Source organism: Dipodomys spectabilis, unplaced genomic scaffold (assembly GCF_019054845.1).
Source record: "Dipodomys spectabilis isolate Male_0828 unplaced genomic scaffold, ASM1905484v1 ptg000131l, whole genome shotgun sequence".
Lineage (NCBI taxonomy): Eukaryota > Metazoa > Chordata > Mammalia > Rodentia > Heteromyidae > Dipodomys > Dipodomys spectabilis.
The window spans coordinates 1,624,800-1,696,888 of record NW_024870808.1 but is presented as its reverse complement, the minus strand read 5'-3'; the positions used below and the strand labels follow the sequence as shown (position 1 = coordinate 1,696,888).

General features: G+C 38.9%; 1 protein-coding gene across 1 annotated transcript; it reads left to right on the top strand.

The window, feature by feature from the left end:
- The first annotated feature begins 38,965 nt into the window (after window positions 1-38,965).
- On the top strand, window positions 38,966-48,563 carry LOC122116336 (endogenous retrovirus group K member 25 Env polyprotein-like). Its single transcript, XM_042690000.1, has 3 exons — window positions 38,966-39,357; window positions 43,065-44,927; window positions 48,524-48,563. The coding sequence occupies exons 1-3, from the start codon at window positions 38,966-38,968 to the stop codon at window positions 48,561-48,563; spliced, it is 2,295 nt and encodes a 764-aa protein (XP_042545934.1).
- Window positions 48,564-72,089: the final 23,526 nt, after the last annotated feature.

Below are 72,089 nucleotides of genomic sequence, written 5' to 3'. Positions count from 1 at the left end.
AAGGTCGACGTGGAGGAGGGGCACCATCCCAGGCCAGGAAGAGGCAGACAGGCACCCAGGAAGGGGACAGAGGAAGACAAGGGAAATTTACTCACACACACACACACACACACACACACACACACACACACACACACACACACACACACACACACATGGACATTCCAAGGCCTCAGCAGTTCCTGAGAACAGAACCATGAACTCTGTCCATTAGGATCACATCCGACCCATGAGAAGATGGCACTATCATACACACACCAACTGTAGACACAACATTGAGCCTCTCACATACCTGTAATGTCTCATAACCCAGCATGTAATTTCCTACCATATACATTGGTATGTGGAAAACTCAGCTACCTCTTTGTTTATTGTTGATCATGGGGTTTGAACTCTGGGCCAGGGTGCTCTCACTCAGCTCTTCAGCTGAAGATGTGCACTCTACCACTTGAGCCACAGCACCACTTCCTGTTTTCTGATGGTTCATTGGCCATCAATTATCACAGACATTCCTGTGAAAGCTGGCTTTGAACCGTGGTCTTTACAACTCAACTTTATGAGTATCTAGGACAACAGTTGTCAGCCACCAGCAGCACCAGGCTTCAACCACCTTCATATACCCAGAGGAAACTCAATTCGTCAGGCCACATACTTCTTGCAACACTTGACTTCAGTCTTTGACATCCAGCATCCAAATCTATCCTTCAATGGAGAGAATACAGACACATCAATCCCACCCCTGAACCATTAGCCACTCTGCCTGCCACGGGTCTCTTCTTCTTGAGTTCTTCATAAGGCACCGCCCATTCTAATGTGGTTTCAAACTAGGACAAACTTGGGGAGTTCTTAGAAATGTCTGTACAATGAGGCCAGCACCTAGTCTCTCAAACACAGCACCCCTACACACACCTCCACATCTTTATAGGCAAAGATGTTTTACTTTCTCTCTTTTCTTTCAGTTGTGAGGCTTGAACTCTGGGCCTGGGTGCTGTCCCTGTGCTCTTCATCTCAATGCTAGCACCCTACTACTTGAGCCACAGCACCACCTCCGGTTTTCTATTGGTTTGTTGGAAATAAGAGTCTCAGGGTCTTTCCTGTCCAGGCTGGCTTTGAACTTTAATCCTCAGATCTCAGCTCTTGAGTACCTAGGAACAACAGCCATGAGTATCCAAAGATATTTTTCCAAGGTTTTGAATCCTATCCCCTCAGAAAACCAAGATCTGAGGACTGCACAGATGGATACTGCCCTTGGCAGCAAAGTCCATGAGAACTCTTTATTTCCAATTAAACTCCCCCCAAAAAATCTGGAAGTGGAGCTGTGGCTCAAATGGTAGAGTGATATCTTATAGCATAAAATACAAGACCACACCCCAGTTTCAAGCTTTGTCTAGCATAGACCCACCCAAGAAAAGGAAGCAGGTTGGCACACGGAAGCTCAAAGCTCACACATAATACTCAAGCCTCCAAGAACAGACCCCATCCTGATCTGATTCACTAGATTCTATGTCCTACATCATGGCAGTCTTAGATGGGACTGACAATGCACCAAGTTAGGACGTTCAAGTACAGTCTCATACTGAGGATCCTCTGACATTATCAAAGACTCAGGATCTCTCACAGTCCTGCCTAACCACTGGGCAGTGAGGTGAGGTCTAGTTATCCAACCACATGATATGGGAACCAAAGGGTTTCTTGGTCAAGGGACGGAGACTGGGGGGGGGGGGGGGAGGCTCTAGGTCCCTCTCTCTTGGGAAGATAAAAAGGGCTGATCTATCCCAGGAATGTTCCTGTGTTGTGAGTACTATTAAAGAAGCAACCCTGCTCAGAGCCCAGTGCTCTGGAACCAGTCCTGGAACCTTCATTGTCTATGACCGCCCCAGACCCTGGCACACACTATAATAGTTTGTTAGATAAATAAATGAGCATCTGTCTATGACAATACTGCAGAAAAGTCCCATCTGATTCAGGTAAGTATCCTCTGTGGGGGAGGGGAGACGAAGCCTCATATAGCTCTCCCACAGTTCTCCCTCCTCCCTCTTCATGCCCTCCTGGTGACCTCGCACTTAACTGTTTTGACTCCGAGGATATGAGCCACAATATACTCGCTGGATTCTGGGCCTTCTGGGATGCCTATTTTCTCAAAGATCTCTGCCTAGCGGCTGATCAGTTCTGTGGTACTCAATTCCCCACTCAGGTGTGAACGAGGTTGTCATGAGCTGAACGTCTAGCTCAAGGGGCCTCCTCTCCTCCCCCTGGGACCAGCCAGGATGGTCTACCACATCCGGCCCCCAAGTTTCATGCTGCAGATAAAAGATCCTTGAGGCAGCCTGGGGCCTCTGAATCTCCCAGCGTTCAGTGTAGGTGCTGGGTATTGTCTCTATTCACAGCTGGCAGGCTGGGGATGGTGGGGTCACAATCTCTGCTCCCCACAATGCCCTCCACTGTGGTGGTCACCCTAAAGAGAGCAGGAAGAGATTCAACAGCTGATGGAGAAAGGAAGTCAAGGCACAACGTTCAAAGCAGGACACAATATGGCTTGTGAACTCTGCCTGTGCAGCTTTGAATGTCATTGTTTGGTGGTTGAAATGGTCCATCTAATTTGACCCATAATCCCAGGCATTAGTGGAAATTGCCAGCTTAAACAAGAACAACAACAAAAACCCTGGAAAATGTGGCATTTAATTTATCCCAATCAAACTTAAAAGTTTCCAAAGTCAATGGTCCCCTTTCCCTTCCTACATCCTACAGCAGGTTACAGAAACTGGCATTCAGTGAGCCCTAGCTAACTGACATATCCTGATACTGAGTGGGCTCCAGCAGGGGGAATGGACTTGCCTACCACTATCCAGCTGGAAATGGCTCAAGCAGGACACAGATTAGAGTCTGCAGGACTCCAGGGAGGATTGACCACTGGTGCACTGCCGTGGGAGGGAATACACGCCACCAATAGGGGCATGGAGCCCTGTGCCCAGATGCCCACAGAGATCATGAATGCCCTAGGTAAGGTTTCCCTCTCATCCTCCATCATGGTGAACCATCTGCCATGTCACACTGTACGCAAGCCCCCAAAACCTCATAGCTTCAAAGACCCTGCCCTGCCTTCTCTCCTATCTCATTACCTAATTATGTTTGGCAGACACATTCTCAACCCTTGAGTTAGCTCCAACTATACACATGAGAGCAGAGTGTCTGGCTGGAAGATTGTGGCTGTGGTCACACTCGCCTCACCAAACTTCTGGCTGGGGATAGAAAGACAGGTGTCCACTCTAGTCCAGGGTTCACACAGGTCTCCTAGGGGAGGCACATGCAGGCCCAGCATCTACTGTGGGCTATAGGAAAGGGGGAAGAGAGAGGTGGAAAGGGGAGGAAAGGAATATCTACTGAAATTTTCCATAAAGGAGCCATGAAACTGTGAAGGAGAAAACAAAGATTGTGGCTGGGCTCATACTTGGTATTGATGAAAGAAAGAAAAAAACAAATACACACAGAGAGAGAAATAAAATGCTTTTGCTGTTTTTAGACATGATGATGTAAATATATTTTCATTGATCTCATCTCCCTGCTCTCCTAACACACACACACATACACACAAACACACACACACACACACACACACACACACACACACACACATACACAAATCCAGAACAGTGACAGAAGACTCTTCCATACAGCACCTGCAATTTGCCAAATGATCACTCACCTGAGTACAGTCAAGCTGTACAAGGAGAAAGATGATCTCTCTCTCTCTCTCTCTCTCTCTCTCTCTCTCTCTCTCTCTCTCTCTCTCTCTCTCTCTCTCTCTCTTTCATGGTCTCTCTCTCTCTTTTAGTCTCTCTCTCTCTCTTTCATGGTCTCTCTCTCTCGGTCTCTCTCTCTCTCTCTCACACACACACACACACTCACACAGACTCAGAGTAGTGCCTCTCCTAAGTTTGTTGTTTCCTCATGGGGGACAATGTACAAGCTGGAGCATGCAGGTTCCGATTCCCCATTCCCTTGTCAGAACCAAGGGCTCCCACCCAAGGGGAGCACCACTCTAATGACACAGCACCACCTCACCTCTCACCTTCTCACCTTCTCCAGGGCCAGACCCTTCCCCTTGGGAACAACCGGCCTTAACTCCTCTTTCACCAAAACCCTAGGCCAGGATGTGCAGTGAAGGAATCCTCAGAGAAGTGGTCCTCAGAGGCAGGATTGAAAACAAGCAGGGGGTCATGGGGTCCCCAGGGGTTGTCTGACCTGGAGTGGGGCAGTGTTGAGGAAATGGATGGGGTCTTAAAGGCTACATACATGGAAGTACTCCCTACTTCCAGCTTAGGTACTTCTGGGCGACTGTGTGGATTATTGGGGAGGACAAGGAGACCAGATGGACTGGGAGCACCAACAGATGCTGGCAGAGCTGGGAAATGTGATAACCCTATGATTACTGTTGACAGCTGGGGTGGGAGGGGTCATGCTGGGTATATGTGTGATGGAGGAGTGTGTTCCTCCCAGATATTCACCTTCTATCTGACCCCCAGTGACCTCACCTCCCTAGTGGGCTTTTCTGGGTCCCTCCTCACATGAAAGGGAGACTGAGAACAGAGGTCAAGGACTCACAGAGCAAGGGGGTCCTATCTTCTGCATTCAACACCCCCACCCCAGAAAAAAGGAAAAGACCCAAGAAGGCAGGTGTGGAGCTGCTGCAACCCACCTCTGACTAAAACCACCAGGCTCCCACCAGGGAGAGGAAGGGTGCAGATGCGGGGCTGTGGGTCTCCCACTGCTCCAGGCCAGGGGCTCGGTGGTGCCCCTTTCTCACCCAAACCTTCATCTCCCCATTTCCTGGCACACTGACCACTAGGAATGGGGGTGGAATCCCTGGGTCCACCAACCCCCACCCTTGGGGCACATTTTTGGCAGAGCCAGGACTGGCCTTCCTGGCACTGAGGAGGCATGGTGGGGATGCAAGCAGGGAGGCTGGAGTAGTGGGTCTGGTTCCACAGTGAGGAGGGGGGTGTTCGGGTAGGACACAAGGTTCGAGCTCGTGGGGCGGCCACCCACATGTGCTGCTGGGGGAAGCTGTAGGCTGTGGAACTGGGTGCAGCGGACAACAATGGCAGCATCATGGTGGATGCTCGGGCCCAGAGCAAAGGAATGGGGCCCGGGACTTGGTCAGGGTCGCAAGCCAGCCTGGGGCGCACCATTGTAGATGACTCCAAGAGGCACCATGGGTCTGAGCCAGCAGTGACATATTTGAAATGCGATGCTGTAGGGAGGGCAGGAGAGGGGACTGGGGCAGTAGCAGGCAGGTTGTGGGGCTGAGTGCCCCCCAGCCCCAGCTGAGCTCCCAACACAGGGACCTCAGGCTCAGGGTCTATGTGGCTTCTGAGACTCCCTGGGGCTGTGCAAGGGATGTGCCTGCTGTGCTGGCTTTGTGTGCTCTGTGCTCTTTGCCCAGACCCATGTTCCTACAGCAGCAGAGGCCAGCCATTGACGCCGCCTGGCCTGGTGCATGTGTCTGCCCTTCTCTCTCTCTGCCCCCAATTCTCTGCCGTGTTGCCCCGCCCCCACTGCACAAGTGTTCCAGCCTGCCCCTGGCTACAGCAGATATGTGCCCCCTCTGCCATGCCCTGTCTTGTGCTGCCCTGTCTCTGCCCTAAGGTTACCAGGCCATGGAAAAAGCAGCCTCATCTCAGCTCAGGGCTTACCCCCAACACCAGCAGCTGCCTGGGGGGATCAAATTTCCCCTCAGCCCAACCGCTGGGAAAGACTCTTCTCCATCCACCCCACACACCAAGCAAGTGCATGGTGACCCTCTGTGTTTGTGTTTGTGTGTGTGTGTGTGTGTGTGTGTCTGATTGTCAGGGATAACTCCCTCTCAAGGACTCAGATCATAGCACCCTTTGGGATGTCAGCACACAGCACACTTTAAAAAAAATAGCCCAAAGAACCCTATGTATTGGACTCAGCACGATGCACCTTTTGAAAGACTCAGCACATAGCAACCTCTGGGATCCTCATGGTAATCTAATGACCAGTAAAATTAGACATGCCATTTTGACATGAATAAACTTAAATATTATACTATTATGACATCATATGTCATAGTGAAATTGTACACATATTGTGAATGCCTATTCTGTGATTTCATTCTATTTCAAGCAAGCAATATTGGTGGGTATCAGAAATCCATTATGACCTCAAAACCATTGTAAGAAAAATCCCTTTCTGATATCACAGTGCCATTGTGATAACATTAACCTGTTGTGACATCACAAACCTCTCTTGTCCATTGTGACCTCATCACCAATGTGACATCACAAAGCCATTGTGATATCACATTGCTGTTTTGACATTACAATCTCCTTGAGATCTCCCAAACCCATTATGACATCTTTAGCACCTTTGAAAAACCACATGGCCTTTGTGACACCACAGTCCCTTTGTGTATCCATATCCTCATTGTGAAATGTCAATTGAGATAAGATATGCCATTACAATATCACAAAGCATTTACAATATAATCATCGATGTGACATCACATTGTCATTATAACAATATCATCTCATTGTGACATCACAATTCTGTAATGACATCATACCACTATGACATCACATTTTCATTGTGACATCATATATACATTATCAGTGCCTATTATGTGATCTCATTATATTTCAAATGTGGCATGTGGGTTCATATCAAAACCAAATTTTGACTTCATAACCATTGTGACATCACAATCCCTTTGTGACATAACATTGCCATTGTGATATCTCTAAACAACTGTGACAAATCAAACATGTCCTGTCCTCATAAGTTTTGTGACATGTTGCCACTGTGTTATGTTAGGCCCATGAGAGCTCACTATTTTTGACATCATATTGTTTCAGATATGACATGAAATATTAGAAATATACTGTGACATAATGAGTATTGTGGCATCACACTGCTAGATGTAATGACCATTGTGTCACATTGTCACATCACAAATGTGTTCTGGCTTCATCACTTTTGTGCCAACAAATGCCTCTGGAATCCTCACAATCCCATTCTAAACTTATATACTCTCTGTGAGTTAGGGACAATTGAGGTCTGGAATGATATTGTCACATCACAAACTACTGCGACTTCACAAAACTATTTTGAAATCATCACTATTATGGCATCACCAACTAATTGTGACATAACAACATTCTTACAACATCATAATTTGACATCATATTGCAATTGTTTTTACAAACCTATTATGACCTCATCACATCTTAGAACATTCATGGCCTTTGGGACATCAAGTTCCTTCTTTGAACTTGTATCATTGTGAACTTGTAGCAATTGAAATTTGAAATAAGATGTGATATTACAAACTAGTTTGGCATCACTTACCCAATTAAGATCTGACATGCCATTGTGACATCACAAACCCTTTGTGACATCATCACCAGTGTGACATCAGATTGTAGTTATGACAAGCTATAGTGACATCATAGCATTATGACATCGCATTGCCATTTTGCTCTCATAGACACATTGTGAATGTATATCCTGTGATTTCATTCTATTTCAAATATAGCATATCAGTTGATATCAGAAACACATTGTGATCATAACCATTGTAACATTATGAACCCTGTGTGATGTCTTAACCAGTGTGAAATCACACTGTTGTTATGATATCTTTAGCTAATGGTGACATCACAAAATGACAATGACATTATAGCATTTTCCCTTATGTCACTGTGACATCATAGTCATATTATGAATGCCTAATCTGTGATTTCATAGTATTTGAAATGTGGCATGTGGGTTGATCTCAATTGTCATTAACTCACCATAAGTATATGATTTTGGGAAGGGATTCTGATGTCACCAAAGTATATATAGTCAAAGAGTTAAAGAACTAACAGGACTGAGATGTCACAAAGTGACACCATGGTTATGATGTCCAGTGGTGTGATATCATGATGTTACACTGGATTTTAGATATCTGATATCATATCTGAAATATGAGATCAAACAGAGATTTTCAACTCACAAAGGGCCTAAAATATCACAATGGCATATCACAAAATTTATGAGGACAGGAGAGGTATTTGATGTCACAGTAGGTAGTGATATAACAAAGGCAATGTGATGTGACAAAGAGATTTTGATGTGACAAAGGTTATGAGTTCGCAATGGTTTCCTGATATCAACCCACATGGCACATTTGTAATAGAAATACATCAAAGAACAGGCATTCACAATGGGTCTATGACATCAAAGTGACAATGTGTTGTCAAGGCAGCAATGTTTGATAGGATATGTACTCATTACCTTATTCATGTAACTGTAATCCCTCTGTACACTATACTTACAATAAAAAATGCACAGAAGAAAAAATTGGTATGGTGTCATTGGGGTTTGGTGTTGTCACACTGAGATGATAGTGTCATGATGATGTGATTTCACAGTCATAATTATTGCACAAAGTATTTGTGATGATACAGTGCTATGTGTGATCATAATTTTCATTAGTTCACTATGAGGATATGGGTACACAAAGGGTCTGTAATGCCATAGAGATCGTGTGTGTTGTAAAGGTGCTAAGAGTTCACAATTGCTTTATGATGTCACAATGTGATTGTGAAGGCACAACAACAACGGGATGTCACAATGGGTTTGTGATGTCACATTGGTAAGGAGGTCACAATGAGTTTGTGATGTCACATGAGTTTTCAATATTACAATGACAGGTCCAATTTCAATTTCTACTAATTCACAATGAGGATACAATTTCAAAGAAAGAATCTTAAGCTCCAAACAATATGTTTTTAGTCATAACTTGTGTGATATGCTGACAGTAGGATATTTTAGGCCTTTAGCAAGCTTATGTTCTGTTTTCAAACTCATAATAATTCAGGTATGACATATCATATCAGAAATTGACTCTGACATTATGAACATTGTGACATCACATTGATAGACATCAAAACCATGGTGTCACATTGTGAACTCATAAATCTGTTAGGACTTCATCACATTTGTGCCAACACATGACTTTGGAGACAACACAGTCCCTTTGCGAACTCATATCTTCATTGTGAATTAATGACATTTGAGAACTGGCATACCATTGTGACATTTCCAACCAATTGTGACATCACAAACCTATTGTAGTAGAAACACATTGTGATCTAATAGCCATTGTGGTAACACAATCCCTTTGCGACCCCACATTTCCATAGTGATATCATTAACCTACTGTGAGATTCCAATCCTTTCATACTCAATCCAGGTATGAAATGTGATACCCGAATCCAGTGTGACATCTAGATCATGCTGACATCACACTGATAGATGTTATGAGCATTTTGTCACTTTCTGACAACACACACCTGTTAAGAGTACATCACTTTTGAGACAACACATGCCTTTAGAGACATCACAGTCCCTTTGTGAGCTAATATACTCATTGTGAGTTGACAATTGAGATCACATGTGTCATTTTGATATCACCAACCCATTGTGACATCACACACCTCTTGTAAACTCATCACCAGTGTGGCATCACCAATTGTGATATCAAAACATTATCAAGTCATCATATTGAAACATCACATTGCCATCATGATATCACTGTGCCATTGTGTTTTCAAAAACCTGCTATGTCTTCATAGAGTTTTAGAAAATTCCTGGCCTTTTATACTTCAGTCTTCTTCTGTGAACTCATCTCCTCATTGTGAAATAGTAGCAACTGAAATTGGACATGTGATTATGAGATGTGACTTCACAAAACTATTTGATTTCACCACCAATGTGACATCACAAACCTATTGTGAGCTTTCATAGCCATTTGACATCACTATCACATTGTGACATCCCAAACCTATTAGGATCTCTTAGCACCTTTGAAAAAACATATGGCCTTTGTGACATCACAGTCCTTTTGTGTAACTATACCTTCATTATGAATTGACAATTGATATCAGACATGCCATTGTAACATCAAGAAACCTTTATGACATCACCAGTGTGACAACATTCTCATTAGGCCAACATCAACTACTTTTGACATCACAAAACTACAACAAGTTAGCATTATGAGATCACATTGTCATTGTGATGTTATAGACAGATTGTGAATGCCTGTTTCTAATTTTTTTTTTGGTTGTGGGGCTTGAACTCTGGGTTTGGGTGCTGTCCCTGCTTTTCAGCTCTAGGCGAGCACTCTATCGCTTGAACCACAGCACCACTTCTGGTTTTCTACGAGTTATTATTGGAGATAAGAGTCTTATGGACTTTCCTGTCTGAGGTGTGTTTGAACTGTGATCCTCAGATCTCAGCCTCCTGAGTAGCTAGGATTACAGGTGTGAGCCACCGGTGCCCAGCTTTTTCATTCTAATTCAAATTTGACATGTGTGTTATAAAAGAAACATAATGTGACCTCATAACCATTGTAACATCATAAATCAGCAGTGACATCAAATTGTCATTATGACACCATCAGCTCATTGTGACATCACCAAACAACAATGGCATCACAGCATTATAAGTCACAGTGTCATTGTTACTTCATAGACATAACAGCATGAAGGCCTATCTGTGAATTCATTCTATTTCAGAAATCCACTTTGACCATATAATAATTGTGATATCACAATCCTTTGTGACATTATATTACCATTGTGATATCATTAACCTGCTGTGCCATCACAAACCAATCCTGTCCTTATAAGTTTTGTAACATGCTGCCATTGTCACATATTAGGCCCTTTTTGAGCTCATAATCTGTTTTCAATATCATATTTCTGGTATGACACGTGATGTCAGAAATCCCCTGTGACATCATACTGCCCGATGTCATGACCATTGTGTCACATTGTGACATCACAAACCTGTTAGAATTTCATCATGTTTGTGATAACACATGCCTTTGGAGACAGTACAGTCCCTTTTTGAACTCATATATTCATTGCCAATTAATGAAAATTGAGATCTGCCATGCCACTCTGACATCATGAACCCATTGTGACATCGCAAACTTATTGTGACTGAAGTGATCCCCACGACTCGGGATCCCCCGAAGAGACCACCAGAGACTGCGACCAATGCAATCAGCAAAGAGTCATTTATTGGCAAGCCCAGGCTTGGTTCTCCGTGCACTCGGTAACCGGTGATGCTAAGAGGCCCCGAGGCTTGGGTTACAAAATTTTTATATACTTCTTGAGGTAGGGCAGAGACTTAACACACATAATAACATTTTGTAACAAATCATCACACATGGCAGAAAAATCATAACATTACTTTAGCATATGATTAGCGTATTACAGAGCAGGAGAGTATAAGGGACAGGGGATTGGGTGGTTTAAGAGCCGATGTGCTTTAAACTGATTGGTGGGATATACTAGGTAAACTCCAGTGCTACTTGCTAACCTGCAGGTGCTCTTGACTAAGATAGTGATCTCCAGAGCCCAGAAGGGGCTTTCTGGCATTTCAGATATGCTGATAAGGCACCCTCATTGCTGATAAGGCACCAGCTGTGATGATAAGACACCAACTGTGCTGATAAGGCACCACGTGTGTTTTTAAGGTACCAACTGTTCTGATAAGGCATCTGTGCTGTTAGGCACCATCTGTGCTGATATCCTGTGTTTGTGTAACAGACCAGAACCATCTGTGGTTCAGAGAATTGCTCCATCAAGCCCTTTTTATCTGCAGTGAGTTGAGGTTCAAGCAACACGAAATTACTTATTTAGCAAAAAGCAAATTACAGAAGCAAAACAAGCAGTTAGTAACTATAATATTAACCTGATCAGTATTGTCCAGTCTTTCATGACCTCATCATGCGAATGGCATCAACAACTAATTGTGGCATTATTTTGACATGATATTGTGTATTGCCGTTGTGATATCACTATCCCACTGTGTTTTTACAAACCTATTATGGCCACATCACATCTTAGAAAATTCATGGTCTTTGAGACTTCAAGCTCTTTCTGTGAACTCGTGTACTTATGACCTCTAAGGCAAGGAGAAAAACCATCGAGTCACATTTAATAAAATGAACTAGTTTACACTAGAAAGGGCCTGGGATTACCTTATCCTGGACTGGATACCCAGGTCCAAAAGCAGCCTTGACCACCAAACCTCAGACCTCCAATGGGCAGCCAGACCCTTTCTTAATTGGTCTGCAAACCAACAGCCAAAAAACTATCATCTCCAAAGTGCCAAACCTCAATGGGCAAGGCTTTTTACTTTTCCATTCTTCCCTCCTTTGCTACAGACCTGTCCTTCCTTCCTAGTCTTTCCCTTTTTCCCTTCCACCATTTCCTTCTTCTCTTCAGGCCTTTCCATTCTCCACAGGCCTGCCCTACTCTGCCCCAGTGACCACTTTCCAACTTTCTGCTCTCCCTCAACTTCCTCTCTTCTCGGGTTTTTTCCTTCCTGCTATCTCACCACTTACTTCCATCCTGGTAGCTCCCATTTTTATCTCCCCTTCCAGTGCTCTGAAAATGCAACCTATATATAGGTTTTATCCCTCTTCACTCCAACGGGTCTTCTGTCTAACCATCACTTCCCAAGCCCAATGCTCAATCACTTCTTGACAGCTAACTATGTGAAGCTTGACACCTCCACATTTGGTGGCATTCCCCACACTCTCTGGTGTGCCAGGCCAAGAATTTACTATGGTTATCGGCTCCCACAGATAATTCTGGCTCCACTGGTTATTACATTATCCTCATAGTGAATTAGAAGCAATTGAAATTGTATATGTCATTGTTATATTACAAACTTGATGAGACATCAATAACCCATTGTGACCCCATCACTGAGGTGATATCACAAACTCATTGTGATATTACATTGCAATTGTCCACTATGATCACATTGTGACATCCCAATCCTATTATGACCTCAGAAGTTTTGAAAGAAAGCATGGCTTTTGTGACATCACCGGCCCTTTGTGTACCCATATCCTCATATTGAGCTAATGACAATTGAGATCAGACATGCCATTTTAACATCGCAAAACCTTTGTGACATCATCACCATTGTAACTTCACATTGTCATTATAACAACATCAGCCCATCATGACATTATAAAACAGCAATGACATCATAGCATTATGACATCAAATGGTCATTGTGATATCACAGATACATTGGAATGCCTATTCTGTGATTTCATTCTATTTCAAATGTGGCAGGTGGGTTGATATCAGAAAGACATTGTTACAACATAACCATTATGATATCACAATACCTTGATGACACCATATTGCCATTATGATATCACTAACACACTGTGATATCACAAAACTGTCCTATCCTCATAAATGTTTTGACATGCTGCCAGTGTGATCTCTGGCCTCTCTGAGCTCATAATTTTTTTAACTCATAATACTTCAGGTATGACATGTGATACCAGAAATGCACTGTGACATCATGACCACTGTGACATCACACTGCCAGATGTCATGACCACTGAGTCACATTGTGACATCACAAACCTGTTAAGACTCATTACAGTTGTGCCAAGTGTAATCTTATCACCACTGGGACATCACAAACCCATTGTGAAATCAGATTGCCACAGTGATATTAAGATCACCTTGTGACATCCCAAACCGGTTGTGACTTCTTAGCACCTTTGAAAAAGCACATGGTGTTTGTGACATCACAGTCCTTTGGGTAACCATATCCTCATTGTGAACAAAAGACAACTGACATCAGACACGCCATTGTATCATTACAAATGCTTTGTGACATCATCTCCAGAATGAGATCACATTGTTGTAATGATACCATCGGCCCATTGTGACATCCCAAAATGAAAATGACATCATAGCATCATGACATCACATTTTCATTGTGAAGTCATAGAGACAATGTGATTGCCTATTCTGTGATTTCATTCTATCTCAAAAGTGGCATATAGGTTGATTTCAGAAACCCATTGTGCCCACATCACCCTTGTGACATTACAATCCCTTTGTGACCTCATATTGATAATGTGATATCATTAATGCAATGTAACATCACAAATCTGTCTTGTCCTCAGAAATTTTGTAACAAGCGACTACCTTGACCTGGGCTGCATGCCCAGAGTTAATTGCAGCCTCAACCATGAACCCTCAGACATCCAAAGAGCAGCCCAGCCATTTGTTAACTAGTCTTCAAACAACCAACCCACAAAATAATGATCTCTAAAGTTACACACTTCAAAAGACAAGGCTTTTTACTTTCTCTTCATCCTCCTTTTCAGACCTGTCCTATATTTCAGGTCTTTTCATTTTTTCCTGCAACCATTCCTTTCTTTTCTTCAGGCTGCTCTACTCTTGATAGGCCTGCCCTGCCTTATCCAGATGGCCAGCTGCCATCCTTCACCTCCTGCTCTCCCTCAATTTCCTCTCCTCCCAGGTCTTTACCCTCCTGCAGTCTCATCACTTCTTTTCTTCCAGGCCTTTCCCCTTTTTCTCTCCCCTTCTGTTGCTCTGAACATGCAGCCTGATTATAGGCTGTACCTTTCCCCCACTGCAATATGTTTCTTGCATAACAGTTTTCAATCATCACTTCCCAAATGTCCATGCACAATCACTTCTTGGCAGCCCACCATGTGAGGCTTGACATCCTATCTCCTTCAGCAGCATGTCCTGCTCCCTCCAACGGCATGCACTCCCGTCTCTGGTGGTCCAGACCAGGAGGCCATGATGACTATATGTTCCCGTGGATTATAGGGGCACTGATGGTTATTACAGTGTCTTCATGGTGCACTAGGAGCAATTGAAATTGAACAAATAATTGTGATATTACAAACTTGTGAAATAACTAACCCATTGTGACCTCATCACCACTGTGACATCACAAACCCATTGTGACATCACATTGCTCTTTTGACACCAGAATCACATTGTGACCTCCCAAATCTATTATGACCTCTTATATCCTTTGAAAAAAATACATAGCTTTGTGACATCACAGTCCCTTTGTGTACCCAAATCCCCACTGTGAACTATTAATTGAGAATCAGACATGACATTTTAACATCAAAAACAGTTTGTGAGATTATCATAATTGTGACATCACATTGTCGTTTTGACACTGTGTGCTCATTGTGAAATCAAAAAACTAAAATGATATGATAGAATTATAACTTCACATTGTTATTATGACATCATAGACACATTATGAATGCCTTTTCTGTGATCTCATCATTCTCTTTCAGATGAGGCCCATACGTTGATATCATAAACAAATCTTGAATTCATAGCCATTGTGACATCACAATCCCTTTGTACATCACATTGCCATTGTGATATTACTAACACACTGTGACATCACAAATCTATCCTGTCATCATAACTTTTGTGACATGCTGCAATTCTGATACGTTAGGCCTTTATGTCCTCATAATCTGTTGTTGACCACATTAGATTTCACATATGACATGTGATATAACAAATTCCCAGTGACATCATGACCATGGTGATATCACACACTGCCAGATGTCATAACCATTGTGCCAAATTCTGACATCACAAACCTTGTAGGATTTCAATGTATTTGTGCAACACATATTTTTGGAGAAATCACAGACCCTTTTGAACTTATATACTCATTGTAAGTTAAAGACAATTGAGAACAATTATGTCATTGTGAAATGCCCAACATATTGTGACATCACCAATCTTTTGTGACATCATCACCAATGTGGCATCATCAACTAATTCTGACACCAAAACAATATTTTGACATGATGTAGTGAGTTGACATTGCCATGGTGATATCACTGTCCCATTGTGTGTTCACAAACCTAATATGACCTCAAACATTAAAAAAAATTCATGTCCATTAGGATTTCAAGCTCCTTCTGTGAACTTGTGTGCTCATTGTGAAATAGTAGCAATTGAATTTGGACATGTGTTTAAGATATTACAAAAGCATCATGACATCAAAAACGCATTGTAACCTCATCACAATTGTGTATCATAAAGCTATCATGACCCCTAAGTATCTTTGAAAACACATATGTCATTTGTGACATCACAATCCCTATGTGTACCCATATCCTCATTGTGAACACATGACAATTGTATTCATATATGCCATTGTAACATCACAAACCCTTTGTGAACCCATCACCAGTGTGATAACACATATTCATTATGACACCATAACCTCCTTGCAACATCACCAATTTACAATGACCTCATATCATTATGACATTATTGTCATTGTGATGTCATAGACACATTGTAAATACCTATTCTCTTATTTCATTCTATTTCAAATGTGGCATGTGGGTTGATATCAGAAAACCATTGTGATATCATAAATATATGGTCCTTTCTTGTTACATAGTTTCATTTTATTCTCCATTGTTGGTAAATAAAGCCTCCAGATTGGACTTCAGGAGCTGTCCATGATCATTGCTTCATTCCTTTTCCCTGCTCTTCCTTTCCATTTAAATTCATTTTTACTTTTACTTTTTTTCAGAAGCAAAGAGGCAATTAAAAATCTATGTGTAATGTTAATTTTTATTCTTTTTTGGGGGGGGCAGTCGTGGGTCTTAACTCAGGGCCTGGGCGCTGTTTCTCAGCTCTTCACCTCAAGGCTAGAGCTCTACCACTTGAGCCACAGCGCCACTTTCGGGCATTTTTCTGCTTATGTGGTGCTGATGAATCGAACCCAGGGCCTCATGCATGCAAGGCAAGCGCTCTACAACTGAGCCACCTTCCCAAACCATAGTTTTTATTCTTGAATTACTAAAATTCATGCAGAACATGTCAATTCAAGCAGCATAAAATGGCAGATGTCATGAGTTTGATCTCTGTCCCTCTCCTGTGGCTCTCTTGCTCGACCATAGGGTGACCACTCCTACTAGTTAGTTATGTATCCCTGTATCTAAACCAAATATGCACAAAGGGGAAGCTATTAAAAAGAGAGTCACCCAAGGTCCTCCAAACTTATCTTACTAAGAGGCCAAATTTCCAATTCACACAATGGAGATTCAAACTTCTACATTCAGGTTCAAAGACCTGAACCAAGTCTGTGATGGAACCACATGACTGAAGGTGGTAGCTCATTGTTCACTATAGAAGAAGTCTGCAATAGCTGGGAATCAGCCCTCTGCCTTTCCCAGTAAATCACAGTGTCAGGTATGAGAGCTAAGGAGTTACACAGACCATTTAGAGGTTACTAGACGTTGGGTTTTAACTTTTGTAATTCCAAGATTCACTTCAGCTCAAATATTGGGCCTGCACAGCAGCAGCCCAAGAGAAAATGATGTCCAGAACTTGTGTAAGTGTCTCAGACTATTTGAATTTGTTTTTATTGATCTATCTTTTTTCCTACAATGCACACCTGTGGTCAAATGGGGGCTTTCTTACGGTCTTAATGAATTTTGTTATAGCATCACAATGAAATTGAAATACACAGCTATAACTCTTTCTCTAAAGGAATACTGATGGATTTGGCAGTAGGAGAGTTCAAACTGATGACCTCCAATATTCTAGGCAGGGGTTCTACTACATAAGTCCCTTACTCCAACCCTTGTTCTTCACTTTGAGCATATCAACACACTGCCTTATGGATTTCAAGAATGCTGATGAAAACTATCTGTTAAGAAACTATTTTTGGAAAGGATGATGCTCACTTTTCTCTCACTCTTATAGGTGTTAATAACCCGTTTCATGGAGCTGTATGGCATAGGGCATTTTGCTACAATATTAGATGATTCTTTTATTTTGGGGGGGGGGGGTTCCGGTCATGGGTCCTGAACTCTGGGCCTGGGCGCTGTCCCTCAGCTCTTCAGCTCAAGGCTAGCACTCTAGCACTTGAGCCACAGCACCACTTCTGGCGTTTTTGTTTTTGCTTATGTGGTGCTGAGGAATCGAACTCAGGGCCTCAGGCATGTAAGGCAAGCACTCTACAACTGAGCCAACTTCTCAGCCACTATCAGATGATTCTGAAGTAATTCCAATATTCTTTTAACATCAGTCATTCTAGATTTAAAGAAAAAGACCTTAGATATCCTCAGAAAATTGATGAGGTCTTTAAAATCCAAAAGATAGAGCAGCTTTTCAGATTATGGATGCCATGAAGTATCGTACTGGATTTAATTTTTAAGTGAGAAAACAGCTGCTTTCATGACCCACCTAACTATAAAACTTTCTTGGTCTTAGTTATGTTGCATTTTAAGGTAAATGACAAAAGTGCCAACTTAGTGACTTCATAAGGGACTCCGCATTACATAGTTAAATAGTTGTCAAAATTTACTGAGTTGAATAGAGAACGTGCTTAATTTATATTAAAGTAGTAATATATTGCCATTAATGCAAGGATGTATTTTATTAGTAAATACTGAAAAGGAAAAAAAAAAGTATTTCTATAGGGGATTCATCCTGGCAATAGTGACTTTGCAGTAGGCTGATACTACCTGCATTCTTTCAAACACATGCTATTTTTGAGTGTGTTATTGTTTTAATTCTTCTCAAGAGCTATGCGGTTAATCTTGGATTCCATTAAGAAAACACCAAAGTGCATACTGATATTATAACTTTTTATTTATTTATTTTTTTGTTGGTCATGGGGCTTGAACTCCGTGCTTGGGTGCTATCCCTCAGCTCTTTAGTTCAAGGCGAACACTCTAGGGCTTGATCCAAAGTGTCACTTCTGGTTTTTTGGTGGTTTATTGGAGAAAAGAGTCTCACGGACTTTCCTGTATGTTTTGGCTTTGAACCGTGATCCTCAGGTGTCAGCCTCCGGAGTAGCTAAGATTACAGGCGTGAGCCACCAGTGCCCTGCTCTGATATTACAATTTTTTAAGACCAAAAAATGATGTATTGTATGTTTCCAACAATAAATCAAGTCCATACCAAATAAAGACTTTAGTATTATTTTAAGCAGTTGTGTTTGGGGGTTATAATTCAACAAATACAGACACTTCATATGCCTTAACTACTTCTTTGAATTTTCTCTTTATTGTCAAGTTTAAAAAAATCTGGATCCACTTTAGTGAAAGTTTCCAATTGGACCCTTTGTCATGAACCCTCTGCACCTAGAAATACATAGAAATTCACTTTGTTTTTAAATTGTTGGAGCAAGTTCCAAGACCTGCACATATGTTGAATGGAAGCCACTGGTGTATGTTTGGCTCTTGCACATGGCCTGCGTTCTAACAGGAGCATACATGAGGACATGGATAGTACTGAAGGACAAAATCTTTGGGAGCAAACACTGGGACCTGGCAGCCACTGAGGACAGAAGGCATTGGCTGATACCCTTGTAGTTCCTGCAACACTGCCATGGCTGTAGCAATGGCATCATTCTGTGCCCCTCACATACCTGTAGAAACCTTGGCAACAGTCCTACAGGCTCAAGACTAAAAGAGCCAGTGGGTTCATGCCAACCTGTGATTGGTCCATTGCAACCATTGTGAGTGGTCTCTGCAGTCCATTAAAGTGCTGGGAGTTCCTGGTGACCTGCTGGACTCAGTTCTACGTTGACAATTTTGAGTGTGTGGTAGTTTTTTTTTATTTGGAGGGGGGGGGGCTATGTTTTGTTTGGATTTGGGTATTTCCTTTTGGTTATTGCTCTGGGGTTGTTATTTGCTTAGCTAAGTTTAGGTAGATTTACTTCTTGCCATCCTAGCAAAAGATGGGAGAACACAGTGAATTAGGCTCAAGCTCTTAGGAAAGGGATATTTTCACTGAACAAGACAGTATGAAGGAAATCATTGGCTAGGACAGGAGATTTTCCGTGAACAATACAGTGTGAAGGAGGAGATCATTGACTATGGTAGTATGGATATATAAAGTTGGCCTAGCACCACCTTATAGACACTAAGGTGGTAGTGAAAATAACCCTAAAGGGAGAGTTCAACAATTGTCAGATCAAAAATGAGATGGACAGGTCAGGACTGTGGCTCAGTGGTAGATGTTTGCCTCGCAACCAGGAGGCCCTGGGTTCAATTCCTTAGCACCACAAGAACAGAAAAAGCTGGAAGTGGTGCTGTCGCTCAAGTGGTAGAGCACTAGCCTTAAGCTGAGGAGATAAGCCACAGTGCTTACGCCCAGACTACAAGCCCTAGGACCCACAAAAAGTTAAAAAATGAGATGGATATTATTAAGTTTTTCCATCACTGACCCATGATGAGGTCATACCAGGTGAGGGAAAAGGATGAGCACCAATACCTGGCAGTGGAACTGGTCATCCAGAGACCTCCTAACATATATGTGAAAATTATACCACATATTCAAGAATGAAGTCAGGAGATTGTTCAGATTGTGAGTACTGTGCATTACTTTAACGAATATATAAATGAACAATGAGACCTTAAACCCAATAGCATCGTGTTGGATGACAAAGGCAATGTGAAGGTCAATGGCTTTAGCATGAGCATAAGGACTTCCCAAGGGTAGTTGCTGAAGTTCATATTGGTACCTTAATTTTGTCCCTATAAAATATTCCTGCATGGAAATTACAATGCCTGCAATGTAGACATCTGGTGCTTGGGTGTCCTCGTTTGTATTCTATGGGGATGGCACATTTCCCATTTGAATATATGAAGTTTAGCCAGATAGAGGTAATTGTCTTGAAGGTCACATACATTTCTCTATTCACTTGTCTTCAAAAGAACAAAATATCATCTTGAAACTGTAAACTGCAGACTCAAGGGAGCATCACAGTATGGAACAAACAATAAAGATTGGCTCAACCAAGTTGAGGAATATTTCCTCTGTCCTGATGAGCTACTATGTAATGAGCTAAAACCTATTATTCTTGCACTCATATGTGACATGGGGTATAGCCTGCCTGATAAGCACAAATCTATATTGGACAGGACATTCAATGAAATAATTAAAGTAGAATGACAGCAGTGAAATTAAATCAGTGCCTTCAATTGTTCCAGTGTGCCAATCTTCTGCAGATATATAGCATGTATATATGTATATATTTCACAAATATATTACATATTAAATATGTTATATATAAATATATGCATAAATATACATAATTATGGAGATGGAGTTTCATGGAATTCTCTGCTTTTGCTTCAAGCCAACATTCTCCTCATCTGAGCCTCCTTAGGTGCTAGGATTATAGACTGGGGCCAGGCAAAACATTTCCTAATAAATGCAACAGAGAGCCTGTGTTTAACTTCCAAGAAACATTAGAAACTGAAAGATAGTAGAATGATTAATGTAAAATAAAACACTTAAGTTATTGTAAAATTTCCAAAACTTATTTCATACAAACATTAGGGGACAGTGTTACTAGATTTATCTTTTACAAAAAGATGAATAAAAAATTAAACACAGATATAGATCCCAGTTTGAAGTGTGAAAGTAAGTGGAAGGCCCATAAATTCAAGTCCTAGTACTGACCCATAACCATATATAAAATTAATTTTCTACCTGTTTTATTATAAAAATCTGTACAGAGCTGCTACAGTTACATGAGCAAGGTAATGAGTACATGTCCTGTCAAGCATTGTTGCCTCCTCCTTTGTTTTTCCCCTACCATTCCTTCCCTCCCACCTAAACAACTACCCACCCCGAGGTTGTAAAGTTCGTTTTCAAGGTAGTGTCTTGTACGTCTTGTACATAAAATTTTTACAATGGGTCAACCTGTATCCTTAATTAAGTATTTTGTGTTTTTCCTTATACTCCCTGAATTAGAGAATTATATATACAAGATGCAGGTTACCAGAATAAAATATAGTGAAAACAGGGGTCATACCATTGGGAAGGAATATATAAAGCAACCAAAAATCACATGGTACCTTATAAATAGGTTAGAAACATTAGCAAGAAAGGAAAAACTACTTGCGTCCCTATCTTGAGGTTTATTTCGCTTAACTTCATCTTATCTGGTCATATGTACATAGCTTTTCACCTTTTCTGCTTGTCCTAGATATGTACTAGTTATTGCAAATAAGGGAAACCATGGGACCTATGTTTCATTGGGCATTCCTTACTTCACTTAATATAGTTTTTCCCAAGACTTTCCATTTCCTAACAAATTGGGCGATGTCATTTTTTTTAATGGAGGCATAGAATTCATATATATATATATATATATATATATATATATATATATATATATCACATTTTCTTGATCCATTCCTCTACTGAAAGGCATCTGGGTTGGTTCCATATCTTAGCTATGGTAAACAATGTTGCAATAAACATAGTTGGGCTGGTAGCCTTAGTATGGCCTAGTTTGTGATCATTTGGGTAAATGACCGAAAGTGGGATGGCTGGGTCATAGGGGAGCTCTATGTGGAATCTTTTGAGGAACCTCCATATTGTTTTTGAAAGTGGTTGAACAAATTTATACTCCCACCAACAATGCAGTAGAGTTCCGTTTTGGCCACATCCCTTCCAGTATCTATTATTAGATTTCTTATTTATAGCTATTCTAACAGGGGAAAGGTGGAATCTCAATGTTGTTTTGATCTGCATTTCTTTTATGGCTAGAGAAGTTGAACATTTCTTCATGTGGCTATTGGCCATTGTTATTTCCTCTTCATAGAATTTTCTTTTTAAGTCTTTAGCTCACTTACTTATCAGGCAGTGTTTATTTGAGGATTTGTTGTTGGGGGATTTAATTTTTTGAGTTCAAATCATATTTTAGATATGGGACCCTTGTTTGTTGTATGGCTAGTGAAGATTTTCTCCTAATCCACGGGATTCTATTGATTTTGCTAGCTGTGTCCTATGCCATGCACAAGCTCTGCACTTTCATGCAATCCCCATTTGTGCAACCTTTCTTTGATTTGTTCTGTTTCTGGGTCTCTATTAAGAAAATTTCAGCCTGTGCCTAGGAGAACAAGGGTTTCTCCTATTCCTTCCAATATCGTTTTCAGGGTGTGTGCTTTGACTCTGAGGTTGACAATTTTGTAGGCCAGAACTTGTTTTTTACCCCATCCTTTGTGTTCATAGAATTGTCTGTATTATGTGTAAACAGGCTGCTCTACAAGGTATCTTTCCATGTCATACAGTAGGTATTACATGGCTCTATGTAAGTATTGTATAATGACATAGAACTTTCTAATGACTTAGCTATAAAATCTATTAATGTTAATTAAGTGCCATGAAGAATGCCAAACCTCCATTTTTGTGCCCAACTCCGTCCTTGTCCTCCCTATTGTTTAGCAGCTTATATCACACTGAGCATATCTGAAGCTGGCACATAGAACAGACATGAACTCGATGGATCCTATCTGTGAGATGGCCCCAAATACAGCAAATATCAGAATCAAAGAGATCGAAGCAGTTATCCAAGGTTCCTAGTTGTATGAATGACTTCGGCTTCCAATGGTTGTACCTGCCTCTGTCAGAAGCCTGTTGATGGTCTGTCACCATCAAAGCTCACACTGAAGCTTAACTTCTTAATGTAGCAGTGTCAGGAGGTGGAACCTGTAAGAGAGGTTTCAGTCATAAATAGATTAATGCCATCTCATCAACTCTGAAGGGACTAACATCATCGTCATTCTAGCACATGCCATGATGCCAAGATCCTCTGTGATATAATGCACATAGGGGGCCTTAACCCATGTGCTAGCATGCTATTTAGACATTGCATCTACTATTAATTTTGATTGAAATCGACCTTTTTTCCGTATGAAATATACAGCTTCAAGGATTTTGTTAAACCATGACAAAATGGACTGAGATGCTATAATTTTTGTCTTTTTCATGGAACTGAGGAATAAACTGAGAGCCTTACACTTACTAGGCGGATACGTTACCATTTGAGCTTGCATTCCCCCAATCATTTTTTTTTTCTTTTTCATTTGGCTTTTCATGTAGTCTTGTGCTAACTTCACTCAAGCCACCCTCATTACCCCATCCTCCTATACCTCTAACTCTCAATATCTGGGATTAGAGCCTGTGACACCAGTTTACCCCTTCGAATATACTATTCTTTTGGGAAGAGAGATACAGATCCCTGAGAAGAAGCTTATGTGTATTTGTGTGTGTGCTTGTGTGTGTGTGTGTGTGTGTGTGTGTGTGTGTATGTGTGTATTCGGGTACTGGTCTTGGTGATTTATTTTGTACTGAGGGTGAATCTTCCTGATGATTTTGCATTCTAATTCTTTTCACTAAAAAAGAAATGCTTCTCTGTGTGCTAGTGGCTCACAACTGTAATCCTAGTTCTTCAGAATGCTGAGATTTGGGGATAACACTGTTAAGCAAGGTGAGCCACGAAAAGTCTATGACACGCTTATGTCCATTTAATCACCAAAAATGTCGGAAGAGGAGCTGTGGCTTAAGTAATAGAGTAATATTCTCGAGGAAAAAATAGAAATAGCACCTAGGCTCTTATCAAGGTTAAGGACCAGCACCCATACAAAATCTCCAGATAGCACTTGAGCTATTACAATGAGCTCTTGTGCTTTTTAAAGTCACAATTATGTCTAATGGATTATCTGTACAGGATAGTTGCAGTAAAAAAAAAAATCTTGTATTTCTTCATAAGATATGTTCTTTCTGGACCATCTTTATGACCCATTTTTGTCTCTTGAATGATGTCTTGATTTTGAAATAGAGGAAAAATTCAGTGATGAATTTGTTCTCTGCATCCTTCCCTCATCCATTATTAATATATTCTCTCTTTTTATTTTTTGCAATCCTGGGGCAGGAACTCAGGGCCTAGGCACTGTCACTGAGCTTCTTTTTGCACAAGGCTAGCACCCTATGACTTGAGCCACAGTGCCACTTATGGCTTTTTCTTTTTATGTGTTACTGAGTAATTAAACCAAGAGCTTCATGCATGCTGAGCAAACACTCTATCACTAAACCACATTCCAAGCCACATGATCTCTTTTGAAAATATATCTGTCATGTTTACTTCTGTCCCATTTCTGAAGCCACTGCCACTGTTCTTGAATCTATCCTCAGTTTTACTCCTAACTGCCTTTCATTCCCTATAACTGCTGAATTGTTTTCCACTCCACCAAAGAAACTATCTTTCCTTTTCTTAAATTTCACACTTCATTTGCTAAAAATGAAGGAATAACTCAATTACCAGTGTCTGAAATTGAGGACACTTAGAATAGTAAATAGCTTTTTCTACTTATTTTTTCAGCCGTGGTGCTGCAACTCTGTGCCTGGGCGCTGTCCATCAGCTCTTCAGCTCAAGGCGAGTGTTTCACCACTTGAGCCACAGTGCCATTTCCAGTTTTCTTAGTACGTTATGGGAGATAATAGTCTCTCAGCCTTTCCTGCCTGGGCTGGCTTTGAACCGGCAGCCTCAGATCTCATCCTTCAGAGTAGCTAGGATTACAGGAATGAGCCACTGCTGCCCAGCTAATAAGTAGCTTTTTATGTGTATCAGGTGATACACAACAACTCAGAACCTTGGGATATCTTTTGTCTTCCAGTCTGGGAAGGATCTTACCCCACAATATGCCCTGCAAGACAACAAAATTAAAGAGATTCTACAAATGTAATTAGTTCCCACAAGATTTGGGTATGAGTTACTTCCAAGTAGAGAATGCAAAATAAGGCCTTTCTAGAAGTCAGTGCCGCCAACAGGATGAATCAAACAGTAAAGAGAATATGTTTGTCAAGAAAGTATGGAGGTGTCTAGGAGCTGACAAAAGTGGTTGTATGATAGGAGACAAGAAACCAGAAATCACAGTCTCACAACCACAGAACCTAAAGCATACCAGGCATCCCTTAAGCTTGCAAGAGATCCCCACATTCCATGAGAGACTATAGCCTGGTGGCCCCCTGGTAGAAACTGAGCAGCTGCTAGAGACAAACTACACCCAAACTACCAAACTTATGTCCTACTATTGCTGGTATTTAATGGTCAAACAAATAAATTTGTGGTAATTTGCCACATATCATGACTAAATAAATGCATCTCTCAGAGTACTGGTGCCTCACACCTGTAATCCCAGCTACATAGGAAGCTGAGATCTGAGGATCCAGATTCAAATGGATCTCAAGAAGCAATGTCTGTGATATTCATATTGCCAATAAATAGCAAAAATATTGGAAATGGTGGTATGGCTTAAGTAATACGGCACCAGCCTTAAGGGAAAAGCTAAGTAAAACTCAAGACCCTAAATTAAAACTCCAATACCAGTACATACACAAAAAATAATGGAAAAATGAGAGCATTTATTGAAGAGCATCTGGTGTTTTCTCTGCTCTGTGTAAAACTCTAACATCTCTCACACTTCTTGCTTGTGCTTGAAGAAATTTATTAAAATCTATAACACCACGTTAATGATATCTAACTACACAACTACACAAATGTGTTGGTCACACACTTTTCAATATAGCATATTGTAATTGTTACTGCAAACAAAGTACCTTTCCTACTAATTTAATCTAATTAATCTCAGTAACTGGATTTGTATATTGGTATTTCTCACAATACTTTATCTGAAATCAAACTTAAACTTCGTAACTCACCAAATGGGAAAACTTATGCTGTATCTTCAGGTACATTCCTTTTTGTCACTTTTTCTACAAATGAAAACTAATTTATTCCAACATTTAAAAATCCTACATCCCAAACTAAAAGAAGACTCTGATTAAAACTAAAAACTTTAAAGTGTTTTCAATTTCTGTTTAATTTGGACAAAGTACTTAAAGATATCTTTGGACTTCCATAGAGATATCATATCCAAAACTTCATCTATACCATATAAATAAGTTCCCTAAAGACTATCTATAAATTCACATAGATGTTGCTCAATTCACTAGAGCAAAAGAACTATAAATTCTGACTTATATCTATAAACATCCCATGACAATTTCTAGATCATTCCATTTTTCTCAGGACCATGAAGGCTGCCAAGATACTCACTAATGGTGAGAGGAGAAAAAAGAGCAAGTTTGCGATGGCTGATATTTTACAAAAGCCTTATTTGCATGTGGGCACACACAGAAAGCTATACAATGTTCAGCTTTACGTGGAAAAAAAGGAACTCGCCCTACAGAGAGAGAAAACCCTTGGCAGGAGGAAGATGGACTGAAGAATTACCTGAATGCATGTCTTCTCATATATTTCCCTCCATGTGCTTCATGGAGTTTTCTCTGGGACTCAATGCTCAATAAGGCAGACCGCGGTCATCCCAGCAAAAGCACAGACAGCCAAGACTCAGGTAACAGCCACTTCTTTGCTCTCCCTGTAAAAACATCACCAACCGAATGAAAAAGCAAAGTGGATTTCAGGGGCACATAAAGAGAACCATAATGCTTTTGGGGACAAAGAAAACATGTGTGTGTGTGTGTGTGTGTGTGTGTGTGTGTGTGTGTGTGTGTGTGTGTGTGTGTGTGTGTGTTCTTGTGTGTTGGTACTGGTACTTAAAATCAGGACTTTGGAACTATCCTTTAGGAACTACACATAACTACACTTTAGCTTCTTTGCTCAAGCCCGGTGCTCTACCACTTGAGCCACACTCCACTTTTGGCTTTTTAGTCATGAATTGAAGAAAAGAGCATCATAATCTCTCCTGACCAGGCTGGATTTGAACCTTTATCCTCAGATTTCAGCCTCCTGATTAGCCTGAATCACAGGAATGAGCCATCTATGATGGCATTAGTGACAGACCAATGTACTGATTTCAAGCCCCAATACCAGCACAAAAACCAAAACCAAAATCATACTTCATAGCCTATAAATATACTGATAGCATATTAAACCAATATAATGAAATGTGGAGAAATGTGAAGGATATCTGAAAATGATTATCATTATTAGCTTTTCTGATTTTTAAAAACCTAAAATTCCTTTCCTAAAATGTAAACTAACTACACAAGGCCCTCCTACCAAGATGTATGTTTCAAATGAGATAGCAGATAAGGACAAACAGAAAATGCTGAGGAAAACAAATAATTTTAGAATTCAGTGATTATTACACAGAAAATATACTTTAGCATCTGTACTTTGAAACTGTTTCAAGTAGGCTACAATAATGACAAAACTACTGTTCTTCTCATTAACACTCCTCATGAAAACAGGTTTACTTTATTCCCTTTATCTGTGAATATTTGATTCACTTTTCCCAAAATGACACTAAAGAGACTCAGTCTTTCCAAAAATCCAAATTTTATATCTTAACACTTAAATCAAATATATCAGGTATCTTCTTTGGGTTGAGAGTATCATAACAACTTTTAAGTTGTTCTTTTACCTTTGATGCCAGGAGGGTGTGTATTTTCACAAAAGAGGACAGGAAAACACTCAGTAGATCACCTGAAGGCTGAAATCTGAAGATCATGGTTGAAAACCATGAAAACTCTTACCTCCAACTGAAAAACAAAAAGCTGGAAGATGTGGCTCAAGTGAGAGGCTGCTAAAGCAAACAAAACCAAAAGGAGGGGTGGGGACAGAGGACAGCATCCAGAGCCAAACTTCATATTCAAAGACCATCTCACATATGCACAAATAAATCTGACCACAATTCAGATTAACATCATCTGAACTGCCTAATGGGAAGTGTGCATGAGAATTTAAAAATATTTCTATTTTTAAGAAACACATTTAAGGAGTTCTGTGAAGATGGGGGAGGAGAAGCTGGAGGCTAAACATGCTCTCACATAGGAAGCAGTTTTAGTGTTCCAATGAACAATCCTAGGCCAGAGACTTTCACCAAGTGTGCCATTACAGTACAGAGAGTTTGGCCAGAGAGGGAAAATACAGGCAAGGAGACAGACCTGAGCATGTGTCAGAGGCCATGGCTGCTGTTGTGTTGGCAGCGGCAGCGACTGCTGTAGCAGTCATACTTACAACAGAAAGAGTCCGGGACAAAGGCGCCAGAGGCAGCAGGTGAGTGGATTCTATTCAACAACAGCAAGAACTGACAAGTATCAGATATCTTCATCCTGCAGATTGCAGACCAGAGACAACACAGGAAACAAGACTCTCTTGAGTAGAACCCTGACATTCTCACTCCTTCTCAGAGAGCAGAGGAAGGAAGGCCATCCCTCCGTCCCCCCCACCCAACTACCGGAGATCTCTGTCTTTGATACTGACAAAGACCAGAGAAAACTCTGCCCCTGTGGGAGGGACTTTCTTCACAGGGTAAACAGAGCCAGAGGCTGCCACTCCTTACAGAAGCCAAGAAAATCAATTGAAATTCAGTAAACATAAACCCTGAGAAAGGCTACAGGCTAGGCTCTGTGAGTGTCTCAGAAGCTAGCCCCTCAGGAAAAAGCTACTGTTTGCTGAAAGGCCTCAACACTACCCAGAACCTAGCCTCATCACAGCATCTCTAAACTAGAGGAAACAGCCATCTCCCTCTTTTGTGATGCTCAAAGCAGATCTCCCTCCCTCTGAACTAGCCTGGAAGGAGGAGGATCACAAAATCCTGGGTAAAGCAGTGCATTTTTCTGCCTGCCCAAACAAACTGACTTAAGTAACCAATCAAGCCACAGGAAAACCAAACACCACAAGCAGACCAGAGACTCCAACAGGACACTGGTTATGGACACAAGGGAGATACAGGATCTTCCCACCCCCCCCAAAAAAAATCAAAGAAATCTTTTCTTTGTACCTTTTTAAAAAACTTTTTAAATTTTTTGTTAAAATTTTACTTTTTAATTTTTTTGAAAATATTGTTCTTTATTAATCTCTTTTTTCTTCCTCTTACAATTTTTATTTTAGATTTTAGGTGTATATGTGTGTGTGCTATTTTTTAGCTCTATTGAATTTTTGATCCTTTTTTCTTTCTTTCTCATTTTTTTCGTTTTTCTTCTCTTTCATTTTTTTTTGCATGACTTAATTGTTGCTCTGCTCATCCCCAGATATACCCGACATTGATTATTAGACCTTATCCCATGTTGTGTACACACTTAATCCAAAAATTTATTACTCAATTCAAAACCTTAGACTTAAATTCCTTAGTAGCAGTATTAACGCTTTATACCTATAAAATATTTTAAGCATTTTTTAGTTTTTAATTTTTCAACTCCTTTCTATCCCTCACTTCCTCTCTTCCTATCCCCGTTCTTCTTAGAATACTACTTCTTTAAACTTGCATAATTCTAAGTGTTTCACTTTTTAATTTTAAATTTTTGTTTTTCCATTTTTTCTTGTCTTTTTTTCTTTTTCTTCTTTTTTTCTCTCTACTATCATCCTGTCCAATCCATTTCCCTCCTTGAGATAAGGACCTGGTTAATTACACTCTCCCTTTACCTTTCCACATCCCTTTAGTCTTATTTTTACCCACATTTCTTCCTAATTTCTGCCAAATTCTTCTTTGTTGTTTGTGGACGATTAATACATAATTGTTTGGTATTTAATAAATTGTATCTTTTGAATTAGATTGTATCTGCAGACTTTTGACTGTGCAACTACGGACATTGGTTCATGGTTGCCTTAAAATAGTGTTCTACCACAAAGCTGATGTTACTCTCATCCCAAATGGGCAGAAGAAGCTGGAAAAAAACACAAGAAAAATGGCAAGTCCGGGGAGCTCAACTCCCACTCATGATAATCAGGGGACAGAACAGATCATGAATAATCCAGACAAGAGTTCCCAAAAAGCTCTACAAATAATAATGGTAAACATGGTAAATGAAAAGATTGAAAACCTGCAAAGGATCAGTAAGAGCATGATATGGAGAAAGAGGAGGCAAACTAAAGATCAGTACAGGAATCTCATGAGCGTGAGGATGCTACTCAAAGACTGATACAGGAATTACATGAGCAGATTGAGAACACTAAATGAGAAATAAAGGAATTACGTGAGCAGGCCAAGACCAGACAAAGAGAAAGTCAGGAATGGAGTGAGCAGGCTGAGAACACTTAAAGAGAACTACAGGAATTGGGCTCATATGAGGAAGCTAATCAGAGTAATACAGGAGTTGAGAGAGTGGGACGAGAATAGACGAAGATCAATAGAGGAATCTATGGAACCCATAAACAGAGAGCTGAAAGAAGTCAGGGAGACTACAAAGGGAATGCTGAATGGAACACAATAGAAGGAATGGAAGTCCAAGGAAACCATAACCAATTAAATAAGTGATTTGAGAATAAACACTGAACACCAAATTAAGGATGTAAAAGAGTTCATACAATTTCTATAACAAAGCTTCAACAAAGAACTTGAAGCCATCAAAGGCGACCAATTAGAAGGAATAAACAAAAGAAACAAAGTAGAAATTTCTGAATGTAGGTGAGGCCATCCGGAAGATCGAAACTTGGGGATTGAAGACAGCCTAGATATTATAGAGTAAGAACCTACAACAATCGAAGACAAATCCAAGATATATGATAGATCTATTCAAAATTTGGAAGACACCATCAGAAGCATAATGGTTGTGGAGGAGCACCTAGAGACAGAAATTAATGGTCTAGGAAATTTTTTTAACAGGATCCTAGCAAAGAACTTCTCAAATTGGCAAAAAGATAGGCCTATTCAGATACAAAAGTTTTTAGAACTCCAAATAGGCTAGACCAGAACAGGCTATCCCACTGTCACATTATAATCCATACAGGATCAATTCAAACCAACAAAATGATCCTGAAAGCTGTCAAGGAGAAAAGATTAACCATCTATAAAGGGTAACCAATTAGAATCACCAAAGATTTCTCAGCAATTAAAGGAAGTAGATCTTGGAATTATGCATGCGATGCCTTAAAGACAAACAACTATCAACCAAGAATACTGTACCAGTCTAAACTCTCCTTCATAACTGAAGGTCAAATGAACACCTTCCATAGCAAAGAAACACTGATACAATATATCTCCACAAACCAGACCTACAAAAGATTCTTAAAGATGTTCTACACATAGAAAACCAACAAGACCACAATGAAGGTCAAGAAACTGCACTGAAAATGAGAATCCAAGAACCATAGGAGAACCTAGTTGCCACAGCCCCCAAGAAGGTGGATAAAATGGCAGGAACTCCCAAATACTTCTCAGTCCTATCTCTGAACATTAACAGACTTAACTCCACAAGTAAGTGGCATAGACTGTCTAGTTGGATTAAAAAGCAAGATCCTTCTATTTGTTGCCTTCAGGAGTCACACCTTGCCCATAAAAACAAACATATTTAAATGTGAAAGGCTGGAACAACATCTACCAAGCAAATGGAACCCATAAACAGGCAGGAATTGCAATCCTAATATCAGATAAAATAGACTTATATTAAAATTCGTGAGAAGAGATAAAGAATGTTGCTACATACTAATTAGGGGATCTCTCCTTCAGGTGGATATTACAATTATAAATATCTATTTGCCAAACAACGAGAAACACTACTTTCCCGCAAATCTCACATAGATCCAAAGACATTAATTGTTGGGTGTCGGGTCTTTGTCCGTCCCACGAAAGATGGATGTGGTCTGAGGAAAGGTAAGTGCGGCTGCGCGGCCGATCGCCAGCCTCCCTCAGCCCAGGAGACAATCAGAAGCAACAGCAGGGAGTCAAGTCAAGTAGGAAAACTCATTTATTAACACAGAGCAAGCCCTTTTAAAGGAAAAAAGAGCAGTTGGCATGGCAGGGGAGGAAGAGGAAACAATCACTGTGAAGGTCACACCCTATCATGCACCTAAGTTGGCACGGGCTAGTTTCGCACTGAACATAAAGCAAATTGGGCTCTGCCCACTCAACTCCCTTTCAGTGCCATCTTTGCTGTCCATGTGCTCTACAGATTCCCCTTTTTTGTTTTAATGGCAGACCCCCCTCCCAGTTAGTTATCGTTTCCCCCCCCCCTCTGTAAAGGTTATTTTAACAGGATTACATTGGTAAGGATAGCATTGGCCACACAAGGGGTTTGAGGCAAGTCTGGGGGTGAGATTCTCTAGACAAGGATAGGGAGGGTCCGTGTGCATGATCCAAGAGTCCGTCCCAGTTACCTCACATCCCCACATAGCACTGAAATAAACATCTGTCCCACCACAGTTAGAAATGTCAAAGCAGTTCAATTAATTCCTGGGCATATATAAAAGTCAGTATCTCATAAGGTCTTCCTCTTCAGAACATGGGAGCAACCTGGGTATTGGGAGTTCCACAAATGCAGCAAGGTGCATCCTCGTGGGCCCCCACACTCAGGCCATTCTACTATAGTCCAGAAAAACAAGGAAAATTTAAAACAAACTGCAGACAAAGCAAAGCAATACTGGGCATCTGGTGTCTTTTAAGTAAGCCAGTTCCTTTTACATGCCTTTAAGTGAGCACAGGGGTCAAGATGATGTTGAGCTTTACTGTCAGCTCCCAATGGCTCCCAACATCTCTACCGTCTTTCTTTAAAGAAGTGAACTGCCTGCCTTAGGTTGGGTGGATCGCCTTATATGCCTGACCCATCATCGGGACTTTCTTCAGAGCAAAGCTGAAAGCCCTGTCTTAGGTTGGTCAGACTGACACCCCCTCTTACCCATCTCTGGCTGCAATTCCTCTCAGGGGAAATTCATTCACTTGGAGCTTGATCTTATGTAACTGGCTGGCTAAGCTCATAAGAGGTTTGCAGTGCACGTATAATGCAAGGAAGGCATAGAAAAACCATCAGCAAATGCATTACCAGGCCAAGAAATGTCATTAGCAGTCCTTGAACATTAGTCAAGGATGGGATAGCAGTCTTTGCCACTTCAGAGTCCCGAGCTGGGGCTTGTTCTAGAGCAGGTTTTAGACATGTTTACAGGAAAGCATATCAAAAGGTGGTTGTACAAGCAATGAGTAAAAGAACAATTAGAGCAGGTAGCATTAAAATAAATAGCTCCTACAGAAATATTAAACGGTCCATACATAATGACATAGGGTGGTGATCAAAATGAAGGTCAGGCCAGCAGGTAGACGGGACAGCTTTTCTTGTAGTACTATTGATGATTTCTGCATTGCCACCACTGATCACTGCCCAGGTCACATGTTGAGGTTGATGTAGGTTCCGTAGAGCCATTACCGGGACTGGGAGGGTCAGGACAGACAACAGCTGGACTATCGCCATCTGCAATTGCTAAAGAACACAACAGATTCTCAAGGGCTGGTTGTCCATGGGGATGGTTACTAGTTATCTTTCTGGCTTTCCTCTTTTAAACACAAGCCTCAGTCACCATAGCCGTTTTTCTTTCCTTGTTGATCAGCTTATCCTTGTACATCCTCCTGTATAGAGATGATGGGTAAAAACTTAAGGTTCCTGGCAGGGATCCAAATGGGGGCTCTCTCCCCTATGGGAAAAACACATCCAAATCCTCTGCCCATGGTAACTAGGGGGTCAGGTCCTCTCCATTGTTGTGTCAAGGGGTCCTTCCACCTGACTTTCACTTGGGGCTTAGGGTTTAGTTGTCCCCAGTTCTTCTGAAATCTGGATTCAGTTGCCCCTTTTGAAAAATTTAAAATGTTAATTGTAAACAAAGCTATCTGTAACTGTATATGGCGGCTAACTCAACCCTTTTTTGTTTTATAGGTTATCATAATACAAATTAAACGGTTTTTGAATGTCCTGAAGGGCCATAGTTATGGCCAGCTTTTCTTTCATATTGTGCTGACCCTTGACAAGGTTGAAATCTTTGTTGGCTTCGGGTCTTTTGTTTCTCCTCAAAGGCTGCATACACAGAGCCTTTACCTTCGTCAGTAGAAACATGGAGAGGGCCAGGAATAGTCGTAGGAGAAAACAGAGATAGCATTTTGAGGGGAAGTCACCATAACATGACAGTCCATTTGGATGACACATAATGGCAGTCAATTTGGCCTAGAAACCTCTCCAAAGAGAAAGGAAGATGAGCATTGGCTAGAGTGAGCCACTCAACGTCTGCCTTCCAAACATGAAAAACAATGAAGTGAGGATCAAGGCCATAATGCCCTTGGGCTTGGGTCCTTCCCTTGAGGATAGCATCTGCAAGTTGGTTTGCCTGAGAGTACACCCAAGGTGTGCCCCCCATTGGAGTGTGAACCCACTCTAATGGCTCCCCCCCTTGAGTTAAAATTGCAGGTATTACTGTGACACCTGCAAACAATCAAAGGGAAATGGGCTTAAAAATAGAATACCTCTTTAGGGAAACTTCATCCAGGGCTTTTTGGAACTGAAAAAATATTACCCGATGGCTGTCTGTAATTGTAATAAATTCTTGGGGTATCCTGTCTTTTAGTATGGTGAATAAGGACACAAAACTATCTTTAGGGACAAAAACCCATGGCAACAGCCAATTGATTTCCCCTAAAAGACTCTGAAGTTAGGTTAAGGTCAGAGAGCCTGGAAATCCAGCAAAGGCTTAAGGGGGCTGGCCTGAGTAAAGGTAAGGTGGGTTCTGAGCACCTTAAAAGGAGGTACCTTTTGAGCTTTATTGAGGGCTATGGTAAAACCCCCCTTTTTAATATGGCACAAACCTGGACCAGAAGACTCTCCAGGCGGCTCCGGTCTTGGTGCCCCAGAATTATATCATCCATGTAGGCATAGGCAAGGGAGGTATCTGAACCCAGCACAGGCCCTAAAAGTGTGGCCAAGTATTGTTGGCAAAAGGCCTGGCTATTGGCCATTCCCTGTTGCAACACGGTCCATTAAAACCTCCGATCAGACTGGGAAAAATTAAGAGAAGGGATGGAGAAAGCAAACTTCTCGCAGTCATCTGGATGCAGGGGGATAGAAAAAAAAATCTTTAATATCAATCACAACTAAGGTATATTCTGAAGGTATAGCAGGAGTCCAGGTCATGCCTCTTAGGGGCGTTCCTACTAGCTCCATCCTTTCATTTACCTTACATAGATCTTGGAACATAAGCCAAGTCCCAGAAGCTTTTTGAATAATAAATACGGTGTGTTCCAAGGACTCATAGAAGGGTGTGTGTGCCCAAGGTTTATCTGTTCCTTTACCAAAAGGTGGGGGGCTACAAGTTTAGGTTTGGTCAATGGCCACTGCTCCACCCAGATAGGGTTTTTCATCTAAATCAAAATTGGATCGACAGCCGGGCGCTGGTGGCTCACGCCTGTAATCCTAGCTACTCAGGAGGCTGAGATCTGAGGATCGCGGTTCAAAGCCAGCCCGGGCAGGAGAGACCGTGAGACTCCGATCTCCAATAAACCACCAGAAAACCGGAAGTGGCGCTGTAGCTCAATTGGTAGAGCACTCGCCTTGAGCTGAAGAGCTGAGGGACAGCGCCCATGCCCAGAGTTCAAGCCACACGACCGACAAAAAAAAAAAAAAAAATTGGATCGACAATCCTTTTTTCTAAGGTATCCCTTCCTGCGCCTTGGGCAGGGTATAGGGGGCAGTTTGGCTCCCCCTGGGCAAGTTGGCTGGGGATTGTTATGAACAGTCCCTCTCAAAGTGCCCCTCCTGCCTGCATTTAAAATAAGCCCATCTCCCCAATGGTCTTGGGGTTCCTAGGCCCTGGGCTGCTAGCACATGGGTAATAGCCTCAGTCACTGCAGATGTCTTAGCCTGTAAAGCTAAAACTAGTGATTGGGACTGATTCTGTTGCTTTCCTACATCCTATGAGGCCACCTCCCATCTGCCCAGGAAACTCTCTCTCAATCCCATGCGGTGGTCTGCATTCATCCCTTCCCAGACCAGCAGCTTTACAAACTGACCTTGAAGGTTCCCTGCCGGCAGCTTGCAGACTGCTGTACTCAGCTGACCAAGTTTTTGTCTCACTCCTGCTATGCGGGACTCAGTAGGCCCATCATCCAGTTTGTACCACGCAGCAAGTCAAGCCTGTCTCACCTGGTCATGGTATAGGCCAGGTATTGTGGCATGTTGGACGGCAGTGGAATACCCAAACCATATCTCTGTTAACATGTCATAAGTAATAGGTATCGCTGATTGAGCCTGCCGGTTATTCTCCTCCTGCACTCTGCATTCCTCCTTAAGGAAAGCACACCATTTAATAAACTGAGAACTAGTAAGGATGACTTTGGCCACATCCAGTCAGTCCTTAGGGACACATGGGTGATAAGCAATGTCCTGTAATAGGGTCTGGGCCCAAGGAGAGTTTGGACCATCCTCTGCCACCGCCTTTTGGGGCTCTTTAAGATCCTTAGCTTCCTATGGATACCATTCCAAGGGCCTGTTAGACCCTGGTGCCAGACTGACTAGATACCCTTGGGAAGTGAATCCTGTGGCCTAGGGTTCGGGCTCCCGGGTGGCTCTTCCTTTCCAGGGTAGGCCTCAGAGTAGGTTATTTCGCCAGACTTCGGCCCCTCCATGGAAGGTTGGTAGAGATACTGGTCTTGCAGGTTGCGTAGGATGCTGTACTTCCCCCCCCAATCAGGGGAATAGGGAGGGGACCTATGACCGTCATGGTCACCTGAGTCAGAGGGAGTAACTTTCATCATCGTTTTGACTTCCACTGTGCATGTTTCAGTGCGTTCTCGGTAGAATTTGGCCCATTCCTTTTCCTTCTCACTTCCCAAGTCCTCCTTTACTCCCTCTTGGCATAATGTTGCCTCCTCCTCCTTCTTCTGTGAGATAGCATTACCCATAGTAAGGGTTTCTCTTACCCTGAGAGACTGCATAGCATAGGCTGGTAGTTTTTCCTTTCATGGCCCACGTTGGGTGCCACAAGTAGGGTCTTCATCCATTCCACGAAAGACGGACGGGGTCCGAGGAAAGGTAAGTGAAACCACCCGCCCCATCCCCAGCCTCCCTCAGCCTGGGAGACAATCAGACTCAGCAGGGAGTCAAGTCAAGCAGGAAAATTCATTTATTAACACAGAGCAAGTCCTTTTTAAAGCAAAAAACAGCGAGGGGCATAGCACTGGGGAAGAGGAACCAATGACTCTAAAGGTCATACCCTATCATGCACCTAAGTTTCTACAGGCTGGTTATGCACTGAACATAAGGCAAATTGGGCTTTGCCCACTCAATTCCCTCTCAATGCTATCTTTGCTCCCCATGTTCTCTACAGTTGGGGACTTCAACACATCAGTATCCACACTAGATAGATCAACTTGACAAAAATTCAACAGACAAACTGCAGATCTAAACATCTGCATAGATCAAGTAGATTTTACTTACATCTACTTAATGTTTCACCCAACAGCATCAGAATACACGTTTTTCTCAGCAGCACTTGGAACATTTTACAAAATAGACCACATTTTAGATCGCATAGCAAATGTGTACAAATTCAGAAACATTGAAGTTATTCCTTGCATTCTCTCAGACCACAAGGGAATAAAATTAGAACTCTACACCAAAAGCCACCAAAGAAAGTCCTATAATACATGGACGCTGAACAACACACTGCTTAATCACGAGTGGGTCATGGAAGAGATTAGAAAGGAAATTCAAATGTTCATGATATTCAACAAAAATGAACACACAAATTGCCAGCTCTTCTGGGACAAAGTAAAGGCAGTATTCAGAGGCAAGTTTATAGCTCTGAGTTCCTACATCAACAAATTGGAGAGACCTGAAACCAACAACTTAATGAGACATCTGAGCCTCCGTGAAAAGAGCAGCAAGATAAACCCCAATTCAGTAGATGGAAAGATATAATTAAAATTAAATCAGAATTAAATGAATTAGAATCCAAAAATCATAGAAAAAAAAATCAACAAAACAAAGAGATCGTTCTTTGAAAAAATTAACAAAATTGAGAGACCCTTAGCAAATTTTATCAGAAAAAGAAGAGAACACACCCAAATAAATAAACTCAGAGATGAGAATGGAAACATCACCACAGAAACAACCAAGATTCAGAACATTATAAGGGAATATTTCTCAAAACTTTATGCCAATCAGTTTGAGAACTTTGCAGAAATGTAGCTTTTCCTAGCAAATATCGACATGAAACTAAACCAAGGTAAGTTAAACCATCTTAACAGGTCCATATCAAGCACTGAAATAGAAACAGCACAAAAAGACCTCCCATCTAAGAAAAGCCCAGGACCAGTTGCTTTTACAGACGAATTCTTCAAGATTTTCAAAGCACAGCTAACACCGATCCTCCTCCAAGTCTTCAATAAAATTGAAAGAGAAAGTCCACCACCTAATTCATTCAATGAAGCCACCTAGACCATGGCGCGCCTCAGTGGGAGCCATTATTCTTAAAAGTGCTAAAAGAATTACAAACAGCAGTAAAAACTATGGGTCCTTCTGCCCCTTTTACTTTAACAATCCTTGATTCCATAGCAACTGATTGGCTAACTCCTTATGATTGGTATCAAACTGCAAAATCAGTGCTAACCCTGGGGCAATACGTATTATGGAGAACAGAATATGAGGACCTTGTTAACGGAGAGGTGCAACGGCGATTATTCACTACTTCAGGCCCTAAGCCTACAGTCTCCATGTTAACTGGTCAGGAGGATTTTGCAGACATTAGAAAACAACTTAAATTCTCAAAGGAGATTTTAAAAACCATCACTAAGCTTGCTGTTATGGCCTGGAAAAAGTTACCATCAGGGGAAGGAAAGACCACTGTTCTATCAGGAATTAAGCAACGGCCTGAGGAGCCATATGAGGAATTCATAGCTAGGTTGGAGGAAGCTATTACAAGAATGTTCCTTCCTTCTGAGGGATCTCAAATCATTCTCAAACAATTGGCATGGGGGAATGCTAATATTGTGTGTCAGGAATTAATCAGGCCAGTAAGAAAAACAGGAAGCCTACAAGACTATGTTAAGGCTTGCATAGATGCTTCTCCTGCTATGATTCAGGGACTTGCATATGCTGCTGCCATGAAAGAAACGCCTTTTCAAACATATGTGAAAAAGGTAACCAGAGGCTCAGGATATAATCCTGAACAGAGAGTATGTCATAATTGTGGCAAACCAGGCCACGTTCAAAAGGAGTGTAAAGCTCAAAAGCAACAGAAGGGATCAGGAAAAGCACCAGGCTTATGTCCTCGGTGTCAAAGAGGGAACCCTTGGAAAAGTGATTGTAAATCTAAGTTCCATAAAGACGGAACTCCTCTTCAAGAGGAAACAAAAAACGGACAGAGGGGCAACCTCTCAGCCCCTCCCCAAGAGAGGAACTAAAGCAAACTATTCATGACTTGCCTAGAGCCACTCCAGGGAGTGCTGGATTGGACTTGGCTGCCGCTCAAGATCATATCATATCCCGAAATAATGGGGTTGTACTGATAAGAGACAAACATAAAAGGGGAATTCCCTTCCGGAGTAATGGGCCTAATCATAAGCCGGAGTTCAAACTATAAAAAGAATTTTGAGGTTTTACCAGGAGTAATAGACTCAGACAGTCCTACCACTATAAAAGTCATGATAAGGTCTCTAAAAGAGACTATTCAAATTCATAAAGGGCAGAGGATAGCCCAAAAACTTTTACTTTCATATCTAAAGTTGCCTAATCCCACCTTGACTCAAAACAGAGAAGGAGGGTTTGGCACCACCGATACTGTAGCCTGGGGTCAGGAAATTACAGATAAAAGGCCTTACAAGGCCATTAAGGTCAATGGAAAACAAATAACAGGACTCTTAGACACAGGGGCTGACAGATCCTGTATAGCTGGAAAAGATTGGCCTACGACCTGGCCAGTGCAGGAGACTTCTTACTCCCTAATTGGATTAGGGATGGCTTCTAATGTAGCTCAGTCAGCTCAGAAACTCAAATGGGTATGTGAAGGGCAGCAAGGCCACTTCAAACCTTATGTTATCCCCAGCTTGCCCTTTTCTTTATGGGGCAGGGACATCATGCAGGACATGAATATACAAATAGGACAAATAGACTCCTCATCAAAGGAGCAAAATTTTTCATAGGGGCCGCTGAGGAACAGCTTTATGCTGACAAAATATTATGGAAAAGTGATGATCCTGTATGGATTAATCAGTGGCCCCTAACTCAAGAAAAGATTCAAGCCATACAGGACTTAGTTCTAGAACAATTGAGTCAAGGAAGGATAGAAGAGAATACCAGTCCATGGAATACTCCAATTTTTGTAATAAAAAAGAAGTCAGGAAAATGGAGGTTATTACAAGATTTAAGGGCAATTAATGAGACCATGCATGACATGGGAGCCCTTCAACCAGGCCTACCCTCTCCTGTTGCAATCCCACAGGGTAGATATATAATAATAATAAACTTACAGGATTGCTTTTTTACAATAAAATTACAACCAGAAGATTCCAAGAGATTTGCCTTCAGTGTCCCTTCGGCTAATTTTAAACAATCTTATGATAGGTACCAATGGAAAGTGCTACCTCAGGGCATGAAAAACAGCCCTACCTTTTGTCAACAATATGTAAAGAGGGCTATAGAACAAATTAGACAAAAATATCCAGAGGCATATATTATTCATTATATGGATGATATACTTATGACCGATGAAACTAGAGAAAAGACAGAGAAAATATTACAGGATATGGTAGAACAATTAACAAAATTCGGGTTAATAATAGCTCCTGATAAAGTTCAACATGAACGACCTTTAAATTATCTAGGAAAAGTGATTCGACATGATTATATTATGTCCCAAAAGACAGAAATTAGAATAGATAAACTAAAAACATTAAATGATTTCCAAAAATTATTAGGGACTATTAATTGGATTTGGCCTAGTTTAAAAATAACTACAGGACAATTAGATCCTTTGATGAAAATGTTGAACGGAGATCCTAATCCTAAATCTACCAGGGAAATAACTCCTGCAGCCCTATCCTGTATAAGATAGGTAGAAGAAGCATTGAATACAGCTAAAATACAGCAAATTAATATTACACAAACATGGTCCTTTATAATTCTGGCTACAAGCTTCACTCCCACAGGATGTTTTTGGCGGGATGGGATACTGGAATGGATCCATTATTCCCATAACCCTGGAAAAATAGTTGCTTCATATCCCTGCTTATGTGCTAATTTGATTCTAAAGGCTAGATTAAGAGCTAGAGAATTATTTGGCCAAGAAATACCTAACATTATTGTCCCCTATAATAAGAAACATTAGATCATGTGATACAATTTGATGATGATTGGAAAATTGCTGTATTAACTTATACAGGTAAAATAAGCTTTCATATGCCCCAACATCCTTTGTTACATTTTATACTGAAACTCCTGTGATATTTCCAAAGGTTGTGGTTACAGAACCTTTGGCGGGGCATTAACTATTTTTACAGATGGATCTTCTAGTGGAAAGTCTGTGGTTTATTGCAGCACAAGACCACCATTAATATCTTATGACCCAAGTGTATCTGCACAACAGGCAGAACTCATTGCAGTTCTGCTAGCATTTCAAAATTATTCAGAGGAGTTTAACCTTTACACAGATGTGTGTGGTTTCCTTGTTTCCTGCCATTGAAACATCCCTAGTTACTGGTCAATCTAAAGTTAAAGAATACTTAGTAAAATTACAACAGCTATTACAACAAAGAACGACAAAGGTATTTGTGGGACACATCAGGGGGCATACCAATCTCCCTGGACCTTTGTCTCAAGGGAATAAGTTTGCAGACTTATTAACTAAGGAAAGTCATGTAATGTCAGCTTTAGAAGAAGCTCAGGAAAGTCATAGACTACATCATCAAAATGCTAATGCCTTAAGAAAGATGTTTCAAGTGTCCCGAGAACAGGCAAGACAAATTATCAGGGAATGTGAGGCATGCCCAGAAGTTTTTCATCCACAAAAAATGGGAGTTAATCCTGAGGCTTAAAGCCTAGAGTGTTGTGGCAAATGGATGTTACCCATGTAACAGAATTTGGGAAAATCTCCTTTGTCCATGTTACTATAGATACTTATTCTCATGCCATGGTTGCTACAGCCCATTCTGGACAGGCTGTGAAAGATGTTATTCAACATTTGATTAATGCCTTTGTGGACCTAGGAATTCCCAAGGAAATAAAAACAGACAATGGACCAGCATACACCTCCAAAGCTTTTGCTAAATTTTGTGCACAATGGAAAATCGTGCACAAAACAGGGAATCCGTATAATCCACAAGGCCAAGCAATAATAGAACGGGCTCATCAGACCTTAGAAAACCAATTGACAAGAATTAGACGGGGAGGAGGGAAGCAATACTCCCCCCATTACACTCTTAATCATGCTTTGCTGGTCCTTAATCATTTCAATGCTGATGAGCAAGGAATAACCCCGATGATGAGACATTGGGGCATGGAAAAAACTACAACTTTCCTTTAGTAAAATGGAAGGATCTACTCACTGGAACCTGGCGTGGGCCAGACATCCTGTTAACATCTGGGAGAGGCTATGCTTGTGTTTTCCCACAGGATGCAGAATCCCCCATTTGGGTCCCAGACAGACTTATCAGGCCTTTCTTGGTCCCAAAAAAGAGCCAGGAAGAAAGTGAAAATACATCGGGAGAGAAAACTGGTGCAGAAGATGAAGACATTCTCTCTATCACCACCGCAGGGTGATTCTACAAAAATCGCTGCACCACCTACGTGGGAACAGATCAAGAAGTTGTGCGAGGAAGCTCGACACACTGTTGAGATCACCGGAAATCAACCCAATCCGGAAAACATGTTTTTAGCCATGCTTGCCCTTGTTTCTTTACAGGTGAAGTACGCTTTTTGTACAATGTATTGGGCGTATTTTCCTGATCCACCTTTGCTTCACCCCGTGGGTTGGACTCACCCATCTAACATAAAAGTACTAATGAATGATACCTCTATACTAGGGGGCATTCCAGTGGGGTCAGAAAAGCCTATGATCTCCACGTATCTAGATTATGAGGGAAGATCTGATGTCACCCCTATATGCTTGGCTTTAAAAGGCCGTGCTCCCTTTGCATGCTTGCCTGTTCAATACAGGACCCTTTATGCTGATGCACCTGATAAGACTAACACTGCTTCTAGCAGTAAGAGGGTGATGTGGGAATTGAGTTTTCAAATACTTGGGTATTTTAATTACAATGAGACCTTTGACAAAGATAACAATGTTAGCATGCCTTTTCCAAATTGTTTAACAGCTTACCGGGATAAAGATCAATTTTGGGACAGCAAAACAGAAAAAGAACTTCCAACATGGTTGGATTGTGGATTTCCACATTCTGCCTCTGTACATTGGCCTAGGGGTACTACAGATTTGGTATTTGATTTTTCCATTGCCAACCCAACTTATGACTATAAGAAATATTTAAAAGAAAATGAGAAAGTAAAATTCACAAGCTATAAAGCTCCGGTTGGCCCGGAACCGGTAAGGCGTTGGTTCACGCCTGGGTTTGTCACCCCAATGTGGGTTGCTAAATCTAGTCCTTATGGAACCACCGTTACCCATAAAAATTTGTTTAGATTTGCTGCAGCTGCAAATATGATATTGCTAAAAAAGCCCAAAGCTAACCTACCAGAATCCATTGCATTAAGAGCTTGTTTGTCTTATCCATATGCAGCTTTAATTGGAAGTGATAAAAGAATTAATATTACACAAGTAGGGAATTCCTTTTTAATTCAATGTTACTCTTGTCGGTTGACCAACTGTGTTGATGCTTCCATAGATAAAGAATTTTCAGTAGTAATTATTGTAAAAAGACCTGAATATGTAATGCTTCCTGTAAATTTGCATAATGATCCTTGGTTTGATAATTCTGCTTTGCAAACACTTCGTGTTTTGTATGAATTAATACGACCAAAAAGATTTGTTGCAACATTGATCTTTGGAATTGCTTCCCTTATAGCATTAGTAACCTCGCTTGCTGTATCCACCACTGCACTAATACAACAAGTGCACACGGTGCATTTTGTTAATGAGTTAAATAAGAATGTTTCTCTAGCATTAACAGAGCATCAAATCATTGATCAAAAGTTAGACAGCAAACTAGAGGCTTTGGAGGAAGTAGTCTTAAAGTTAGGGACTGAAGTTAATAATCTTAAAATCCAGCTGACCACTAGATGTCATCAGTCATTTAAATGTATTTGTGTTACCCCATTGCCTTATAATGACAGCTTAGATTGGGAAGCTATCAAAGTGCATCTACAAGGAATCTGGAAGGACAATAGCTTAACTCATGATATAGGACAGCTACAGGAAGACATTTCAGCCCTTAGTCAAGCTCATTTGGAAACCGCAGGGATAAATTCTTTGGCAGAAGACTTACAGAAAGGATTAAAAAGTCTTAATCCTTTAGATTGGTGGTACTACTTGGTTACATTTGGAGTCATAACACTAATTGTTATATGTATTCTTGTTGTCTTTCCAGTCCTCTTCAAACTAGTCTTCCGCTCCATCTCCTCTATACGAGAAGAAATTTCTCTGGCACATCTAAAAAATAAAAAAGGGGCAAATGCCACGCCTACTCCAGTGGAGTCTGCTTAGCATGGGAAACCATCTTTCAGACCTGAGAAAGGGGCTTTAGAGACCTATCTCTGAGTATTGGGACTTCACCAAAGTCTACCTCAGAGAATGGGGCTTTACAGAGACCTATCTCCGAGTTTTGGGACTTCACCGAAGTCTACCTCGGAGAATAGGGCTTCTAAGAGGCCTACTCCTGGAAAGGCTGGCAAACCCCTGGGAAAGATGTGTTTCTGCCTTTCTTTTCCTCATAAGAGTGCCTATTAATCTTTTACTGCTTCTACTGCTCTTTGTACTTACTCATTGTCAATGTTCCTTTATTCAAAGCTCTTAAGAGTGTTGACGACTCCAATATCTGATGAGTATCTTAAAAAATATGACTAACTCACCAGAGTTAAGTGCTACCCTGAAACCCCTCTTATGGAGGCTAGTAGACAAGTTATAAGTAAATATAAAAGTATTGGGGGTTTCACGAAGTCACTTCAGCAGAAGGAATTGTTTGTAAGGGACTTACAAGAAGCTGTAGGCTCAGCTAGAGCAGAAAGAATGTATGGCAATTGCTGAGATAACTATTTAGGAGAAAGAATTTCCTGCTACTCTCTTTTATTTACTAAGAGACTTGCTAGATCTAGGTCTCCTTGAGGTTTACTATTAAAGAAGAAACAGGAAAGATCTTATGGGAAAGTTAAGGCCTCTATAAAGATAGGTAATGGTTAATTGGTGACAAACATTGTAATCATTGTATTTATTAGAGATAAGCCGGAAACAAGTGCCTATCAGGTGACCAGCTGGTGACCACCCAAAAATGAAGCCATGCAGCAAGATTGTGTAACCTTTTGCCCTTTCTCATGAAGACTTTTGCTATAAAAGTTTGTTATCCTCTGCATTAAATCACACTCAGCATCCACTCCTCTTGTGTGTGAGTTGTCTGTTTGCCATCTCCCCATCCTATTCTAGGTTCCTCCCCTAGGTGTCCTCCATCGTCCCGACAGAGCCCGGTCTGCGGCACCATGTCTTGATTTTGAATGGTTAATTGGAGATCAAAGTTTCAGTGTTGTACATGTTCATTCTTTGTCCCTCCTTTTCCATGACCCCTTTAACTTCTGAAAGAGAGATAAATGTGAAAAAAGGACAAAAATGAAATCAAATAAATATCATCTTGTTTCTGTTTCCTGGTAACTGATTATTTTTGAGATAGTGCTTCTTACTAATAAGAATTATTGGTAGAATCTGAAAACATATTTGAGTAATAAATAGACGAGGAAAAATGTTGTCTCCTATTTTTTATCACTACATTTCTTTTTGTCTAAGTATAAATGCCATACTTACACTAAGTGCCTAGAATAAGCAAAATGACTTATAGAGCTCAGATCATATCTTTCCACAGAAGATGACAGCCCCAGAAGACAGGGCAACAACTTGCACAAGAAAGAGAGAGTTTGATGTCTCCTTAAATCTTAGGATCAAATGCTCATGAGGAGCCCTCAGGACTGATGACAGCTTAAGGACCTAACATTTCCTGTGTCATTCCATCCAAGGAAACAGTCACCAGTCTCCCATTACACTGTAGGTGCCACGCCTGACTGTTGACCTTGGCTGTGTCATGAGAACGTGCAGCAGGTCTCTGTCATGGTCACTGGAGAGTCAGGATTGCACACTAAGAGGACATTCATGAAGGTGGTAACAAGGCCTGAGTCAGGGTTTTGTCAGATCTAGATGATTTGTAACAGGCACTACTGTCTTCTGGCTAAGAATGTGGATATATCATCGGGGTCTTGCACACAAATTTATCAAGTGTTAGCTTGCAACATTTCCGTATGAAAGCCAACAAAATGTCATCAATGCCCTCTGAACATATTCTCATCAATATTTAGTAAGTAAAAAGCTATAAAATCAAGTTCATCATGAGGAAAATACCGATATGAAAACCAAATTGCAGGAGCATTTACAAAAAATGTTTTTCTGTATGTATCAAATGTGACAAAATATTAAAAGTTAATGAAGCTGGGAAAGTTAAATTGATTTCCTTTTTTATTATGGTTGCAACTATCTTTTACATTTCAACTACATAACAAAAAGAAGGTAGGCCAATCACCACCGGTGGCTCACACCTGTAACTCTAGCTATTTAGAAATCTGAGATCTGAGGAAAGTGAATTGAAGTTAGACTAGTTAGGAAAAACCAGTGAAACTTTGATATCTGATTAACCATTTAAAATCAAGACATGGAAGTTTGGTGCAAGTAGTAGACTCTTACCCTTGATTACAAAAGCTAAAGGTCAGCTCCCTGAATTCAAGCTCCAGTATTCACACACACACACACACACACCACACACACACACACACACACACACACACACTCTCTCTCTCTCTCTCTCTCTCTCTCTCTCTCTCAAAAATAACCAGTGACCAGGAAAAAGAAACAAGATATTTATTTTCTTTCATTTTTGTCATTTTTTTTACATTTATCTCTCTTTCAGAAGTTAAAGGGGTGATAGAAAAGGAGGGACAAGGAATGAATATGTGTAACACTGGTATTCAATTGGTACTATGTTGAAAATGACCTATGTAATTTGTTTTTTTGGAAGGACGGGAAAACGGAAAAAGATAAAGTGAAAGATTAACATTGTCCAAAACAAATGCATTCAGTGAATTAGAGCTATGGCTCAATTTGAGTGCCATTATTCAGCAAAAGAACTCAGAGAGAGACTCCAGGCCCTGGATTCAAGCTACATTACGGACTAAAACAAAAAAATAATCATTACCACAAGATTGTAACTAAACCCTTTACAGCATAATAATAATAATACTAATAATAATGATAATGATAATAATGATAATAGAAGAAGATGATGAAGAAGAAGGAAGTTAAAAAAACCAAACTAGTGAGAAAAATTGATAGAGCAAGGGAAGGACTGACCTTTCAAAAAGAAATATATCCATACCTGACTTATATGACTGCAACCTCTGTGTAATTCACATTTATAATAATAATACAAAAGAAAAAACAGAAATTTAGTGCTGGAGTCATAACTCAAATGGGAGGTCATACTAATATGTATGTGATACCAAGGTCAAACCCCTTATAAATTTCTCCTTCAAAAATGGCTCTTCTCATCACTTGTGCTTTCCAGAGCTTATGAAAGGGGGTGCAGCTAAAGAAAGAGAAAGATAATCTGTCAGGCACAGAACTGTACTTGCAAAGAGCAGTACTCAATAGAACACGTGTTTACTAGACCACATGATGACTCCATGTTTTCTGAAATAAACAGAACTAGTTGGGCTTGAATACATTCTCCACTGTATACTAGATGGGGACTCAAAATTAATGAAACTCTCTGGATCTCAAATTCTTTACAGGTAAAGTGAGCATAACAATACATATCTTATGGGATTATGAGACCTGGTTGTCATCAAACATGGAGTGGATTTTATCTTAGGTGTGTGTGCAACACTCGAACACTGCTGGAACGAGTATAAACTGGCATGATGTTTACTATGTTACTTAACAGTAATACAACATGCCTGTAATCATACTTACAAAAGAGGATGAGAAAAGAGGATCAAGGTTTTAAGTCTGGACAGGAAACTGGATCAGACTCATCTCTAATGATCTCTAAAAAAGCTTGAGGTGGTGTTTGGTTCAAGTGGTAGAGTGCTAGACTGGAGCATAAGCCTCAGAAACATTGCCCAGGCCCTGAGTTCAAGCCCTAGGACCAGCACAAGCACACACACACACACACACACTAAATTTTGTGTGTTCCTACCCCCCGATTAACAATATATTCCCTCTTCCAAGCTCACCTGATTTTTTTGTTTTAAAAGGGACTTCCTGTGTAGCACAGGCTGCTCCTAAACTTACAATCCTCCTGGGTACTGGGAGTACAGGCATGCCTACTATAATTGGCTTCACTCAGCAACTCTATTTATAACATATTTGCAAGAAATTCATTCATACTCATGAAGATATTTGGCTTAAAGCTGCTCACAGTAATATTATACTGCACAAAATGTAAATAATATAACTGGGCATGGTACTATCTTACCATATGGTAATACCAGCCAATAATTAGGAACCTGACACAGGAGAATAAGCAGATGAGGAAAGCCTGGTCTACACTGCAAAACCTGGTCTCCAAAGGAAAGAAATTCTATAAATATTAATCTACGATGAAACATACAATATGTTAAATTTATATAATGTAACAAATAGACCATTGTTAATAGAAATAAAATCGTGGCAGAAATTTTAAATACATACATATGCATATATATTTAAACTTAGAGAAATAAAATTTCAAGTGCTTCAATCTGCATCTTTCAGTCTTCCTGTCACCTACTTATTTACTGACACATTGATTTCTATTTAGTCTTCACAAAACACTGTTCTCACACATTACACAAAATTGTAAATCAAAAAGTACAAAACAAACATTATCATAAATACAAATATAGTTAAATCCCTACCATAATAATTTGGAGAAAACATACATTAAGTTAATGGCATTGTATACTGCTCAGGAGGGGGAGTCAAGAAAACGTAGATTGTGTGTGTGTGTGTGTGTCTGTGTGTGTGTGTGTGTGTGTGTGTGTCTGTGTCTGTGTCTGTGTCTGAGTCTGTGTGTTTTCCATGAGTAAATAATGGAGATAGAATTAGACCTATTATTCTTGCTTGGTCTTTTTGCTCAAAGGTGACACTATACAACGTGAGCCACATCTCTGCTTCTGGATTTTGGTTTCTTTTTTTTTTTTTACATTACTTTTTTATTGTGAACATACAGTACAGAGGGGTTACAATTAAATGGGCAAGATAATAAGCACATTTCTTATCAAGCATTGCAGCCTCCTATTTGTTTACCCTTCACATCCCTTCACAGCCTCCCCCTACCCCCCCCACCCAATCCTAAACACCCCACCGAAGTTGTAAAGTTCGTTTTCAACATAAAACTTGTATTTCCCATTGTTGCAACGGGTCCACCTGTATCCTTATTTAAACGACTTGTTTTATCCCTTCCCCTCCACAAGATATACTGACATCAAATACAGTGAAAGCAGGGGTTATACTGTGGGGGAGGGACATTAAAAACAACAAAGAAATAATCATGTAAATGCGTTAGAAACAAATGGATGAAAGAAAAAATCACATTTAAGTACATATCTTAAGGTTCATTTTCCTAACATCACATTATTTGACCTTTTCTACTTCACTCATACATATAATAGATATTGGAAATAAGGGAAACCATGGGACCTCTGTTTCTTTGGGCTTGGCTTACTTCACTTAATATAATTTTTTCCAAGCCTTTCCATTTCCTAACAAATGGGGCAATGTCATTCTTTCTGATGGAGGCATAGAATTCCATTGTGTATATAGACCACATTTTCTTGTTCCATTCATCTACTGAGGGGCATCTGGGTTGGTTCCATATCTTACTATGGTAAATACTGCTGCAATAAACATAGTTGTGCTGGTAGCTTTAGTGTGGTCTTGTTTGTAAACATTTGGGTAAATGCCCAAAAGTGGGAGTGCTGGGTCATAGGGGAGCAATATGTGAAGTCTTTTGAGGAACCTCCATACTGCTTTCCAAAGTGGTTGAACAAGTTTACATTCCCACCAACAATGAAGTAAGGTTCCCTTCTGTCCACATCCCCTCCAGCGTCTGTTGTTATTAGAGTTCTTGATTTTTACCATTCTAACTGGGGTGAGGTGGTATCTCAATGGTGGCTTGATTTGCATTTCTTTTATGCAACCTCTAGGGAGGCTGAGCATTTCTTCATGTGTCTATTTGCCACCCTTTCTTCTTCAGAGAAGTTTCTCTTTAAGTCTTTAGGCCACTTATTTATTGGGCAGTTGTTTCTTTGAGGATTTGTTGTTGGGGGATTTAATTTTTTGAGTTCCAATTATATTTTAGATATGAGACCCTTGTCTGTTGTATGGCTAGTGAAGATCTTCTCCCAATCCGTACGCTTTCTGTTGATCTTGCTAGCTATGTCCTTTGCCATAAAGAAGCTCTGCAAATTCATGCAATCCCATTTGTCCAAACTTTCCTTGATTTTTTTGTGTTTCTGTGTCTCTATTCAGAAAATTTCAGCCTTAGCCAAGGAAAACTAGGGTTTCTCCTATTCCATCCTCTAATGTTTTCAGAGTGTAAGCTTTGACTTGTGTTTAAAGAATCCCATAGACTCCACTCCCAAATTACTCAAGCTGATTCAAAACTTTGGCAAAGTAGCAGGGTATAAAATTATCCCCCCAAAGTCAATGGCTTTTCTGTATGCCAACAATGAGAAAAGTGTGGCTGAAATTAGGAAAGCATCTCCATTTGTAATAGCCTCACAAAAAATAAAATACCTAGGAATTAACTTAACCAAAGAAGTGAAGGACCTCTATGATGAAAACTTTAAAAACTTGAAAAAGGAAATCAAAACGGAACTTAGAAAATGGCAAAAACTCCCATGCTCCTGGATTGGAAAGATTAACATCGTGAAAATGGCAATACTTCCCAAGGCTACTTACAAATTCAAAGCGATACCCATCAAAATTCCACCCTCATTCTTCAAGGAAATAGAAGAGGCAATCCAAAAATTCATATGGAACAATAAAAGATCCCAAGTAGCAAAAACACTCCTCAATGGAAAGAACACTGCTGGAGGAATATCAATACCAAATTTCAAACTCTACTATAAAGCCATAGTAATCAAAACAGCTTGGTATTGGCATAAGAACAGACCTCAGGACCAATGGAATAGAATTGAAAACCCAGAAATGAACCTACAGATCTATAGCCATCTAATCTTCCATAAGGGAGCTAAAAAATAGAATGGAAGAAAGACAGTCTCTTCAGTAAATGGTGCTGGCAACATTGGTTAACTACTTGTAGAAAACTAAAGCTAGATCCTTATATATCACCCTGCACCAGAATCAACTCCAAGTGAATTTTGTTTTCTTAATTGGAGAAATATCTCGGATTTACTGCATGGGCTGCTTTAAACCCGAATCCTCAGTTTTTGACCTCTAAAATAGCTAGATTTTAAAATATGAGCCACGGGTGGAAAGCAACTATGTTAACATTTTTTCATGTTTTAATGAGTTTTAAAGTAAGACATATATGTTACTTTTGAGAATGGCTGGAAATAGTAATTAAAATTTAACAGAATTTAAAACATACAAAGCTGAGGATGGCAAGTAGCTGAGAACAGAATGGAATAAATCAAAATTATCTATGACAGTTTTCAGTCTGTGCACAGAAATGATTATATTGTTGGAGCCCAAGGCCATCAGATAGCTGAACTTCAGCTGGCTGCTATGCTCATGAGGCCATTCTTGTGCTATTCACAAGAATGTGATGTTGTTGGATGGTAGGGATCAGCTACAAGTTCAGAACCTGAAATATTTCTATTGATTTAGAAGGGGAAAAATACCAGGACAAGAAATGTGATTAAAATTGCTGAATGCAAATTCCATCTAGTCAAAGAAAGACAGAATAACTGTTCCTATATCTGAAAAGAGTATTCACTCACAAAGAATCATGAGCTGAATATGGTAGTCAATGTTTGTAGGCCAGCCTAAGTTTTAAGCCTTCAGATGGACATATAGGTAAATGCTATCTTAAAACAACAACAACAACAACAAAAGACCCAATGACTGGGAATGTGTTTACTGGTAGAGTGCTGGCCATATATGCAAGAAGCACTTGATTTGATTCCTAAGTATGACGTAAGCAGAAAAACTGGAAGTGGTGCTGTGACTCAATTGATAGTGTGCTAGTCTTGAGCAAAAGAAGTTCAGGGAGAGTGCACAGACCCTGATTTCAAGCCCCAGCTCTGGCAAAATTTAAAAAAAAACCAAGTGCAAATTGCTGTTCGTTGAAATAAATATGTTGAAGAATTTTTATACTCTCTAGAAAATTGTGCTGTTGGGAATTCATAGTGAACTTTGTTAGGAAAAATTAAAATAAATTAATGAAATATTATCTGGCATTAGAAAGTACACAGTGAGATGTAAAAATGAGTGCTGCCTATGGTTACTTGATACAACAATGTTATAGATACACTTGCCAGATTGTGATTTTTTTTAAGTATACAATCGTGGGGTTTTTCTTTTTCAAAATAATTTTATTGCTGGGCCTAGAGACTAAGGAGACTGAGAACTGTTCAAATCCATCCAGGGCAGAAAAGTCTGTGAGATCTTTATATCCAACTAAAAGTTCAGAAAATGTGAAGTGGCACTGTTGCTCAAGTGGTAGAGTGCTAGTCTTGAGCTGAAGAGTTGAGGGACAATGCCCAGACCTAGAGTTCAAGCCCCACAACTGACAAAAAATAATAATAGTAATAATAATAATGTTGTTGTTACTATTAAGGTGTTATATATAAAGGCTACCAATTCATAAGTTTTTTCTTTGCTAAAAGAAATACATATCCATCTTCATTGCCAACAGCCAGGATTTGGCCATCTGCTTTCCAGCTGATCTCTGTGTGTAGAGGCAATGTGTAGTACAAAGCAATACAAAACATTTCTGACTATAAATAATTTTTCTCTGCACATCTTAAAAATCAATGCTGATAACATGAAATAAAAAACCCTAAGTTTAAAACATTCTTCTAGACAAGTTAAAGAAATCCTGATAACAAGTATTTTAAAAATAATTTCAGAGAGCTTGAACTCAGGGCGTGGGTTCTGTCTCTGAGATTTACTACTCACGATTGGGTTGCCACTTTGAGCCACAGTGCCTCTTCCAGTGTTCTCGTGGTTAGTTGAACAGAAATGTCTCACCAACTTTCCTCTCCAACCTGGCTTTGAACTAGATCTAGAGATCTGAGCCCTCTGAGTAGCTAGAATTATAGACATGAGCCCCTGGCACCTGGCTTATTGCTTACCTGAGACAGAGGCCAGTTAATATTAAATTCAATCATGTTTAACTTTGTAAAATAAGGCTAACTGAAATGCATTCCACTAGAAATAAGGAATCAAATGTGTAAGTGGGTTACAAAGATCTTACCAAAAGCTACATATTTTCCTTGTGTTTTTTTTCTTCCAAAATTGTGTGCTTTCCAGAATCATACCTTTTCTTTCCTTGCTGGTTTCTTTATTTTATTTCATCAATGTCCACAGCTTCTTCAGCCATCATTTATTTATGTGAAGAGCTTCCAAACATCTATTTTCAGTCTAAATTCCTTGTATGCACCTCTCATCAACTGCCATAAAAACTTGTGAAACAGTAATCATCTCTTATCATTATTGGATATTAATGTGTAAGTAAAATTTAAGAAAATAAATAATAATATCAATAATTATAACGATCTTAATAGTAATGCTGAACATAAATACAACGTTGATTATATTCTGAGCAATATAAAAACCTCAAGGAAAACAAATCACTTTTTTTAGTGCTGATATTATGGTTTAAACTCAATACCTTACCTTCTCACATAAGCATTTTCCCTCAAGCATGGTGCTCTGTATTTGAACCACAGCTCTCCTTCGAATTTTATTTGGGGGATAATATAGAGATAAGAATCTCATGGAATAAAAAAAAAGATTTGTGTCCCTATCTTGGGGTTCATTTCACATAACATTCTCTTATAATGTTATATGGTATCATGTAGCACTTACTGCAAGTGAGGTTAACCATGGGACCAATGGTTATTTGAGCCTCGTTTATTTCACTTAATAAAATTGTTTCCGCGTCTTTCCATTTCCTAGCAAATGGGGCGATGTCATTCTCTCTGACGGAGGCATAGAATTCCATGGGGTGTGTGTGTGTGTGTGTGTGTGTGTGTGTGTGTGTGTGTGTGTGTGTGTGTGTGTGTATCATATTTTCTTGACCCATTCATCTACTGAGGGGCATCTGGGTTGGTTCCATATCATAGCTATGGTAAATAATGTTGCAATAAACATAGTTGTGCTGTTAGCTTAATATGGTCTTCTTTTTGAACATTTGGGCAAATGCCAAAAATGGGATTGCTGGATCATAGGGGAGCTCTAACTGGAGTCTTGGAAAAATTATATCAAGTGAAGTAAGCCAAACCCAAAGAAACATAGGTCCTATGGTTTCCCTTACGTGCAATAACTATTATATGTCTCAGACAAGCATACAAGTTCAAAAGCTATGTACATACAACCAGATAAGATGATGTTAAACGAAATAAACCCCAAGATAGGGTTTATAGTTTACCAAGGTTTTTTTTCTTTTTATGTTCCTCCCCCCATGGTTTAACCCCGGTTTAAACTGTATTTAATGTTGGTGCCCTGCATCTTGTATACACCCTTCTCTAGCTTGGGGAGGGGAAGGGAAAAAACAAAATGTTTAAATAGGGCAGGCTGACCCGTTGTAACAATGAGATGCACAAGACACTATGTTGAAAAAGGAACTTTACAATATGGGCGGGGAAGCAGGGAAGGGAGGAGAGGGGGAGTGTAGTTGTGGAGGTGGGAGGGAAGAAATGGTAGGGGAAAACAAAGGAGGAGGTAACAATGCTTGATAGAAAATTTACTCATTACCTTGCTCATGTAACTGTAACCCCTCTATACTATATTTTACAGTAAAAACCCCTTTTATAAAACAGAAGGTGTCATGTACACCAAGAATAGTAGCCCACATTTATAATAACTGCTGATTGGGAAGCAGAGATGACAAGGATCATGGTCTGAGGCCAGGCCAGAGAAAAAAATGCCAAGATAGCCATCTCAACAAATGAGCTTTCCATAGTGGTTCACATCTGTAATCCTAGCTAATTATGTGAGAGGGATAGGTAGCAAAGTCTCAGTCAATCTACGATCAGACCCAGACAAAAAGTTCAAGACCTCAAGTAATTAAATGGACTAGAAGTATGGTAAAAGTAGTTGAGTTTCTTGATGCTATACAACCAGAGTCGTGTCTAGCAAGCAGAAAATCCCTGAATAGAACCCTTCCACCAAAAAGCGTAAATAACTTTATCCTATTTGAACATCTAATTTCAAGGCGACTGACAGATCCGAGATGGTGACATTCTCTTTAAAATTAGCTATTCAAAAGAGACAAAGTTATTTAGGTTTTGAAAAACTTGAAAAGGAAAATGCATGTGATTTTTGTTAGCTCTATAATTCTTGAAAACATAAAATGTACTCAAGTATTTAATATATATCCATATGTGTGCATATGTCCATGTAAGTATGTATATCTATGTATGTATGTATATATGTATGTATATATATATACATACAAATGGTTCATCTCTTTTCCGTGTAGCCAACGGTACAAATGAATCTGTATAATCACTACTCAAATGCATGAATAGACAAAGAGAATGAGCAGAGAACTCATATTCAGGAAATTATGGCTAGCCCATAACCCTGAAAATCTTTTACAACAGTTTGCATATTTCTGTGACTGCAGTACAAGGACCATACGATGACAGTGGGATACCAGGCAGATGAATTGAGAAATGAGAGATACAAATGTTAAAAATATTCTTTCTGATGGTTAAGTAGAATTTCTTGTATGTGTGTGTGTGTGTTTTGTGTTTGTGTGTGTATGTTTGTGTGTGTGTGTGTGTGTGTATATTACATTTTTTGATTAATTTTTCTCTTGAGGGTTATCTGGGCAGATTCAATAAGAATGGTTGGGCTGAAACCTTTACTATATCCTGGTTTGTAATCTTTCGGGTAAATGACCAGGAGTAGAGTTGTTGGATCATATGGTAGTGGGTAGTCAAAAGAGGCGTGAAGGTTTAAAAGGTAGAAGAATGAACAGGAGAAAAGGGGGAAAATGCAGAGAGGAATCCATAAATATCCTACAATATTAAGAAGAGTGAAGGAAGAAGTGCATAGATGAGGGGTGGATGAGAATATTGAAAGGGTTGGCATTGATCTAGGTATATTGTAGGCATAAAATGATCTGTTTAATGATAATTCCTATGCTACTTAAAATAATAATTAAAAAATCATGTCCCTAAACTGTTATGCAATTAGAAGCAAAGAAGGAGAATTTGGTCAGATCAACTCCCGGGTCCATAAGTCTTTTTTGTTAGGATAAGTTTTAAAACAATACTAATAATACATATCACTGAAGAAAATTTAATGATTTTCAGCTATTTAAAATAATCATTTTTGGAGATATGGCTCAAGTGGCAGAGTGCTACTTAGTGAGCAAAGCTGTCAGATATTGAATTAAAGTCTCAATCTCGAACAAAAGTACAAACAATCAGTAAAATTCAGGCACTTTCCTGGGCTCTGGTATCTTTAATCCTACCTTTAATCAGAAAGCAGAGATCTGGGGATCTCAGTTCAATGTCAGCTTAGATAGGAACGTCTGTGAGACGCTCATCTCCAATTCACTGCCAAAGAAAGCTGGAGTGGACTCATGGCTCAAGTGGTAAAATGCTAGACTACAGCAAAAAGCTCAGGGGCAGAACCCAATCCTTGTGTTCAAGCCTTAGAATTGTGCATATACATACACAAGGAAGTCAGTCACTCAAGTTCTCAATCTTCCATTTCCCTAATCCTAACTCAAATCTTGGACAGAACCCTAAGAGCAACCTTGATGATAATAGTAACCCAATCCTAAAATTAATGGAAAATATATCCTAACAGATTCTCATTGTCTTTGAAATGATTTATTTGCACTTTGCTACAAATCCTACAGATTCCCTAACTTGGACTCTGAAATCGTTCCCTATTATGAATCATTAAGCTCAAATCTTCATATCATGAAAACTACCATAGTTTCCACTGATCTTAACTTTTTCTGAACTCCTCTGTCTCCAAAAAGAAGTTGCAGGTTTACTTAAAATCTACTCTAGTGCCTAACCCTAACTATATATCTAAACCTTACTAGAGACCTAACTCTAAATTTAACCCTATTGAACCCTGAATAGGAAACTTAGGAAAACTCTGGAGTATTTGTTAAATTTCAAACTTATTTTACTTGAAAGTGTTAGCAGAAAACTCAGTTTTACCTTAAAGCTTACCCTTCCCTAATCCTAAGTCTAACCTGAACTAGACAAGCAACCCTAGCCCTAGAACTAATAGCCTCTGGATTCTAAAAGCCATACAAATACATTAGTTTTTATTCATCCTAACTTTGATTCAACTCATCTCTCAAATAGTTTGTAGTTTTTCTCATTATCTTGCCATTTTTGTAACCCTAGCCCTAACTGGAATATTGAGGCTAACCCTCACACTAACCATACCCTAATCTTAATAATTATTAGCAGTTTCTTACTTCACATTCATCCTAATTCTAACTAGGCTTGTTATTCGAAGATTTACTTTCAGTTTGACCCTAAACTTTCCATTTCCCTAATGCTAACACTAACTCCAGCTGGAACTGAAACCTAACTTTCACCCTAATGATAGTCCAATTCTAATGTTTAAGAAAAATACTCTGTTTTTATTCATTCTAATGAATACTCCAGTTTGCACTCTGGAAATGAGCTTCAGTTTGCCCTAATTCCCATAAATTTTCTGACTCTTCCTCTGAAGTTATCTTGTTCCCTAACATGAACCTTTATATTATTTGTCCTCACATTCTCTTATCAGGAAAAATACTGTAGTTTCCAGTGATCCTACCTTTTCCTGAACCCCTGTGCCCTAAAACAATTTCAGATTTACTTACCATCTATTCCATTAATTAACTCTAACTCTCAACCTAAACCTGGCTGGAAAACTCTCATTAATCATTACGAGAATGATCACTGAGAAATAAATATAATGGTAATGCTCTAGTTACTGTTCAATCTCATATTTTTGCTTCCACATGCTAGTGAAAACTGAATATTATACTAAAAACTTTCCTTTTCATAACACTATTCATAATCAGAACAAAATACTGACCCTAATGTTAATCCAAATTATATGTCAATACTAACACTAACACAAGTACACTAGTTTTCACTCATCCTAACTTGATTCAAATAAGCCTTCCAAAATAATTTTCAATTTTTTTCCAATATCTTAGTCATTTTCTAACCCTAAACTTAATCTTAACTAGAACATTGAGAATAACCATAACCCTAATTGCAAGTAGATTTTAATATTAATATCAATACTCTAGTTCACATTCATGCTAATTCCTGACAGGCTTATTCTAAAATTTACCTTCAATTTGACTCTCATTTTTTCTCCTTCACTCTAATCCCAATCATGTCTAGAATCCTAACCATATCCTTGACACTAATGTTATCTTACTTCTAAAATTTATGAAAAATGGTTGTTTTGTGTCATCCTTACTGAAATTCCACCTGTAATTCTTGAAATAAATTGAAGGTTTTCCTAAACGCTACAGATTTTATCACTCTTAACTCTGAATCTATCTTGTTCCTTAACAGGAATCATTATATCCATTGATCTCAAATCCTGATATTATGAAATACATTGTACTTCCACTATCCAAGCTTTTCCTGAATTCCTAGAACCTAAAATAAGTTCAGATTTACTTAACATTTAAAACATTTGTTTTCTTTTTCTTTTTGTCGAACGTGGGGTTTGAACTCTGGGCCTGGGCATGATCCCTGAGCTCTAGGTCATGATCCCTGAGTTTTTTAGTTCTAGGTGTGCACTTTACCACTTGAGCCACAGCACCACATTTGAGTTTTCCGGTGGTTAATTGGAGATAAAAGTCTCATGGACTTTCTGCCCCGGCAAGCTTTGAACTGCAATCCTCAGAAAACAGCTTCTTGATTAGCTAGGATAATAGGCATGAGAAACTAGTTTAGCCAATTTCTTTATCCTATTCTCAACCCCCTTTAACCAGAAACCTAATCCTAATCACAATCTAATTTAACACCAAATAGTTACTGTAAGGAAAATTGTCTAGATTCTATTCAATCACACATTTTTTTTGCTTCTACTTCTTATTGGAAAACTAAATTTTACACTAAAGCGTATCCTTCCCTAAACCTAAAGAGAAAAAAAATGTAATTCACCCTTTAAGCCAAATTATGTCTGTTCAAAGTAACACAGACACTGGTTTTCATTCATTCTAACCTTGATGCCATTCATTCTTCTTAAAATATGTTACTGTTTTACATCTTTTTATATCTTACATCTTTTTCTCATGCTAACCCCAAATCTAACTGGAACACCTTGCCTAATCCTAAACCTACATATAACCGAATCATAATGTTAATAGCAAGCTTCTATTGCACTTTTATTCTCTTGCTCAACATGTAGGTCTAAATTTTACTTGCATTTTGAGCCTACATTTTTTTTTTAACTGTATTTTTTTGTCTTTTCTTTTTTGGTACTGGGGATCGAACCCAGGACGTTGCACTTGCTAGACAAGCGCTTTGCCACTGAGCTACATCCCAGCCCGAGCCTACATTTTTAAGTGTTTTTCTATTTCCTGTCAGGTTTTCTTTTTCTTTATCTTTCTATTTTTTTTTTCAGTCATGGGGCCTAAATTCTAGCATTGGGAGCTCTCCCTCCACTCTTCAGATCGAGGCAAGCGATTTACCACTTGAGCCACAGCGCCACTTATGGTTTTCTAGTGGTTTATTGGAGATATGAGCCTCACAGACTTTCCTGCCTTGGCTGCTTTGAACTCCGATCCTCAGACATCAGCCTCCTGCGTAGCAAGGATTACAAGCGTGAGCCACTGACACCCATCTTAATTATTTTTTTAAATTTTATTTTATTGTAATGATGCTTTAAAGTCAAATTAGTTACACGAGTAAGGTAATGGGTATATTTCTTGTTGAGCATTGTTAAACACTTCTTTGTTGTTCTCCTACTACCTCACCTCCCTTACTCGTCGTTCCCCATGGTGTAAAGTTCATTTTCAACATAGGGTCTTCTAAGTATCATTGTTGCATCCTGCATTGAACCTATTTCACTAATCCTAATTCTAATTCTGTCTGGGATCCTAAACCTAAACATAATAATAATGATAGCTCAATTCAGAAGTTAACAAAAATATTCAAGTTTTTGTTCATCCTGTTAATCCACAATACAACTTGAATTAATTGCAGTTTAGCTCATTTTTTTCCCAAATTAGATTATATGTGTAAATAAAAAGATGAAACTTTATGTGAAATACAGAAGATCTTTGGAAGAAGAAGTAATGTAAAGAAAATAGAGGCAGGGAGTATAATCAAATGCTTTAAACATATTATGGTATTGCCACTTCTGACAATTAATAACCATTAACAAAATACCTAGTATTTTTTAAGAGAGCCATTGATATATCTGGGGAATAAAATACTTGTGTTAGATAAACTTTGTTCATGCATATTTTATATTGTTATTGGTCAATTATTTAACTTAATGAACAAAAATATATCAAATAAGATTCCATGAAAAATACACAAAACAGTTTTTTAGTAATTGAGAATAAGTTATAGTCATGAATTTTAGGAAACTAAATTTCTATTTCCCTATGAAGCAATGATTTAAGTTTACTAATCTACTTACTTTAGACATCATAATTGGCATGAAAAACAACTAACTGTACATCTTGTTTCTTGAATGAGTGATGTTTAAACATGGTCTTTCATTCAAATGAATACTTAGGTTTACTTTCAAAATAAACGCAATTTTATCTCCTTTCACAACAAGTACTTACCCTGCAATTAAATGTATTAATATATTCAGGTATTTAAAAGCTAAAATTTCTATTTTTGATATGTAGCTCTACATATTCAGAATGACACGTTTTTTGTATTCGTAAATGTCTAACCTCTGGGATTTTTGCTTCATCAATATAAATTATCTCATGAGGTTGTTGCAAAGGATCCAGTAACCAGTGTGGTCAAAAATATTTCCTAAATTCTAAATTTAAGTCTAATCATTTTTAGCCTTTGATTATATCATTTATTGTCTCTTCAGAGCAATTAAGCTAAAATAATTACTACTTTTTAAACATTTTGCTCACATTGTAAATAATATCAACACAGGTCACAAAGAGACTGATTATTTCAGACTCATCATATTTGGTAAAGTTAGTGTGAAGAATGTAGAGAGCAGAAGGTTCTTATACTCAATAAATATTTTTGGTTAATTTAAATTAAATTAAATATCTGGATTTCTAATTTGGAGTTTAATCACATGGAAACAGGAAAATAATTTTTAAAAAATAATTACTTTGGGACCATTTTTCTTCTTAAAATATGAAGCAAAAATATCTCTAAGAAATGTATTTTTTTCAATAAAATGTTTCAACCCTTAATAAAGTGCTTTATACTTTAATAAAAGGCTGTCTCAAAATAGAAATTCTGCAACTAATCTAATGTATGTTTTCATGCAAAAAATTCTGTGGCTTCTAGTCTTATGTGATTTTAATTATATTTTACATTTGTGACATGATCCCTACTTATATTTATTACAAACTTCTGTAATTATACAAATCATGCCCGTACACACTAACTTACATAAGATAATATTCAAACAAAATTATCTTTTTTTGATGTCTCCAACAGGGATGGATGCTGTGCTGAAGTATATTAAATGAAAGCACTCTAACAAAGAGTCTTTATGAAATGGAAATTTGCAACATGAGGATGGGAACATGAGCACTTTCTACTTGGCTGAACAGGAATTTTTGTTTCTACAGTACTTTCTTACCTTTTAATCACACAGGGAAAGCCATAAAATTTGAAATGCATATGAAGGAATTGCATTCATAAAAGATGTGGCAACCCTGCTCAAAAGGTCGATCTTATCACTGGTTCTTTGTGCTTGCTGCCTGATCTATTTCTCTATCATATGTTTCATATTATTAAACATATTAGTAATTCAGCAGTAAGTATATTACAGGAAATTCCTGAAAATCACAGCTATTGCAGTTTAATAATCAGAAGAGAGGAAAAGGATTATATTAATCTCCAATTTCTCCCTTTGGCCTTCAATTTGTCAATCAATTTTCAAAACAATCATGTAAGATGTTAGTTTATTTTTCCCTTTTTAATTAGAGATTAAGCAAGTGTTTTTTGCAGTAAAAAGTCATGACAGTGGTATCAGAGCTCTGGTAAGGGCACCTTCTCCTTAACAAGTAATGCTCTATGGACTGTAAACATAGAAGCCACACTAAAATTCTCTACACACACACACACACACACACAAACATGCACACACACACACACATACACACACACACACACACACACACACACACACACACACACAGCTGCCACCCAGACACATCAGAGATAAGTTTCATTCCCTTGTAATGATAGTTGATTGATGTTTGCTGCATTGCTTTATCTCAGCTTCAAGATCTTGCTTGGACCTTTAACTTTCCCCGAGATCAACTCCCTAATTCTTAGTATACCGTGTGTCTGTGTATTCACAATAGGTTCCTGGCTGCTTCAGGCCAATTAATACCCTGAATAGAGTATCCTCAAATTTCACATCCAAGTCAAAACTCCATGAGTTTATACATCGTTGCAAAACACTAAAATTTATTGGATATAGAAACCAAGAGAAAACCCACCTTGTTACTTTAGTAGCAATTGACATCATGAAAGTAGAAGAATATTAATCAAGAACTGAGGTAAGAGAATGGGAGTATGTCTAAAATGTTGAATACTGGATGTGTGTTACAGATACAAAATCATCATCTATAGGCTTATTTATTGAAAAGGTCATCATATATTGAAAGCACTATTTACAAATACAGTTTTCCAGTTACTTTGCTTACCTATCACTTCTGATGACAAATCTGCTCATGAATTTTTATAGGATCTTTGAATAAATGACACGATTTGCATGTATGTATCATCTTAAGGAAAGACAGTATGCTTTTACATCTTTCTTTCTATATGACAAGCCCTTATTTTTTGTTTCCCTGTTTGCTGAATAAATGTATTTCTGGAAACAGAATAGTCACATCAAATCTGGGTGTAATTTTTATTTTTTAAATTTGAAATATAAACTTTGTTGTGACTAGTCATTTTCTAAAGATGAGTGATATTCATGAACACTAAAATGTTGGTGCCTTTAAGTAAATTGAGACTTGATGTGGTATTTGTCTAATTGACTTAACCAACAACAATAACAACAAACATTTAGTTAGTAAATGCAAAATAAACAATTCATACTTGGAATATATAATTGCTCCTTCCATACTGATACCTGTACTTTCCCTATATTAGTATACTATTTTGAAAAAAAAACTTTTAATCATTAATTCACGGCAATTAATGCCAGGAATGTGCTTAGATGTCAGGTGAAGATTAATTCTGGAAATTCAAAGATTCCAGGCTTTTGAGTGGTCACTGTTAATCACAATTAGAAGTGTAGTATAAGTGAGATTTGGAAATCTTTTTGGTAAGTCATGGCACCAAAAAGGCAGAGGCTAATTAATAGTTTTTACAGAAGAGAAGGAATAACTCCAGATGGAAGGAATAAATGATAATAACTATGTTATACCACAAAATGTTCTAGGGAACCATTTTTGGTTATTAAAGAACTAGTCATCAACAAGGCTTATTCCTCATTGCCTTTAGCATTGTAGTAATTAGTCTAATTCTTAATCTCTGTGTGATAAGTTGTATATCCTTCTATGCTGTACTTTCATACCTGAACTCCTTTGCTTTCTAAAAATCACAGTCTTTTATATTTCTCTATGAACAATTTCTGATATTAAGTCGACAAATTCAGACAGCAGAGGATGCTAATGTAAGAGTCCCTTAACACATGAATCATTAATGTAACAACATGGAAAAGGAGGATAAATTTATTGCTACCTCGATTTTTCTGAAAAGTTGCAATGTCATCATTTGATTCAAATTTCCATTCTTTGTCTACATAGTGTCAATAAGTAAACATAATTGCAAATATAAGACGGATGCTGGTGGCTCACACCTGTAATCCTAGCTACTCAGAAAGTTGAGACCACAAGATTGTGGTTCAAAACCAGCCTGGTCAGGAAAGTCCATGAGACTCTTATCTTTAATTAACCACATAAAACCCAGAAGTGGTGCTGTACCAAAAGTGACAGAGTGCTCAACTTGAGCTGAAGAACTGAGGGACAAGGCCCAGTATCAGAGTTAAAGACCCAAGACCAAAAAAAAATTGCAAATATGACTTTCAGTTTCCCCAGAAGGAACGACAAAGGCAATAGTAATCTTCCCAAGCAGAAAAATAATTCCAAAATGATTCAGTGCACCTTCTTTTATGGTTTCTTAGCTGGACATATTCTCTTCTTTTAAAAATTGTCAAATATTAGCTTTATAATAAACTTCATCTAATATTTCTTGGTTCAAAGGAGAAGTCCATACAGTTGAAGTCACTTGAATTTATTACTATCTCAGTTCAGACAACCCAGGCAGGACAGTCTGTCTAACTCTTATCTGTCATTAAACACTAAAAAAACCAGAAGTGGAGTTTAGGCTCAAGCAATAGAGTACTAGGTTTGGGGGAAGTTGGGCACGAAAGACAACTGTACTGGGACAGGATCCATCCTCTGGGTTCAAGCCCCAAAACCAGCACAAACTAAACAAACAAACAAAGAAATAAAAAAAAAAAAAACACATGTTTCTTTGAGACCATCCTTAAAGCACTGGTTTGAGAAAAGGCTCCTTTCGCTGATCGTACTCACTGGATCCTGCTTTGTGGAATCCTTATTGCTATGGAGAACTCGGGACAAGACTAAAGAATTGGGTAACTGACTCCTGCAACAAGAGAATTATCTCAGGAGTGAAATATCTGTCCATAAGTCTCTTTAAAACTCTCATAACTTTGTTTCTTTGCAGGAGAACACTTTTAAAACAAATTTATTTCCTTTTATTCTATGCTGGCCTTAAAATGGCATATTGTTTCCTTTTGTTATACTCTTAACTAGAAGTTTACAGACAAGGTTTATATAAGTAAAGGACACACTTGAAAAAGTCAGGAACAGAGTTTCCTTCAGGCCTTGGATTCTTTTCTTGTATCATAAAAATGACAGCACAAATTACCATGATCTTGTCATTTTCCTATGTTCAACTCCTCTCTTGGGATCAGTTTTCACTTGCAATAACAGTTCCTTCCACTTACTTCCAGTAACAATCTATGGTGCTGCTCCAGGTAAAATGAATATTTTCTGGCTTCATTGAAATAGCACAAGTATATCTTTGAACATGAGGTAAAATGTGTTTCAGAGATAACTTTATAACGAGAAAATATTGAATTTGCATGGCTTATGAAACCTTATTCATGTACATATGGCCATATAAGATGATGTTAAGTGAAATGGAACCCAAGATAGGGACACAACTTGCTTTTTCGTTCATGCTATTTTTTTTAAAAGTATCTAACATGTAGTATGTGAATTATTGTTTCTCTTCTATTTTCTTCCTCCATGGTATAACCCCTGTTTTCATTATATTTATTGTCAGCGACTTGCATCTTGCATATACATTTTTCTAATGTGGGGAGGGGAAGGGAAATAACAAAATGCTTAAACACGTATACAGTGTGACCTATTGTATCAATGAGTTGTACAAGGCACTATGTAGAAAATTAGCTTTACAACTTGAGGAGGGGAGAAGGGAGTTGGGTTTGTGGGGAGGAAAAGGATTGTAGGAGAAAAACAAAAGAGGAGGTAACAATGCTTGATAGATAATGTACTCATTAACTTTCTTATGTAACTCTAACCCCTCTTTAAACCATTTTTACAATAAAAAACATGAAAAAAACATCCTGGACTACTTTAAGTTCAAATTTCCTAAGTGCTCTGTAATTAAGACCAATTTTATGTGGGAAGAATGTTCTCAGAAACATTTTTTGTGAGTGTTTGTTTTGTGCATTATTTCCCAAGTGTACATAAGTTAGAAGTAGGAAAAACAATAGGAATAATAAGAGAAAAAGAAGTTTTGTGCTTAAGTATAATGGTTCAATACACTATAGAAGACTCTTTCAATAAGATAACTTTGAAACAATAAAATCCAAGGCCAGTATGTAGATCTATGGGAGTGATATAGGGAAAGCATTACTACTAAGTGGAAAATGGACGATGAGGCCACTCTTGTTTTCTACTAGGTCTAAATCATGGTAGCTAATCATGCAAATTTGTAAAAAGTAGAACAGAAGAGCAATTCTGGTTCCAAAACAAGTCAGATATAAGAGCATGGACTTAACTGGAAAAAAATGCCATATTGAGAGAGCAGGAAATATAGTAGCAATGAACTGGTGGATAAGATCACATTTCTTTTTCTTTTTTAGTTTTTTTTTTGATGGTTGTGGGTCTTGAACTCTGGGACTGGGCGATGTCTCTCCTCTCTTCAGCTCAAGGCTAGAGCTCTACCATTTGAGCCACAGTGCCAATTCAAGTTTTCTGGTGGTTAATTGGAGATAAGTGCCTCAGAAAACTTTCATACTGGTGCTTGATCTGAACTGCAATCCTCAGATCTCAACCTCCTGAGTAACTAGGGTTATATGTTTGAGCCACCAATACCAGGCTTAAGATCACATTTCTAGCAGTATACACTCAGGATATGTAATGTGTATGTTCATCTACCTTTGTATGAAATCTTGAGTTAAAAATCTAGGCTACAAGTCAGACTTTACATTCACAAAAATGTTTGTAGTTTAAAACCATACTCCTGAACAAATAAAAACTAAGAATGTAAAAGAGTCTGGAAAGTTAAGTTTGCATCCAGCTTCGGCAGAACAGTCTTTGCAACACTGCCTATAATTAACCACCCAAAAACTGCATTGGATGAATGGCTCAAGTGATGGGATACTAGTTATGAGCAACAGTGCTGAATAATAGCATGAGGTTTCTGCATACATACATACAAACATTTACACACGCACAGAAGCACTTATATGTGCAAACACACATATGAAACAACTCTCACAATGTGTAGAAAAGTTAGAAAATAATAGATAATATGTCCTGTGTAAGACTAGAAGCAATTGATAATTTTTAATATTAGAAAGTCGTCACGTGAACTTTCCCCCAAAAGCTTGAGACTATTACATAGGTAGTGACCAGAGATAGTAAAAGAGCCAAGTAATAATTATTAAAGGGATCGGATCCATGGAAGAATGAATCAGAGACCCCTGCAGGTGCATCTGAAAATGTTCATCTCCTGTGTCAAATGTTAGAACATCTTTGAAAATTGTACAGAAACAGTTTGAGCAGTCAGTCTAGTGGATAAGATCATCGGAGAAGTTCAGAATTACTAGTATGTTTCTCGATTAAATAAACCAACAAACTATGGCAGGGCAATGCGATACAAGTCTGGAATTCTAGCACTCTAATACAGGAGATTAGAGAGTGGATAAAATAGTAATATCTTCCCTGGACTAAGTAGTATAATTTTGCCTCAGTAAAACAAACGAAAGGACAAGAAAGAATTCACAGTTGGAAGCTTGGGCTAGTTTTGTCATTACTTTTTGAGAAGTCAAGTTTTCTGTTGAAATGCAACTCATATATCATCCTCAGTCATGTTTTGAATGCTCTCTTCATTACAAAATACTTCTAGATGCAAAATAGTTCATGATTCCGAACCAAAAATTTGAAAAATTTAGCATCATTATGTTGGATTCCAAAGAAATAATGAAGGATTACAAAAGCTTAAGCCTGGAGAAACAGCAAAGTTATCTAATGTAGGACTTTGTAGACCCTACTAAATTAGAATTTAGATTTAAAATAAATATCTATTTCTTGTAATTTCATATTCTATAGGATACTATAAAATACTTTTTAGTTAGAAGTTTTAATTTACAAATTCACAAATGATTCTGTCCTTCTATTTGTCTAGAATATTCTTTCAAGAGAGTTGTAATTAGGACTTAGTTAATAGATAATTCCAAAAGTTCATGTATAACATGATAATGTGAATAATCTAGAAAGAGTTGACAATAAATGGATGCTATTAATTTATAAATTTAGTAAAAGAGCAATATTTGAGACTTCGGTGTAACATGGTATGAAGAGAGATATTGTTTGAAATCTTTTTTCTTCTACCTGTACATAACAAAGGAAGAAATTTCCTTAATTGTATACCTCTGTATACAATGAGAAAAATGCTAGGTTTGGGGTTTGTTTTCATTTTGTTTTTGTTGTTTTGTGTGTCCTAGGGCTTCACGTCTGGGCCTGGGCACTTTTCCTGAGCCTGTTTTTTGCTCAAGGATACTGCTCTACCACTTGATCCTCAGTGCTACTTGTGTCTGGCTTTTCCTGAGCAGTTTATTGTAGATAAGAATCTAAGGAACCTTCCTGCCTGGGTGGGCTTTGAACCATAATATACAGATCTTTGCCTCCTGAATATCTATGGTAGACGAAAATATATGTATAAATAATATTTTCAAGTTTTCTGATCTTAAGATCACCACTTGAGGGAAAATGATGCAGCAAAGTTTAGTGTAGTGTTCTTTCAATAGAAAGGGCATAACATTAGCAGAAGTGTAGAATTTTTTCACGATACTGATAAGCTAGTCATGCTGTGAATTTAGGGAATTTTAAGGTGCACCTTACAAGGTGGAAACTGTTGGGTTAGAATGACTTTACTGCATAAAATGTTGGGATGGATTGTCATTGAAATAATAGCTTACTATGATAAACAAATGTTTACTCTAGAGGAATTAATTATTATAGATACTTCATAGTTTTATCTTCTACCAGAATGTGGCTAGTTTCTCTGTTGACCTTTAAATATGTAATGCCCCATTGGAAACTGCATCTATTGCAGAATTAAATAAAATGCATACAGGCACTGTTTTAAATGTCTCTGGTATGGCATGCTCAGAATTTGAAAATGAGTTGTTAGTAGAACACATACATTCTGTCCTCTTAACAAATATTCAGTTTTAAAAATTAGGAGTTTCCAGAGAATTGAACTATTTTCTATTTAGTATGAGACAATACTAAAATAATGCTTTTTAAAAAAATAATGGCAAGTATATTCTGAAAATTTTTATAGTTTGATAGCATTCAAGTTGATGATCCTCTGACAAAGACAGGGGAAATTAATTCAAATTAAAAGACAAATATTGTTCATTTTTTAAAAAATTTAATACACATAGAATATCATTTACTATAGAAATACCGTGAAATTATATTTTATGTAGCTTATTTTTAAATTTAATTTTATTGTCAAGGTGATATATAGAAGGGGTTGCAGTAATTGTAAGGTAGTGAATATCTAACAAGTAGAACTTTTTATGCCCTCCCTCATTTTTCTCACACTTTTACTTCATCCCAATACGCCTCACAAGTTGTAATGTGAATATCCTACATCTTTTCTTGTGAGTATTACTATTGCATTGGTTGTCCCTTTGTCCTTTGTCTCGCCATTTTGTTGTTCCTCTACCTTTGCCAAATTAAGATAAATGTGTATATAATACACAGGATACTGAAATCAAATACAGCAGGGAATAAACCATAGGGGAAAACACAAAAGAAAAAAGAAATAATGTGGTGATTGAAGGTGTTTAATGAGAAATCAAAATGTATAAGTAGTCCTTTGCTATAAGTTAAATCTCACTTTTTCTTTTTGGAGAATATAATGATCAAAGTAATATTTGAGAATCAGCAAGCAATTGTTCAGAATCATGCTTCCAGTGCAAGTGGATCAACAGTAAGTAATCCTCAATACCATTTTCCACAAAGTTTTGTCACAGATACAATCGGCCTGCCTTCTCTTGCTGCTTTCCTAGCCTGGACCTATTCCTTCATTATACATGAAAAGTGTGATTCAACTGATTTCATTCATATCTGTTCCTAGAATTATCAAGGATTTAGATTCTTGTCTGCAATATGATTAAACCTACGTCTCTTCATGTAGGCTGCTAAAAATGTATTTACCCAATTCAAGTAAATACATAAATTCTATTTCCATCTTTTTTAAACCATAAAATTCTTCTTCCTCTATAAATTGATCAGAGGCATGCATTTGTGGCTATTTGGGTCATTGCACATCTGTCTCTCTTCCTCTCTCTTTAATATTTCTCATAGATAATAGGATTGCTCTATAATTATCATAATTCATTTTGCTTTTATATTTTTGGTTGCATTATTTTACTTTCTGCTCTGCCATTTCCCAAATCACTTATATAGAAGGCATTATTTCATCTTTTCTCATTCCTAGAATAAGCTGCACATGAAGACACCACTGGTCCTTATTTTCAGTCTGTATCTTTGAATACGGAGGAAAATCTTTCCTCTGCTCTCCATCAATACCCTACTCTCCAGTTAGAATAATTTTGAATAGTAAAAATGGAAAAAGGGAAAATAAATCATGGTGAAAACACAGATGCAGAAAATTCACCGGATTTTTCTGAACAGTTCAACTAACCTGATCTATTAGGGAAATACATGGACACCTCATTCCCATCGTCACTCAAAGTCTCAGGTTAGGCAATTCTAATGAAGACGAGGAACATGATGAAAAAGTGAGGAATGGTATCAATTGCAAGAAAAATGGAGAAGGATCCATGCAAATTTCTTCTTTGGGCTGCTGAAAATAATCAGGTTATTACACTGCAGAGACTACTTTCCAAAAAGGCCACTCGTGTGAATACTAGGGATGACGATGATTATACCCATATTCATCAGGAAGCCTACAGTGGACACTTAGACACTGTCCGTGAGTTGGTGACTCAAGCGGCAGATATTCATGCAATAACTGTAGATGGCTGAACAACCCTGCGCAGTGCTTATATGTGGAATAATATTAGAGAGGCTTTCTTCTTACTTCATCATGATGCAGATACCAATGTCCCCCTTGCATCTTGCTGCTGGGAATAGAGATAGCAAAGGCATGTTTGATCTGCTTCTGTTGAACCATTATGTCTGAAGATCAACTTGGAAGAAACTGTATTTGATATTGCCAAAAGGATAAGTATGTATCACTACCTCTTTGAAGTTTTGGAAGGCTGTACCAATTGCTCTCCTAAGTCATAATGGTTTGGTTAAGTTTCTTAAATTTCAAAAATGCCATTGCATTTTTGTTTCCATACAAAATATTTTCACAATCCAAATAACAATAATAGCTTACTATAACATTTCATAGATTCCATGGAAGTCTTCCAAGTGAGTTGCCTGACATTGATGTCAAAATGTATTCAAGAGTTAGTTGTATACATCTATAATGATTTCTGGA

Excerpts from the sequence above, each read along its gene's own strand:
- LOC122116336 (XM_042690000.1), top strand. The coding sequence starts at position 38,966 with ATGGGTCCTTCTGCCCCTTTTACTTTAACAATCCTTGATTCCATAGCA. Across the intron at positions 39,358-43,064 it reads TATGAGGAATTCATAGCTAG|GATGCAGAATCCCCCATTTG; the intron begins GTTGGAGGAAGC and ends GTTTTCCCACAG. Across the intron at positions 44,928-48,523 it reads CTTAATCCTTTAGATTGGTG|GTGTGTGTGCAACACTCGAA; the intron begins GTACTACTTGGT and ends ATTTTATCTTAG.